Source organism: Trichosurus vulpecula, chromosome 3, assembly GCF_011100635.1.
Source record: "Trichosurus vulpecula isolate mTriVul1 chromosome 3, mTriVul1.pri, whole genome shotgun sequence".
NCBI lineage: Eukaryota > Metazoa > Chordata > Mammalia > Diprotodontia > Phalangeridae > Trichosurus > Trichosurus vulpecula.
The window spans coordinates 364,838,257-364,910,345 of NC_050575.1; the positions used below are offsets into that span (position 1 = coordinate 364,838,257).

The following is a 72,089-nucleotide window of genomic DNA, read 5'->3' on the forward strand; positions in this document are numbered from 1 at the left end:
CTTCAGTTATCTTTTGGACCACCTTTTCATTTGGCTAATTCTGCCTTTCAAGGCATTCTTCTCCTCCTTGGCTTTTTGGAACTCTTTTGCCTTTTGAGTTAGTCTATTTTTCCAGGTATTATTTTCTTCAGTATTTTTGGGGTCTCCTTTAGCAAGTCATTGACTTGTTTTTCATGGTTTTCTCACATCACTCTCATTTCTCTTCCCAGCTTTCCTCTACTTCTCTTACTTGCTTTTCCAAATCCTTTTTGAGCTCTTCCATGGCCTGAGCCCAATTCATGTTTTTCTTGGAGGCTTTTGATGTAGGCTCTTTGACTTTGTTGACCTCTTTAGGCTGTATGTTTTGGTCTTCTTTGTCACCAAAAAAAAAAAAAAAAAGATTCCAAAGTCTAAGTCTGAATCTAAGACCATTTTCGCCGCCTGTTCATGTTCCCAGCCAGCTGCTTGACCCTTAAGCTTTTTGTTGTGGTATGACTGCTTGTCGAGTAGAGAGTACTTTGTCCCAAGCTTGAGGGGCTGCACTGCTATTTTCAGAGCTACTTCTACACAACAAGCTCTGCCACAACTGGGCTCTTTTTCCTCCAAGAACCGCCAACCAGGATTTTGGCCCAGATCCAGGCAGGATAAAGCAGGCTTTGCACTCCAGCTCTAATCTACCACTTAATTCCCCCCACCAGATGGGCCTGGGGCTGGAAGCAACTGCACCTGTAGCTCTGGAAACAGCCTCAGAGTTGCACCACCTCTGCTGCCCCCGGGGCGGTGGTGCACAGCAAAATCGTTTCACTCTGTCCCAGCAGCTTTTCCCACTAACCTTCTCTATTATCTTTGGTGTTTGTGGGTTGAGAAGTCTGGTAGCTGCCACAACTTACTGATTCAGGGCCCTATGGCCTGTGCCACCCTGCTCCCAGTCTGGTTGGTCCTGGCGTAGCCCATGCTGGGCTATGTTCTGCTCTGCTCCCAGCTGTGTGTGATAGACCCTTCCCAGCAACCATTCAGGCTATCCTGTGCTGGAGCCCTGATTCCCTTTGCTATTTCGTGGGTTCTGCAGCTCTAGAATTTGTTCAGAGACATTTTTTATAGGTGTTTGGAGGGACCTGGGTGAGGGGAGCTTAAGCAAGTCCCTGCTTTCCAGCCACCACCCCCACTCCAATCTCTTAATCTTTAGTTTTTTCTCTGGGCTTCACCCTTCCAAGGGTTCTCTTTCCTTCCAATCATGATTTCTTAGGCAAACTTATCTTATCCCTCTTAATGATCTTTTCCTGCCACACCTCAGTCTTGATTACTGTAAACATCTACTCCTTTTGTTCATATACAAATGCTTCTAAATAAAGCCAAAGAAAATCTTAAACCAAGTTAATGGTTAATGGTATCCTCTGCAAATTTGTATTTCTATAATCTGAACTAGACCACCCACTGCAGCAAGGTAATCCTTTTATACTGCCTAATCTAGTCAATATTCCATTTATCACATCAGCTTCTCCAAATCACTTCCCAAACCTCCCCTTGTTCTCTTTCTGCCCAACCTCTTTGCTAAGCAAATTGTTTCATATTTCCCTGGGGGAAGAAATGAAGCCACTTGTTGAGAACTTCCTTCCCTGCCACCTCCCTCCTCATATCACTCAGATGCATTCTGCAACAATCTCTTTCACCTCTGTATCACAAGAAGACATGGACCTTCTCCTTGCCACTCTACGTGCACAAGTGATCCCATTCCATCTAGTCTTCTGCCTTCAACAGATTTCCCCCTCTATCACCCTCACTCAGTTATCTTTAATCTTTCACTATTGGCTACTTTTCTAGTGCCTATAAACATGGCCTTGTCTCCCCCATCCTTAAAAAACCCTCTTTAGATAATCCACCCTTACTAGCTAGTTTCTTCTCATTCTAGTCCATCTTCAATCAACTGTCAAAGTGATATTCCTAAATCACTAGTCTGGTCATGATATCCTTTCCCCACCACACTTTCCAATTCATGCATTTTCAGTCCCTCTAGGATAAAATATAAACTCTTCTGTTTAACTTTTAAATCCATTCATAATGTGGTGCACTTACTTTTCTAGTCTTCTTGAACCTTTCTTCCTCTTCCTACCTCCACATTTGCATACTTGTTCATGCAGAGACACAAGCCTCCAGGTTCTTTCTAGCCCATGATTCTACAGCTTTTGACTCCAGGCATTATAGCCGATATTTCTTCCATTTCTTAGATTCTGCAGTTTTGTGAATCAGAAAGACTTCTTTATGTCATGACATAAAGTGATATTCCTAAATCACTAGTCTTAGTAAATGTGTGCCACATTTACTTTCCCCAGAGTGTTTATTTCAGGGGCTGGTGTTGTCATTGCCTTGAGCATTTTCTATGATTATGTTATATCAGAATTTAATTTTTAAAGGAGCTTTGTATTCAATATTCTTCTCATTCCAGACATTTTTAAATAGTCCTAGCAATGCTTAGAATTGCATTCATATTATGAAATACTGAAACAAAGACAAGTAACAGAATGAATATAAAAGTGTGGCATGCTGCCCTAAAAACTGAGTTAGAAATGCTAAAGTTCAGAAAGAGAAGAGGTGGGTGAAGAAATTAAAGGGCCTTGTTGACAGGGCTGAGACTCAATCAAGGGTTGAGACTATTTTTTCCAGGATGGGTAGATGATGTCAGAAAGACTGATGATAGAAAGAAGGCAGGATTGCTTAATCCTTGATTTGCCAGGGAGACCCTTGAAATGGGAAGGACAAAACTAAAGTCACTAATAAAGAATTGACATCAAAGATAAGTAAGGATATGTTAACGAAGTACCTAGCTGTCTCGGGTTTCATTCACCTGCCCCAGATGAACAACATCCATAGGTACTTCAAAAAATCATCAGCTGGGGGGGCGGAGCCAAGATGGCGGCTGGTAAGCACGGACTAGAGTGAGCTCCGTACCCGAGTCCCTCCAAAAACCTATAAAAATGGCTCTGAACCAATTCTAGAACGGCAGAACCCACAGAACAGCAGAGGGAAGCAGGGCTCCAGCCCAGGACAGCCCGGATAGTCTCTGGGTGAGCTCTATTCCACACGGAGCTGGGAGCTGGGAGCTGGGAGCTGGGAGCTGGGAGCTGGGAACGGAGTGGAGCAGAGCCCAGCCTGAGCGGCGTGGACGATCCAGTCCAGAAGCCGGGCGGAGGGGGCCCTAGCGCCCTGAATACGTGAGCAGTTACCAGACCCCTCGACCCACAAACACCAAAGACTGCGGAGAAGGTTAGTGGGAAAAGCTGCGGGAGTGGAAGGAGTTCGCGGTTCGGCTTCCAGCCCCGGGGGCAGCGGAGGTGGGGCAGCTACAGCTGTTGTTACTTCCGGCTCCAGGCCCACCTGGTGGGGGGAATTAAGTGGCGGATCACAGCAGGGGTGCACAGCCTGCCGAAGATCTGAGCCCAGTCTGGACTGGGGGTCCTTGGGGAAGGAGGAGTGCGGCTCTGACAGAGCTGGCACCTCCCCCCCAAGCGTAGAACATAGAACTCTGTAATCTACAAGCAGTCATACCCCACTGAAAAACTCAAGGGTCAAGTTAGTTGGTTGGGAATATGGCCAGGACGCGAAAACGCGCCCAGATTCAGTCTCAGACTTTGGATTCTTTCTTTGGTGACAAAGAAGACCAAAACATACAGCCTAAAGAAGACAACAAAGTCATAGAGCCTACAACCAAAGCCTCCAAGAAAAACATGAACTGGCCCCAGACCATAGAAGAACTCAAAAAGGATTTGGAAAAGCAAGTTAGAGAAGTAGAGGAAAAATTGGGAAGAGAAATAAGAAGGATGCGAGAAAACCATGAAAAACAAGTCAATGACTTGCTAAAGGAGACCCAAAAAAATACTGAAAAATACACTGAAGAAAACAACACCTTACAAAATAGACTAACTCAAATGGCAAAAGAGCTCCAAAAAGCCAATGAGGAGAAGAATTCCTTGAAAGGCAGAATTAGCCAAATGGAAAAGGAGGTCCAAAAGACCACTGAAGAAAATACTACTTTAAAAATTAGATTGGAGCAAGTGGAAGCTAGTGACTTTATGAGAAATCAGGATATTATAAAACAGAACCAGAGGAATGAAAAAATGGAAGACAATGTGAAATATCTCCTTGGAAAAACCACTGACCTGGAAAATAGATCCAGGAGAGATAATTTAAAAATTATTGGACTACCTGAAAGCCATGATCAAAAAAAGAGCCTAGATACCATCTTTCAGGAAATTATCAAGGAGAACTGCCCTGATATTCTAGAGCCACAGGGCAAAATAGAAATTGAAAGAATCCATCGATCGCCTCCGCAAATAGATCCCAAAAAGAAATCTCCTAGGAATATTGTTGCCAAATTCCAGAGCTCCCAGATCAAGGAGAAAATACTGCAAGCAGCCAGAAAGAAACAATTTGAATATTGTGGAAACCCAATCAGAATAACCCAAGATCTGGCAGCTTCTACATTAAGAGATCGAAGGGCTTGGAATGCGATATTCCGGAGGTCAATGGAGCTAGGATTAAAACCTAGAATCACCTACCCAGCAAAACTAAGTATCATGTTCCAAGGCAAAATATGGATTTTCAATAAAATGGAGGACTTTCAAGCTTTCTCAGTGAAAAGACCAGAACTGAATAGAAAATTTGACTTTCAAACACAAGAATCAAGAGAAGCATGAAAAGGTAATCAAGAAACGGAAATTGCAAGGGACTTACTAAAGTTGAACTGTTTTGTTTACGTTCCTACATGGAAAGATGATGAGTATGATTCATGAGACCTCAGTATTAGGGTAGTTGAAGGGAATATGCATATGTATATATGCATATATATGTTTATGTATATATATAAGTGAATGTGTATGTATGCATGTATCTATGTGTATATGTATGTATGTGTATGTATGTGTATATATATATATATGTAAAAGAGAGAGAGCAGACACAGGGTGAGTTGAGGATGAAGGGAAGATAGCTAAAAGAAATAAAATGAAATTAAGGGATGAGAGAGTAACTTACTGAGAGAGGGAGATAGGGAGAGATAGAATGGGGTGGATTATCTCCCATAAAGGTGGCAAGAGGAAGCAGTTCTAGGAGAGGAGGGGAGTGGGCAGGTGAGGGGGGAATGAGTGAACCTTGCTCTCATCAGATTTGGCCTGAGGGGGAATACCATACATACTCAGTTGGGTATCTTACCCCACAGGAAAGAAGAGGGAGGAAGATAAAAAATAAAAAATAAAAGGCAGGGGGATGATGGAGTGGAGGGCAGATGGGGGTGGAGGTAATCAAAACAAACACTTTGGAAAGGGGACAGGGTCAAGGAAGAAAATTCAATAAAGCGGGATGGGTTGGGAAGGAGCAAAATGTAGTTAGCCTTTCACAACATGAATATTGTGGAAGGGTTATACATAATAATACATGTGTGGCCTAGGTTGAATTGCTCAACTTCTTAGGGAGGGTGGGTGGGAAGGGAAGAGGGAAGGGAATTTGGAACTCAAAGTTTTAAAATCAGATGTTCAAAAACAAAAAAACTTTTTGTATGCAACTAAAAAATAAGATACACAGGCAATGGGGCGTAGAAATTTATCTTGCCCTACAAGAAAGGAAGGGAAAAGGGGATGAGAGGGGAGGGGGGTGATAGAGGGGAGGGCTGACTGGGGAACAGGGCAACCAGAATATACGCCATCTTGGAGTGGGGGGGGAGGGCAGAAATGGGGAGAAAATTTGTAATCCAAACTGTTGTGAAAATCAATGCTGAAAACCAAATATGTTAAATAAATAAATTGCATTAAAAAAAAAATCATCAGCTATGATAGCTATCTCCAATTATAGAAAGGTTATTACTTGTAGAAAGGGCTACAATTATTCTTTTTGATTCCAGAGACCAGAACTAGGAACAGTGAGTATAAATTGCACAAAGTCAAATTTAGGTTTGATGTAAAGGGAAAAAAATTTCCCATCAGTTAGAACCAAAAATATGATGGGCTATCACATAAGGTTCCCTTTTCACCAGAGGTCTTTAAGGAAAGACTGGGTACCTATTTGTCAGACATGTTTTAGAAGAAATCCCTTTTTAGTTTGGGATAGGGGAGCCTCCTTACTCTAACAATTCTGCAATTCTTTCACTTTTGCCCTACCTGGCCTGGAGTTTTAGGGAACCAGAATAGTAAAGATTTGCCCCTTGCTGGATTTTGTTTTGTTTTTTCTAAGTTCTATGTATATTACTTGAAAATAATAGGGATCACAATATAATGATATAATATAGCAGTAATAATAATTCCTAATTCTATATTACTTTCTTTCACAAGGCCCTTGAAAATACCTGATGCATATTTGCATAGATGTTCACCTTGAGCTTAAAAAGGAAGGATATTATCTGAGAAAATCAAGATGATAAACCTTACTGATTCTTTCTGTGATCACTGCTATCTTTGGAAAAGCAAGGCAAAATTCACTGTATACTTGATAAGTTTTCCCAAACCTAAATTCTGCTGCTCTTATCACCCCCTTGGTGGCATTTGATTCTTACACATATATGCCCAGAGGAAAAATTGCAAACACATAATAACCAACAAAAGGGGGAAAGAAACATTTCTTCTTAATAGGAACATATTAATCAATTCATAAAACTACTACATATTAACCTCAATGAACTGTTTCAAGAATCTAACCTCCAAAGTTGATATAAAGGTAACCTGAGATCCCCTGTGAGAACTACTCATATCCATTAATTGTTACAATATGAGGTACCCATGGTCTCAGCTGGTTGCTAGCTCTTCTGTATTTGAAATGTGCTTCTCAGCAGAGATTGGAGGACACCACTGGGACTCATTTGACTCTGACTTTCACATTAATTTTGCTGTGCTGTGAAGAGCAAAGAAAAATCAATGTCCATCAGTGATTATTCAAGGTAAAATATCTAGTGATATTGAATACCGATGGCAGTGCCAAGCACTAAATTTACTTAAGGTTTGTTGAGCTGACAGCCATTTATTCCAGTTCAGCTTCATTTTCCATGTTGCTTATAAGCTTGGGAAAATAAAACAATTATAATTAGGGAGCATAAATTCCATCTTGTGTTCAATGGATGGAGTACCTTTTTTTGAGGGGCAGCTAAGTGTTACTTTGGATAGAGGCAGAGTCTGGTGTCAGGAAGATATGAGTTCAAATCTAGTCTCAGATAATACTTAGTAGATATGTGACACCAAGTGAACTACTTAACCTTTATTTGCCTTAGTTTCCTCTCTATAAAATGAGGATAATAATAGCACTTATCATCCAGGGCTATTGTGAAAATAAAATCAGATTTAATTATAAAGAACTTAACGCAGTGCTTGGCACATGGTGGGTGCTTAATAAATGTTAGATATTATACTTATTATTGTTTTAAATAGGCTATAGGTAAAAGAAGATATAGATTTGAGAGGCAGCAATGGCAGAGTAAATTGTGTTGAAATTCACATCAGAAAGAAGTGCTCCTCTGTCTGAAACTTATTAGCTGTGTGGCCATAGGCAAGTCATTTGCTTTTATACATTGGAGATCAATATACGTCTAGTACTAACCATACAAGGAAGATGTGAGTCTCAAAAGAGAAATGGTATGTAATGGATTTTGCAAATTCTAAAGAGCTATATAAACTTCAGTTATTATTTGTATATTCCTTGGAATAATCTATTTCTTACTTGAATAAGCAATGCATTTTGCTATGCATATTAACACTATTAGCAATGCAATTTTTTTTCATCAGAAAGTATGTCATTTGTGACTAGTCTTGGAAAAGAAATGTTGAAAACTACACACATCATAAACATGTTGGCAACAGAGGATAGAAAAAAGAAAAAATATTATTTTACATATTTCTTTCTGTTATTAAGATGTACCACAGTCAAGTGCAGTCAGGATATTTGAGTTCCATTCCAGGTCCTACAAGTTACAATTTGAGAAAAAGTCACTTGGCACCTTTTAGGTTAAGTTTTATCATCTGTAAGAGGGAAAATACAAAATGAAGTCAATAAGGAGGGTCAGTTCCAAGTCTGAACAAAAATGTAGCCAGTGTTTCATAGCACACAATATGAGAACAAACTATTCGAAGAATCGTAGTTTAGTAGTGCTTATTCTGGCCTCCACTGCCTGAATGTCAGGTCTATTACGTTTTCTCTCTCCCCCATGCTTCTTTGAAACTCCAAGTGTTTTGGGAATTTTCTGGTATCTGTCATTGACTTGATCCCCCACTGATGTAGTTCTCCCAATTTTAGGGGTTCAGGCATCCACATTCCATTTAACCAGTTAACTGTCTGATTAGCTTTTACAAAGGAATATTTCTTTCAAAGACATAGAACAAATATACAAATATTTTCTCCCAGCATTTGAGAGTTTGAGAGTATAATCCCAACTTTTAATCCTTTAGTCTCTGAGGAGAGGCAGGGGATAAAGTTTATAGTTTAGTTCAATTCCTGTATCCTATTAGTCCAATAAAGATCAAAGTCTAAATATCACCCCCCACATTTCCTCCCTGCCCCAGAAATACACACAGACACTTCTATCACATGATCATAGCTTCTCAGGGCTTCCTTAATAAGCTAGTTGCAACATTGGTCCTAGAATTCTAGACTCCAAGACCTCCCATAGCTCAATGTTCTGAGTCTGGAACTCTATTCTAACTCTAGAACTCATAAGGATAAATGAAACCTCCAAAACTCCAAGTTTATTTATTGGAGCCACAGAGACTAAGGTAAGGGGAACATAACCCTTCCCATCCCAGCTTACTCTGTGGTGTCCCTGCTATGAGAAAATTAGTCCATTATTAGTCCCAGATGCTACTGGAAAAAGCATGATAGGTAGATTTAAAGAGGGGAGTAGTTTTGTCTATATATCCAATGGAAAAAAATAGAAAAAGACTATTCTCAACCATATAATAGACCAACGCAGAAAGTCTCCTCCCAGAGGCAGGTACCCATATGGTTGCCTCTGTCTTAGGTGATCTGGAAATGCACCAAAGCCCTGGTAAGATAAGATGTCAGAGTTGGAAAGGATCTCAAAGATTATCTAATCCAATTTATTTTTCCTTAAACTGAATCAGAACCCAGATTACAATGTTCTGAATCATTAGTCTTTCGGCTTCTGCTTAAAGACTTTCAATACTGGAAAATAAACTATCTATGAAGTAGCCTATTCAACTTTGGGGCAGATCTAATTCTTAAGTTTTCAGGCATAAAAAGATAGTATAAGGTTACGGAGGCAACTACGTGCTCTGGTGTTGTGGTGTCAAACTCAAACAGAAAAGATCATTGTGGGTACCTAATGACTTAGAAGACCACAAATTGACATTATATAAGTCATATTCTAACTTTATTTATTTTGTTAAGCATTTCCTAATCACAACTTTTTTAGTGTTGCATGGAGAAAGGCAGGGCATTTGGGGTTAAGTGACTTGTCCAAGGTGACATAGATAGTAAGTGTGTCAACTGTCCTGGGCCAGATTTGAACTCAGGTCCTCCTGATTCCAGGCCAGTGTTCTACTCACTGCTCCACCTAGCTGCCCCCAGCCTAACTTCATTTTAATCTAGTTAGGTCACTTTAGTTGTGAGTTTGACACATCTCATACAGTACATAAAGAACTAGTGTTGGATTCAGGAAAATTGGCATTCCAATTTCACCTTCCTGGCTGTGTGACCCTGGACAAGTTACTTAATTTCTCTGAGTCTCAGTTTCCTGAGACTAAAGACAAAAATGGGCAAGGTTATTGTAGGAATCAAAAAAAAAAGATATGTGGAAAATGCTTTGCAAATATAAAGGCATCATATGTATTTATTATAATTATACATATAGATAGATAGTAAATTTCATCAATGAAAAATTAAATGTACTTTAATTATGTACTATTCATCAATATTTATACTGGTTACACCATGGTAATGCTTAGAATCAAATGAGGAAACATACGGAAATAGTCGATGTTGTACAATGGAAAGGGTATTGGTCATAAAGTCATAAGTTATGTAATCTTGAACAAGCCATTTTCAAATGTAAACCACAGTTCTGCTCATCTGTAAAATGAAGATAATTGTATTTGTACCACTGGTACTCCAAGGGTTATGAGGAAAGTGTTTTGTAACTTATGCACACATGAGCTCCTTGAAAGCTGGGACTTTTGTTTTGGGCTACTTGGAGACAGGGACAATTCCCCGCCCCTCCCCCGCCCCGCTCAATCCTTCATGCAGTACCTGGTACACAATAAGTGCTTAACAGATTCTTGATGACTGACTGACTATTAAAAATTGTCACATTACACAAATGATAAGTGGTATTATTACCAAAAGGATTACCCACCACTATATAATGTATGAGGTAACTAGGTGGTATAGGGGAATAGAGAATTTTATTTGGAGTCAGGATGACATGAGTTTCTTTTTTTTAAAAAAAAAACCACTTATATAGTATTTTATTTTCCCCAGTTACATGTAAAAACAAATTTTAACATTTGTTTTTAAAACTTTGAGTCCCAAATTCTGTCCCTTCATCCTACCCCAGCCCCTTCATTGAGAAAGCAAGCAATTTATATAGGTTATACAGGTGTAGTTATACAAAGCATTTCCATAATAGTCATGTTGTGAAAGAAAAAAAATAGACCAAAAATAAATAAAGAAATATCAAGAAAAATAAAGTAAATAAAAAGTATGTTTCAATGTGTATTCAGACACCATTGGTTCTTTCTTTGGGGATGGGTAGTATTTTTCAGCATAAGTCCCTCAGAGTCGTCTTGGATCATTGTATTGCTGAGAATAGCTACATTATTCACAGCTGATTATTTTTACAATATTGCTGTTACTGTGTCCACAATACATTTCATGTTGTATCAACTCACGTAAGTCTTTCCAAGTTTTTCTGAGAGCATCCGGCTCTTCATTTCTTATAGTAGAGTTGCATTTCATCAAAATTACATTTCACAGTCTGTTCAGCCATTCCCCAATTGATGGGCATCCCCTCAATTTCCAATTCTTTGCCACCAGAAAACAGCTGCTATAAATATTTTGTATGTATAGGTCCTTTTCCTTGTTTTAAATCTCTTTTGGGAGACAAACTTAGCCATGGTATTGCTAAGTTAAAAGGTATGAATGATTTTATAGCCCTTTGGGCATAGTTCCAAATTGCTCTACAGAATGGTTGAATCAGTTTACAACTGCACCAACAATGCATTAATATCTCATTTTTTCTCACGTCCCCTCCAACATTTGTCATTTACCTTTGCTGTTCTGTGAGCTAATCTAATAGGTATGAGGTAGTACTTCAGAATTGTTTTAATTTGCATTTTTCCAATCAATAGAGAGTTAGAGCATTTTCCATATGGCTTTGATTACATCTCAAAATTGTTCATATTATTTGATCATTTATCAATTGGGACATGGCTCTTATTTTTATACACTTGACTCCATTCTCTATGTGTTTGAAAAATGAGGCCTTCAGCAGAGAAATTTGCTTCAAAATCTTCTTCACAGTTATGATTGCCAACTGTATCCCCCTCGATCCTATTTCTCCCTCTCAGTTTATTCTGTTTCTCTCTCTCTCTCTCTCTCTCTCTTTCTCCTTTCACCCTGTCCCCTCTTCAAAAATGTTTTGCTTCTGACTATTCCTTTCCCCAATTTGCCCTCCCTCCTACCCCCTCCCCTTCTCCTATCCCCTTGCCCTCCTACCTTCCTGTAGGGTAAGATAGATTTCTTGACCTAATCGAATATGTATATTATTCCCTCTTTGAGCCAGTTCTGATGAGAGTAAGGTTCACCCACTCCCCCTCACCTCTCTCCCTTCACCTCCACTGTAAAAGTTTTTTCTTGCCTCTTTTTATGTGATAATCTACCCACCTACCTGTCCTTTCTCTTTCTACCAGCACATTCCTTTCTCACCCCTTAATGTTATTTTTTAGATATCATCCTTTTGTATTCAACTCACACCTGTGCCTTCTACCTATATATACTCCTTCTAAGTGCCCTAAAAATGAGAAAGTTCTTATGAGTTACAAGTGTTATTTTCCAACATTTCTATATGGGAATGTAAACAGTTTAATGTTATTAAGTCCCTTATGATTTCGCTTTCCTGTTTACCTTTTCATGCTTCTCTTGAGCCTTGTATTTGAAAGTCAGATGTTCTATTTAACTCTGGTCTTTTCTTCAGGAATAATTGAAAGTCCTCTATTCCTCTGAATATCCATTTTCCCCCCTGAAAGATTATACTCAGTTTTTCTGGGTAAGTGATTCTTGTTTTTAATCCCAGCTCTTTGCCCTCCAGAATATCATATCCCAAGTCCTCTGATCCTTTAACGTATAAGCTTCTAAATTTGTGTTATACCAACTCTGGGTCTACAATACTTGAATTGTTCCTTTTTTTTTTCTCCTGAACCTGGAAGCTCTGAAATTTAACTACAATGTTCCTGGGAGTTTTCTTTTTGAGAACTCTTTCAGGAGGTGATTGGTGGATTCTTTCAATTTCTATTTTAGTCTCTGTTTCTCAAATATCAGATCAATTTTCCTTGATAATGTCTTGAAAGATGGTGTCCAGGCTCTTTTTTTTTGTTTGATCATGGCTTTCAGGTATTCCAAAAATTTTTAAATTCTCTCCTAGATCTATTTTCTAGGTCAGTTGTTTTTCAAATGAGATTTTTCACATTGTCTCCTATTTGTTCCATTCTTTTGGTTTTGTTTTATAATTTCTTGATTTCTCATAAAGTTATTAGCTTCCATTTGCTCAATTCTAATTTTTAAGGAATTATTTTCTTCACTAAACTTTTGTGCCTCCTCTTCCATTTGGCCAATTCTATTTTTAAAGATATTTTCTTTTCCTTATTGAATTTTTGTGCCTCTTTTTCCATTTGGCCAATTCTGTTTTTAAAGGATTTTTTCTCCTTATTGGCTTTTTGTACCTCCATTTTCCATTTGGCCTACTCTGTGGTTTAAGGTGGTATTTTCTTTGATTTTTTTATCTCCTTTATCAAGCTGTTGATTCACTTTTCTGTTTGTTTGTTTGGTTGTTTGGGTTTTTTTTTTTTTTTACTATTTTCTTGCATCACTCTTATTTCTCTTTCCATTTCATACTCTCTCTTACTTGATTTTCAAAATCCTTTTTGAGCTCTTCCATGGCTGAAACCAATTTATATTTTTTCTTGGAGACTTTGGATGTAAGAACATTGACTGTGTTTCCTTTTTCTGACTGTATGTTTTGATCTTACTTGTCTCCATAGTAACTTCATATGGTCAGAATATTTTTTTCTGTTGCTTGCTCATTTCCCCACCCTGTTACTTTACTTTTAACTCATTGTTAAAGTAAGGCTCTGCTTCCAAGGTGTGCAGAACATTGTCCCAAGCTTCAGGGGTTTTATGTAGCTCTTTTCAGAGATATTTCTAGGGACTTGTAAGTTTTTAGTTCTTCCAAGGTAGTATGATCTAAGAAGATGTGTTTACAATTCTCCTGGCCTATGCTTTGGTGTGTGAGTGACTCCAAGTACTCTTTTCTGCCCTGGGATTGTGCAAAAGTTCTCTGCTCCATTGTTACTGCAAGCTCTGGTCTGCTACTGCTCCGCCTTGCCCGGGGACTGCCATCCATGACTGTGATCCAGATATGAGTATAGCAAAGAAAGAGAGTTCTGCCTCAGTGCAAGTAAAGAGACCCCCATAATCCCCTTTTAACTAGTTGTTGGACCCCCTTACTTTCTGTAGGCTGAGAGTTCTGGAAGCAGCCATTACTGCTGTTGATTCAGTGGCTCCCAAAGCCTGCTCCTAGTTTGCTAGGGCCAGGGCTCTGCTGATGTAGTGTGTGATAGACTCCTCTCCACTCTCACCCACATGGGGCAGACCTTTCCTGCTGGTCTTCTAAGTTGTCTTTGGTATCTGTGGGCTGAGAGGTCTGGAAACCACCACTGCCTCCACTGATTCAGTCACCCTGAGGCCTGATCCATGTTTACTGGGGCCAGGTCTGTTCTGGAGTGGCCTATGCTGGACTGTGCTCCTCTCTCACCCTGGTGTAATAGACCTTTCCTGATGAACTCCTAAGTTGTCTTGGGCTGGAAAATTGTTTCACTCTGTCTTTTTGTGGGTCCTGCTGCTCTAGAATTTTTTAGAGTTCTTATTTAAAGGTGTTTGGAGGGGTTTTAAGGGGAGAACTCAGGTGAATCCCTGCCTTTACTCAGCCCTCTTGACTCCATCTCACCTGGATGACCTGAATTTGAATCTTGAATCAGACACAATCTATGCTACTCTGGGCAAGTCACAACTTTTCTTAGTTTCAGTTTAATAGTGCCTATGTCACAGGATCAAATGAGATAGCACATATTAAAAGCTCAGCAACTTTAAATTTCTACATAAAATGTAGCTGTTAGTAGTAGAAGTAAAAGAACAAGAAGGAGCAGGAGGAGGAGGAGGAAGAGGAAGAGGAGGAGGAGGAGGGGGAGGAACAGCAGCAACAGCAGCAGCAGCAGCAGTAGTAGTAGCAGTCATAGTAGTAGCAGTAGTAGTAGTAACAGTAGTAACAATAGTAGTAGTAGTAGTAGTAAATCAATATCCATTTTGGATTTAACTAAAAACAGTTTCTTTGTGCCCCCTAACCAAACTCCATAAGTTGACTAAGTCACCTCTAAAATCCCTTATAAAATTAAAAGAAAAAATCTAATTTTATAATTACATAATTCAGATTAGTTTTGTGCCCTAAGAATTCTAATTATTTTTCAGTTTCTTTTAAGGAAACTCACAATTGACCACTACTTTTTAGTAGAGTCTCATAAAACTTCTCTCCCAGGATTTAGCTTCTAGACTCTTCCCTTCATTCCATTCTTTATTCTAACACCCTAACTTCCAGTTTCACTCCTTGGCCCCACCAGTATCTTCCTCATTTATGCTACTGAACTCTGAGCAGATATTTGTAGAGCAAAAGCTGAAAAGAGGCCATGGAAAGTCAAAGTGTACCAGTCTCTATTTTAAAAAGGAAGAAAAAAGAGAAATAAAAAACAGAAAAATGACATTGTTAATTGGGGAACTGATATCTGAAGAATTGTGCCAATATTCGCTTATCTAACTGGCCTTTCAAAATTGAATGCATTTCCTGGACCTGTTGTATCAGATACTGTCACTCTTCACATTTAGGGGGAAGATAATTTCAGGACTTTTCAGTCAGTTTTTGTCCAGCTCCTGATTTATATCAATTTTGAAAGAAGGCAAACCGACCACATTAGTTTCATTCCATTTCATGGGGCAATATGTGAACCCCATTATGACAATCTTTTAACTCCAAACTGAGTTAGATGAAAATTTCCAGCATAGAAATAATCAGCTCATAGAAAAAAAAAAGTAGTTAGTGACTGTGAACCTCTAAGATTAAAAGTCCTTCATAAATGTATAATGATGATAATTATAATCATAATATTAATGATAGAGGAATTAACACTTTGACCTTCAACTTCCTCTATGGATATGGTGACCAAATTTTGCCTTCAAAATTTAAAGTATTTTTGCAAACGGTTTTTCTCTACACCTTTCCTTTCTCAAAGCAATTAAATTTATTACCTGAAAGTATATATTGTTGGTAATGCAAATAGTGCTTTTAACAAAAATTTGCAAAGAATCCTGTCCAACCCACACAACTATGGAATTTCAGAGTTGGAAGACATTTCAGAAGCTATATGGTTCAACCTGAGCAGCTAAGTGGCAGAGTGGATAGCATGCCAGGCCTAGAATCAGACTCATATTCCTAAGTTCAAATCTGTCCCCAGATACTTATTAGCTGTGCGAGCCTGGTCAAATCACTTAACTGTTTGCCTCAGTTTCCTCATCTATAAAATGAGCTGCCAAGAAAACCCCAAATGGAGTCACAAAGAGTTAGACACAACTGAAATGACTTAACAAAAGCAACATGGTTCAACCCATAGTTAAACAAATTTTATCCTATTACTGAGAAATGGCCAACCAGACTTTTTAGGTGATCTGTACTTTGGGAGAACTCATTAGAGGGAGCTTATTTGAATTGAAAATAGACATTTCCATTAGAAGAGACTCAACCATGGTGCTTCTCTAAAGGTAGGAACTAGTGGTGGTATCTATATTTGTTTATTATACTTTTACATGTTTTTTTATTTATGAATGAGAAACCACTTCATGTCCATTTACTCTCATGGCAAAACACATCAGTTCAAACATGGCAATGGAAGTCTGAATGGTAGTTTTATTGCTTCTAGAAAAATTGCATCCCATCTAAAGCGAGGTGACTGATATATAACCAATTAAACCAATTAAAGGTATTATTGTCACTCATGGTGGTGACAATCATGATAAAGCTGATGATGCCTGATTTCTCCACCAATAAGGATCATAGTCCCTTTATGTTATTGCTCCTTAAAAAGATGGTATCTTTTACTCTCAGAATGATATTTTCAAATTTTTACCCAATAATTAACATTTATTTTCTACTTGCTGTGTAACATGGAAGAGTTGGCAGGAAAAGTGGAGAAAATACAATCCATGCTATTATGTAATCTTCCACCACTCCCCAACTTCTGCCGTCATACTAGAGGATTTCAGCATACTCCCTCAAATCACCTAATTTCTCACTTTCTCAGCTTATGACTATTCTTCCACCACTTCTTAGCTACACATAGAGAAGGTGGTCAAATCCTTGATCCTGCTATCACCCACAAGTGTTCCTCACCCATATTCGTGAGCTCTGAAATTCCTTTATCTGATCATAGTCTTGTTAGATAGGAGCTCCTCAGCTCCCTGTAGGTTCATTCAGGACCCAGGCAGACTTCAGATGGGTGACAGTGGAGAACACAGATGAAGGGGTTATATTAATTTATTCTCTTGTCTCATGGTGGCTGGCAAGACAGGGGGTGGGGGCATAGCACCTCAGCATTCCACATTTCTTATTCTGCAAATCCATGCTTACAGTACAGCTCGTTTGATTTATAGAGAAGCAGACAAAGAAGGCAACATGTCAACAATAAGCTCATAAGTTTACATTAACTTTGGTTATATCACAATGTGTCAGTATAGAGCAGGCATAGTGTGCTGTTTACAGGTTAAGCTCAAATGTTTATACTATCTGTGGTTGTATAATGAAGTGCAAGCACAGTGGGGCTGTTTACAAGCCATGGCCCAGGGAACTTGTGCCTTAAAAAAAAAAGACCCATATCACCTTACACACGTTTGCTGTCATAATACCTCTTTTTCTGCCTTGAAACTCTAAACCCTGTTCTTCTTCTTTATTGAAATCCCCATCCTCCCAGTCCTCAATTTTTTCTCCGGCTATATAATTCTTTGCTCCTGCTTACATGTTGCTGGATGAAGCTTTAGAAAAACAGGAACCTGTGCTTACTACTTGCACTAAAAATTTGTTTTACATAATCTCAACTGGCTCCTATCTTCATCAAAGCAATTTTTTTACACCACTGTAGTCAAATCACTATTCTATTCAACATGGCAGCTTTTCCAAATCTTTTAATTGCTTATCAAACTTCCCATTGCTTTCTCTTCTCCTACCTTCTTCCCTGAGAACTCTGTCTCATTTTCACTGAAAAAAAAACAACCCAGGCTCTTCTCTAAAAGCTTCCTCTTCTCTCCCTCCTCCTTATCTCACATCATTCACATGTCTTGCACAACTATCTTATTCACCCCTGTTTCACTTGAAGATATGACCCTTCTTGCCAATTCAAACTTCTCTATATGCATAATTAGTCTTATTCCATCCCATCATCTCTGGCATATTGACCCGTCTATTAGCCCTACTCTTTCACTAATCTTCACTCTCTTCCTCTGTACTGGCTATCTCCCTAATGTCTACAGACATGTCCACATCTCCCTAATCCTAAAAAAGAAACTCATTTGATGTATCTGTTCCCACTAGCTGTCATTTAGCTCTACTCCTTTTAAATGGGTAAACTTGAGAAGGCGCTCTGTCTACAATAGGTGTATCAACTTCCTTTCTACTCTCTCTTACTCTTTACCTATCCAGTCTATCTGCTTACCTCTAGTCTTGCATCTCAGCTGATTAGTGGATACCTCAAACTGAATGACTTTAAGACTGAATTCATTGTCTTTTTCTTCAAACCCTCCCTTCTTCCTGTTACTTCTAGACTTTAACATCCCTCAAATATACCTCTTCTTCTCTGACACTGAAACCAGCCTGATGTTGGCACTCATAACCTTATAAATAGGCTCTTCCAAATGCCTGGAGGTTGGTCTCCCTGCCTTAAGTCTCTCCCTCCTCCAGTTAATTGCATCCTCATCTTTCAATTTGATCTTCTAAAAGCTCAGGTCTGATGATGCCACTCTCCTATTCAGTCTACTCCAGGGGCTCCCACTTACCAGAGATTACCAGGGCTCCAGGTTCTCTGACAAAGTTCACTGTTTGACTTTCAAATTCCTTTAATATTTGGCCTTTTTCTACCTCCCCAGTCTTCTTACAAACTCCTCATCACCTCCACAATCTACTCCCTCTCCAATCCAGTGACAGTGGATTTTTGGTTGTTCCTTGCATCTGGTACTCCATTTTGAATCCTGCATTTTCACTGGTTACTTCCCATGCTTGGAATTCCCTCCCTCCATTTCCCCACCTCCTAGTTTCTCTGACTTCCTTCAAGTCTGAGCTGAAGTCTCACTTTCTGTATGAAGTCTTACACAATCCTTCTTCATTTTAGTGCCTTTTCTCTATAATTACCCCCAATTTATCCTGTTTATATCTTGTTTGTGCATAGCTGTTTGCATGTTGTCTCTCCAATTAGATTGTGAATTCCTTCATAACAGAGTGTGATTTCTTTGTACTTAAGTATAATGCTTGGTAAATAGTAAATATTAATGAATTATCATGACTGACTGACTCTAGCTTAAAAAAAAACAAACAAACTAATATTGAATGTTTCATTAAGGGCTATTTTTCCCCCAGAGCTCTAATGTAGCTTAAGAAAAGACAGATAGTTTTATGGGGAAAGAGGTATGAGTGATAGGATTTTTAAAAATTCTGATAAATTATTTAGCATTTTGGAATGGGGTGGGGGGGGTAAAAATAGAACAGGGCAAATGTATTGGTTACTGGATGATCTTTCTTTTACTTTGTTTACTCTCCAGATTAGAAGGTTCTTTGAGTACCTATGGCTACTCTTCAAAGCCTTCTATAGGCATTACAGAACAGTAATAGTGAGCAACTTGCCTGCACTTAATAACAGGAGTATGACTTAAGTAAGATTACTGATAGTCCCTGTTATTTTGTGAAGAAGAAAGGCCCATTCACTGCTAAACCATAGTCAGGATGAGATAGATAGATAGAGAGATAGACAGAGAGATAGATAGTGATATATACATACATATTTGTGTGTATGTGTGTTATATACATCACATATATGCCACACATATATGTATCACATATTATATACATGTGCATTTAAATCCAAATATGCACACATGTATTTGTAAATGCATTTTTTGGTATTTCATATATTGCACATACGTGTATATATGTATGTATATAATAATACATATGCATGCACCTGTTACTTTGTTATTTTTGTGTACATATCTCTCTGCATAAGTATACATGTAGATTCTAGGAGCAAAGAGCCTTTTAAGAACAATTTGAACTTGATAGATTCTGACCTTTGAATCCAAGAGTAAAGGAGTATATGATGTATTTCAATACCTCATGTGGATGAGAGGAATCATACAGTTGGGGGCCATTCCATTAATTGTAACTTCTCAGGAAATGTTTGTTAGAGGTGCTTCACAAATTGGTGTAGAACTCTCTTCCAATTCCTTTCCCTACCCCATGCAGAACCAGACATCACCAGCACCACTAGTGGAAAGGCCCCTGTGGTTTCATCAATTTTGTCCCATCTAGTAAGGAAGAGCCTTTCAGCAACACGGACTTAATATGACTTTCAGTATACTCCAAATGAATATTGACCAGTCCAAATACCATAACCACCACCTTTCCTGCCCCTTTCTCAATAAGGCTGATTAAGTTTAGTGCAAGTTGAAGAATAACATGAAGCCTTGAGAAAAGAAAAGGAAGATTCCTGTCAACAACATAGGCAAGCACCACATTGTGTGTGTTTTTTTTCTGAATACCATTTCAATGGAAACAACTTCTTAAATTTGAAAATCATAATTGTCTGAGGATAAATCTACTGCTAATAGAATGCTGTCACTGATTGATGCAAGGATTTTTGTCCCTTAAAACTGACACTATTTAAATATTAGAGAATGATTTTTCCAAACCTACATTGGAATCACCCACTTAAGCAACAATACCTCCCCATATGTTTCTGTGAATAAGATAGAGGGATATGGACTAGATGATAATAAAGCTACATAGATTGAAAACTCATTGAAAAGCTAAATCTAAAAGGTAGTAATTGGATTGCAGGGGGCAGAGCCAAGATGGTGGCTAGAAAGCAGGGACTTGCGTGAGCTCCCCCCAAGGTCCCTCCCAACACCTATAAAAATGACTCTGAACAAATTCCAGAACTGCAGAACCCATGAAACAGCAGAGGGAAGCAGGCCTCCAGCCCAGGACAGCCTGGATAGTCGCTGGGTAAGGTCTGTTGCATGGAACTCAGAGCGGGACCTGGGAGTGGAGCAGAGCAGAGCCCAGTGTGAGCCATGACTGGACCAACTAGACCTGGAGCCAGGCAGAACAGGCCCTAGGGCCCTGAATCAGTGAGCTGTGGCAGTTACCAGACATCTCAACCCACAAACACCAAAGACAACAGAGAAGGTTAGTGGGAAAAACTGCTGGGACAGAGTGAAAGGAGTTTGTAGTTTGGCCACTGCCCCAGGGGCAGCGGAGGTGATGCAGCTCTGAGGCTGCTTAGAGAGCTATAGCTGCAGTTGCTTCCAGCCCCAGGTCCACCTGGTGGGAGGAATTAGGTGGCAGATCTGAGTGGGAGTGCAGAGCCAGCTTGGATCTGAGTCTGGTCCGGGGTTGGCAGTTCTTAAGGGAGGAGGAGCACTAGTGTGGCAGAGCTTGCAGTGTAGAAACAGCTTTGAAAACAACAGCATAGCCCCTCAAGCTTGGGACAAAGTACTCTATACTCTACAAGCAGTCATACCCCAAAGAAAAACTCAAGGGTCAAGTAAGTTGGCTGGGAACATGGCCAGGCAGTGAAAATGGACTCAGATTCAGTCTCAGACTTTGGAATCTTTCTTTGGTGACAAAGAAGACCAAAACATACAGCCAGAAGAAGTCAACAAAGTGAAAGAGTCAAAAGCCTCCAAGAAAAACATGAACTCATCTCAGGCCATGGAAGACCACAAAAAGGAGTTGGAAAAGCAAGTTAGAGAAGTAGAGGAAAAATTGGGAAGAGAAATGAGAGTGATACAAGAAAACCATGAAAAATAAGTCAATGACTTGCTAAAGGAGAGCCAAAAAATACTGAAGAAAATAACACCTTTAAAAATAGATTAAACCAAACGGCAAAAGAGCTCCAAAAAGCCAATGAGGAGAAGAATGCCTTGAAAGGCAGAGTTAGCCAAATGGAAAAGGAGGTCCAAAACACCACTGAAGAAAATACTACCTTAAAAATTAGATTGGAGCAAGTAGAAGCTAGTGACTTTATGAGAAATCAAGATATTATAAAACAGACACAAAGGAATGAAAAAAAGGAAGACGATGTGAAATATCTCATTGGAAAAACCACTGACCAGGAACATAGATCCAGGAGAGATAATTTAAAAATTCTTGGACTACCTGAAAGCCATGGTCAAAAAAAGAGCCTAGATATCATCTTTCAAGAAATTGTCAAGGAAAACTGCCCTGGTATTCTAGAGCCAGAGGGTAAAACAGCTATTGAAAGAATCCACTGACCGCCTCCTGAAAAAGATCCCAAAGAGAAAACTCCTAGGAATATTGTCACCCAATTCCAGAGCTCCCAGATCAAGTAGAAAATACTGCAAAGAGCCAGAAAGAAACAATTTGAGTATTGTGGAAACACAATCAGGATAACTCGAGATCTAGCAGCTTCTACATTAATGGATCAAAGAGTTTGGAATATGATATTCTGGAGGTCAATGGAGCTAGGATTAAAACCAAGAATCACCTACCCAGCAAAACTGAGTATCATGCTCCAAGGCAAAATATGGATTTTCAATAAAATAGAGGACTTTTAAGCTTTCTCAGTGAAAAGACCAGTGCTGAATAGAAAATTTGACTTTCAAACACAAGAATCAAGAGAAGCATGAAAAGATAAACAAGAAAGAGAAATCATAAGGGACTTACTAAAGTTGAACTGCTTTGTTTACATTCCTACATGGAAAGATGATGCATATGATTCATGATACCTCAGGATTAGGGTAGCTGAAGGGAATATATATATATATATATATATATATATATATATATATATATATATACATACATACATATATATACACATATATACACACATACGTATGTGTGTATATATATATGTGTGTGTGTGTGTGTGTGTGTGTGTGTGTGTGTGTGTGTGTGTATTTATGCATAGACAGAGGGTACAGGATGAGTTGAATATGAAGGGATGATATCTAAAAAAATGAAATCAAATTAAGGGATGAGAGAGGAATATATTGAGAGAGGGAGAAAGGGAGAGACAGAATGGGGTAAATTATCTCACATAAAAGTGGCAAGAAAAAGCAGCTCAGTAGGAAGGGAAAAGGGGGCAGATCAGGGGGAAAGAGTAAATCTTGCTCTCATCAGGTTTGACCTGAGGCGGGAATAACATACATACTCAATTGGCTGTCTTACTTCACAGGAAAGAAGGAGGAAGTAGATAAAAAGAGGGGATGATAGAAGGGAGGGCAGATAAGAGGAGGAGGTAATCAAAAACAAACACTTTTGAAAAGGGACAGGTGAAGTGAGAAAAATGAATAAAGGGGGACAGGATAGGAAGGAGCAAAATATAGTTAGTCTTTCATAACATGAGTGTTGTGGAAGGGTTTTACATAATGATATGCATGTGGCCTATGTTGAACTGCTTGCCTTCTTAGGGAGGGTGGGTGTGGAGGGAAGAGGGGAGAGAATTTGGAACTCAAAGTTTTAAAAACAGATGTTCAAAAAGAAGTTTTTGCATGCAACTAGGAAATAAGATATACAGGCAATGGGGCATAGAAAGCTGTCTTGCCCTACAAGAAAGTAAGGGAAAAGGGGATGGGGGGAGTGGAGTGACAGAAGGGAGGACTGACTGGGGAAGGAGGCAACCAGAATAAGTGCCATCTTGGAGTTGGGGAGAGGGTAGAAATGGGAAGAAAATGTGTAATTCAAACTCTTGTGAAAATAAATGCTGAAAACTAAAAATATCAAATAAATTAAATAAATTTAAAAAATAAATTAAAAAAAATAAAAGGTAGTAATTTATTAATTGATGATGTTAAATTGAAGGAAGTATAGTACTCTGGGGGATAATCATAATACTTGTCATTAAAATGGTATTCTGAGGTTTGCAAAGAACTTTATGCATGCGTGTGTGTGTGTGTGTGTGTGAGTGCAGGCATGTGTGCGCATGCACACACACACACACACACACAATCTCATTTCATCCTTAATCTGAGGCAACTGTGCCACACTAGAAAGGCTGCTGGCTCTGGATTCAGAGAGTCTTTGTGTACATACTGACTCTGGTATTTACCACCAGTGTAACCTTCCATAAGTCATTTATCATCTCTATAAGATAAGAGGGTTGGACTATATGACCACTAAAATTTCTTCTAGCTCTAAATCAGTGACCCTTGATTGTGTATGGTTCTACATATTTTTTTGTTTATTTATGCAATTTTGCATATGTTTCTTTCTTTAAATAAACTGTTTTTAGTTACATATAAAAGTACTTTTTTAAAAAAAATTGAATTCTAGATTCTCTCCTCCTCTTCTGCCCCTCCATCCTCATTGAGAATGCAAGCAATTTGACATACATTACACAAGTGTAGTTACACTGCATATATTTTCAGATTTTTCCTATGTCCGATCTCCTTTGCTGTTTTTTTTCCTCTTTTTTCCTCTTTTTCTTTCCACTTTTAAAATATTCTTTATTATATAGGATGGCTCCCAAGGGAGAGGTGGAAGAGATATACTAGAAGAAATTTGGTCAAAGAACAAAATAAATACAAATCTATATTTTCTTTAATTACATTAGTATGTGATGAGGGAGGCATGGCTAATGAATACTTAATAATGTGAAGAAACCTAGAAGATTTAATTGACTGTAAATTCTTTTGAGTCATATGTGATGTAGCAGCCCAAATAGTTACATTAAGCTACATGTTTCAACATATGTCTAGAATTAAAGCAGGGATAATTAAAGTCTTACTCTGCCCTAATCAATCCCTGTCCTTCTACTGCTTTCAGTTCTGGATGCCACATTTTGGGAGATACGTTGCTAACCCACTTGCACAACTTTTTTTTTATTCTACAGGGAAAGTAGGATTGTGCTCCTTACTATGAATTAGTATTTAAGGTTCTGCATGTCAAAATAGGGGCACTAAAGCAAAACATAAAACAAAATGATAATAGCTAGCCGAAAAGACAAAGATACAAATCAAATCACAGAGTCAATTTGCCAACAGTCCCTTTCTTTTACATGCTGATGTAATTTGTCCTAACATCTGTAATTTCAATGTCCGGTATCACAAATGGCTTCTCACTTCTATCTCATCTCTTTAAATCTTGACCCTCCAACAAAAAGGTAAAACTCATTTGGTCTGGCCTTTAGTTTGCATGTCTTGGATTCTAATTCAGAATGCATCCCTTTATGCTATAACTTTCCTTCCTTCTCATCAAAAGTATGTGTCATCTCTTCCTTCCCCATCTTTACTTCAGCATAGGGTTTCACATATGATAAGATGAATTAAGAGGAGAATTACTAAAATGATCAGGGTACTGGAACTCATGCATTATTAGAATCAGTGAAAGGAACAAAGGATGCAGCCTGGAGAAGACTGAGGTAGTAGCCTTCAAGTATTTCATAGATTCATAGAATCTCAGTATTAGAAGGAATTTAGGAAGTTGTCTAGTTCAAAATGTAACAGAACCAGAATCCATTTTTACTATTTTCCCAAGAAGCAGCCATTCAACCTCCCTTTAAAAACCTCTAATAATGAGGAACTCCCTATCTCCTGACATTGCCCACTCCTTTTTGGGGCATCTCTCATTGTTGGGAAGCTTCCTTATATTCAGTTAAAATCTGCTCTTTATCTTTACACATGCTGCTGGAAGTCAAAACAACAATAACAAAAAAGTACTGCTGAAAACAAACAAAAATGCAAATCAAATGCATCTTATCAATTTCTGTTCCTTGCGTATCTGAAGATACTAGTAATCCATTCTTTCTAAGTTTACTTTTCCAGAGAAAACCTTCCAAATTTTTCCTGCCAGTTATATGGTACAGGTATGTTGCCTTTTACATGAGGCCTATTCTGACCACTTCTTCATTCTGGGCATCATGCTTCTCAGCATTGCTTAACCCATGTTACATCAGCATATTTGGTGGTGGGTAGGGAGAGGCATCACACTTTTGCCTGGTGTCAGGAAGAACTTCATAATATTTAGAAATTATTTTCCTTGAGGAGGCAGAGCCAAGATGGCCAAGTAAAGGCAGTGACTTGCCTGAGTTCTACCCCCAATACCTCCCTCCAAATACCTTTTAAAAATCACTCTAAACAAATTCTAGAGCAGCAGAACCCACAAAAATTAACAAGTTCCCAGCCCAAGAGAACTTTGAAAGGTTGACAGAAAAGATCTGTTGCACCAGGGTGAGAGAGGAGCACGGTCCAGAGTAGACCCTCCCAGCACAGACCATACCAGAAGGGCCCTAGCAAGACTGAAGCAGGCTTCCAGATAACTGGATCACTGGCAACAGTGGCAGTTTCCGGACCTCTCAGGCCATAGGAGTCAAAGACAACTTAGAAGATCAACAGGAAAGGTCTGTTGAACCTGGGTGAGAGTGGAGTACAGTCTAGCACAGGCTGCAGTACAGGTTGGCCCCAGCAAACTAGGAGCAGGGCTTGGGAGTGACTGAAGCATCAGGGGCAGTGGTGGCAGTGGCTTTTTCTAGATCTCTCAGCCTATTGAGAGTAAGGGGGTCAAACAAGTGGTCGGAAGGAGATTACAGGGGTCTTTTGCTAGCACTGAGGCAGGACTCGGTTGCTTTGCCCATATGTGGATCCAGGTCGCAGTCCTGGGTGTGAGTCCCAGGGGAAAGAGGAGTACTAGCACATCAGAGCTTGAAGTGACAGTGGAGCAGGGACCCTCCTCACAGATCCCGGGCAGAAAAGAGTGCTTCTGGTCACTCACAGACCACAGCACATGCCAGGAAAATAGTAAACACCTCCCCTTAGATCATAACACCTTGGAATAACTTAAAACTTAGAGAACTAAGTTTCCTTTCAGGTCTAGGATTCTGAAATAATTCCAAAATATCAGTTTCATTCAATATTTTGAATTTATTGGGGAAAAACATACGATGACATTTCAACTCACTTTCTTTTTTGTCTTCTCCAGATGAATATTTAGCACAGCTGGGAATAGAAGGCCCCTACACTGGTCTTGGTGATTGCTAACAAAGATTTAGTAATTAATTTTCTTGTAAGTCTAATTATTATGTGTGCTTCCCTACTGGGGGCCAGGGGGAGGAAAAGATGCTTCAGAGCCAGTTTGGTAAGTACCATGAAGCAGCTTGCGAATTGGTTCTAAATAAAATTGTCCAGCTTGGCAGTACTATACAATGTCAGGATTGGATTCAAGGCAGATAACTCTAGGGATCATACCACAAATGCTTACTGCCTGATTCAGAGTGAAGATAACTGGTTATTTGAAGAAGAGGGAGAAGCTACCCAGTAGGTGAAAATGAGCTTTGTGGAAATAAAATTTTGCTTCAAAGAGATTGCTTTGATTATTAATTCCATTCAACATGATACCCTTCAGAACAGAATCATCAGTCTGACCATCCTCTACCCCAAAGGCTTCCATATGAAAAGTTAATTTTCAGGAATCTGTATTTCTCAGCTTGATCTTATTCCTCTATTTTTTCAATCCTTCCTAAATTCACTACCTAAGATTGTTTACATGTTTCCTAATCTTCCTTCTACTTCTGTAATATTCACTTCGAGCCTGGCAGTTTCTCTTATTATCCAAAACTTCGGTGAAAGCTGAAGAATGTCTATCAGGAAAGGATTGCTTTGAGGGGACAGCCAGTTAAAAATGGCCCACAGGTCTCTGATTACTTCGGTTTTACCATCCTTTCCTCTGGCTGAATTACTAAGTAAAATCTTAATCTTTCCTTTCCCCACACAACCTAGATACACCATCAAACATTTCCAGGAGAGAGGATATAATTTATCTGCCCTCAAAGCAGTGGCTTGTTAGGGTTAATGATGAAAAGTAAAGAGTCTAAGAGCCAGATTAAAAAAAAATCTTATAAGTCAACTTCTTAATTTTAGCTTTAAGCACGTAGAGTGCTTCCAACAGCAGCAAATCTTGCTGACAAAGCTGGAGCAACTCCTTGATGCGTTGTGGTAATAAGACCAAAGGAAGAGTCATCCTTTCCCAGCAGGCTGGGATTTTGAGTTGCCCAATTGATTATGCTGTCCTGGGGTTTCATTTTGGGGTTTTAAATTTTGTAAGCACTAGACTTTGGCTTTACTGTGGCTAAGTGGGCTATAGATGCAAATTTGTCAGAATGTGAAAGTTGGAAAATAGAATTCAAGACAAAAATACTTTTAATTGAACAATCTATATAAGTGAACCCAGAGTTAACAATTTCTCACTTGATTATCTATATTTTACATAAAAGGGGGTATGCTGGAGCCAGCTCCAACCAGCTTAGCAGACAACTTGTATATTGTTAGTATGAGCATTTACACATCAGAAACTGGAAAAATCTACAAATTCCAACTTGACTTACCCTTTTTATTGATTGTGTAGACTTAAGAGAGTGATGAAGAAAATATTAATAAAGAAAGCTAAATATAAAATTGTGGCACATGTACAGTTTTGGTAGCTGGTTCTTAAATATTTACTAGCATACCCCTGGTACACTTTCTCCATGTTCTTTCTATCCTCAAACTCATAGGATAATAGAAGTTTACAGCTGAAAGGAATCTGCAAAATTACCTAGTTCCACATTTTCCTGAATAGGAATCCACTTTTCTGTACATCTTTGATAAGGGATCACTCAGTCTCTGCTTGAATATCTCTGGTAACAGTCAGTCAGTGAACAAGCATTTATAAATCCTTACTGTGTCAGGCAGGTCACTTGTTCCCTACGGAGACAGACTTTTCTACCATGGAACAACTCTAATTGTCAGGCTTTTTTTCCCCTTATGGCGAACCCAAACCTTCCCCTTTACTGTCCCATTCCAACCATTGATTTCAGTATTTCAAAAGCTAAGGATATTTGCCTTATGCTAAAGATAGGCCTTAAGTATATGATACATAACAGTGGCTTCCCCTATGTCATGAGTCAGGAGCAAAATTTCAACATAGGAAAGGTCCCTTAATTCTTCGGCCTTTTTTCATACAGAAATGGTTGAGAATTTGGAGTCTGAACATGTTTTGCTTTCCCTCTCTGTTTTTGGTTTGGTTTGAACTTGCAGGACTACAATGCTGAAGTTAACTCAGAACAAAATATGCATAGAAATTAGTACTCTTTGAAAAAAAAAACTGAAAGAATAATGTAAAGGGGGGAGGCCAACCTGTTAGGTCTAGTCTTTGAACCAAACGTAGATATTCCTTGTCTGCTGTCAGTTCTCATGATCACATGGAAACACAAAATGAGCATATTTCAGGCTGAGGGGATAATACGATATGAGGACAAAAATGTTTTGTGAATAGATGTGGAGCATTCCTCAGTGGGCCACCCATCTCTCACTCTTCTCTTCTGTTCTTTTGTGGTCTCAATAAGCAAGACTATGAGACTCTATGGCTCCTTTTGTCTCCTTGTATTTATTCTTCCCTGATTGTGGACAAGTCTTTCCTCTGGCTGAGTTACTAAGTCTAATCCTAATATTTCCTTTTTCTACCTGATCTAGATACACCATCAAACATTTCCAGGAGAGAAGATATAATTTATCTGTCCCTGAAGCAGTGGCCTGTTAGGAGTAATGATGAAAAGCAAATAGCCTAAGAGCCAGATTAAAAAAAATCTAAGTCAACTTCTTAATTTTAGCTTTAAGCAGGAAGAGTGCTTCCAACAGCTGCAAATCTTGCTAACCAAGCAGCAGCGATTCCTTGACACATTGTGCTACTAAGACCAAAGGGGTATGTTCAGGCAATGTTAGCAGAGTTTGAGAGATCCAGAGTTCCCACCAGAGATCCTGTTGATAACTACAGACAACAGCAGTAGCCATTGGAAGAATGGTGGAATAGCAGTGGAAGTGGTCACAGAAAGATGTGGACAAAGACAGTCAACTGATAGTGGCCGCAACTTCTGGGAGCATGATCATTATGGAGAGAAGTGCCAACTATGGACTTTAAAGTAACAATATTAATTATCAAAGCTAATATTTATGTGACGTTTAATATTTTACAATGCTTTTTAAATGTACTATCGTATTCAACCCCACCACCCCTCTGATAATAACATTCCTACTTTACAGATGGGGAACTAAGATTTTGAAAGGTTTAATGCCTTGGCCAGGATCATACAGCTTGTTAGTATGACTGAATATTTAAACTCAAGTCTACTAGACTCTGAGTCCAATGCTCTATCTTTGGTGCTATCTAGATAGAATAATTGATACAATGCTAGACTTGGATTCAAGAAGACTTGAGTTCAAATCCTTCCTCAAACACTTTTTAGCTATATCACTATAGGTAAGTCACTTAACTTTTCTCAGCTGTCATTTCTCCATCTATAAAATGTAGATAATTAAAGAACCTACCTGCCAGAGTGGTTTTGAGGATTAAATGAAATAACACATACAATATACTTTGTAAACTTTAAATCACCAAATAAGTGCTAGTTATTGTATTATAGAAAGGCACTGATATTTAGAACACAGCAGAAAGTTACACCAAAGGGAAACTTAATAAGACTCCACAAAAGAAGAAAAAAGAACTAACTTCCTGGCCAAGAATGGAACCTGAGCCTTTGCCACATATGTGTTCTCATGTTGGACTCTGAATTCCCTCTCCTTAGAAACCTTGTGTGTCAAATGGGAAAGTGCATTCCAGATTTAGGTGGAATACTTTATTAACTGACAGATTGTTGATGCATAAAACCTTTTCACGGATTTGGGATATACGTTCTTCTACTCTTAGGTAAGCTTATACCTGTTAGAACTATTTATGGGGAAGCATACCTGCGCAAGCTCGAGAGCAATAGTAGATAGAAGCAGAGACCCTCAGGCATACTCCTAGAATCCTGAGTGCAAGTATTTATCTTCTTTCTTGGGTTCCAGTATACCATTGGTAGTAGAAATTGTGGAAGTAGCCCTGAAAATGGATACACAAATAATTTTTTAAAAATCATTAATAATAAGCTATCATTCAAAAGTTACATTAACCTCAGATAATGTGTTTTCTCTGGAACCCTATTTGATTAGTGTTACTAGGCGTTTCGCTAACTGTTATGCCTTGCCTAGGTCAAGTCTGTATAGCTAAAAGACAGTTTGCTGCTATGTCTGCCTGATTTTTTATCTATGGTACTTTAACAGTACATGCTTGCAGAGAGCAAAATGTGTTGCAGACTGGAAGTAAGTCCTGAAAGAGGGTGCCTAACTCTTTTTGCTTCTCTCCTCCTGACTGAAGATGGGGGCTAGGTCAGAAAATGCTAATCATTCGTGAAATGGGCTCTGCCAGACACTGACACCTAGCTTTATGCAGCACTACTTAGTAGGTGTGTCTTTGCTAAATGAATACAAAGTGAACTTGACAGGAAAGGAGACCTGAGCAGTCTGACAAAGACAGTTTTGCAAGCTGCCTGGCTTTGGGAATTAGTGGAACATTTATTTGCCAGTGAGGAACAGCTGACATCAATGTTACTTCATTTCTATCTCAAGGGTAAAGCCTGAGCATACCTTTGGCCCATCCAAACACTCGCTATATGTGTTCTGCATAGTAGGTGCTTAATAAATATTTATTAAATTGAATCATTGAACTGAATTGAGAAGGGCTGGATTGGAGGTGAAAGGTGAAATGTCATGTCCAAATAAGTTTCTACTTCATTCTCCTCTTTCACCTCCTCCTTAAACTGCCCCTCTGTCAGCTATACCTGGTAACCAAATAATTCATTCTGACCTGCTGATAGAGGGGAGGGGTACAATGCTGAGAAAAGGAATGAAAGAAATGTCACCCCAAGGTTAACAGGATAAGCTATACCAACACAACTAGCAACAATCCCAGAAGAGTTTATGGATCATCCAATTGTAATCTCATTGATTTATCTGGGGATGATATTAGGGGAAAGGATGGATGTATGTCTAGTGCTATTATTTTCGGGAGTGAATGTGAAGGAATAAATGTGAGTAATCCATGCTCCTGACTTTGCTTAAGGGCTGTTTCTATAATAAAATGTTTACAAAGATTTGGTCTATACGCACTGCTAATGTCTTGTTGTTGTTCAGTCATTCATTCATGTCTGACTCTTTGTGACACCACGGACCATAGCATGACAGACCCTTCCACCCTCCATTATCTCCTGAAGTCTGTCCAAGCTCAGGTTCATCGTTTCCATGACACTAACTATCCATCTTATCCACTGCCGTCCCTTTTCTTTTTGCCTTTAATCTTTTTCAGTATGAGGATCTTTTCTAATATGCCCTGTCTTCTCATTTTGTGGTCAAAATATTTAAGCTTCAGCTTCAGTATTTTACCTTTCAATGAATAGTCTGAATTAATTTTTTTAAGTATTGATTGATTTGATCTCCTTACTGTCTAAGCGATTCACAAAAGTCTTCTCCAGCACCACAATTTGAGTGTTAATTCTGCATCATTCAGCTTTCCTTATAGGCCAGTTCTCATAGCCATACATACATTGCTACTGGCAAAACTGTAACTTTGACTATATGGATCTTTGTTGGCAAGGTGATGTCTCTGCATTTTAGTATGTTGTCCAGATTCATCATAGCTTTCCTTTCAAGGAGGTCTTTTTGATTTTATGGCTATAGTTGCCATCTTCAGTGACCTTTGTTTCCAAGAATATAAAATCTGAAACTGTGTCCATTTCATTTCACTCTATTTGCCAGAAACTGATAAGACAAGTTGCCATGATTTTAGGGGTTTCTGTGTGTGTGTGTGTGTGTGTGTGTGTGTGTGTGTTTTAATCCTAAGCTTCAAACCTGCTTTTATACTCTCTCCTTTCACCCTCAGCAAGAGGCTTCTTAATTGCTCTTCATTTTCTGCCATCAGAGTGTTATCTACGTATCTAAGACTTGATTTTTTTCTCTTGGAAAACTTAATTATAGTTTTTGATTCATCCAGCCCAGCATTTCACATGATGTACTCTGCATGTAAGTTAAATCAATAAGTTGACAATACACAGCCTTGCAGTACTTCTTTTTCAATCTTAAACCAATCAATTGTTCCATGTTTGAAGCCATGTGTGGCTTCTTGACTCACATACAGGTTCCTCACAAATAAAATGATCTGGTAATTCTATCTCTTTGAGGACTTGCCACATTTTGTTGTGTTCCACACAGATGAAGGCTTTAGTATAACGAATGAAGCAGAAGTAAACTTTTTTCTCCTGGAACTTCTTTGCTTTCTCCATAATCCAGCAAATGTTTCCAATTTGGTCTCTACTTCCTCTGCCTCTTCAAAAACCAGCCTTTTCTTCTGTTAATTCTCGTTTCACATATTGCTGAAAACTAGCTTGTGGACTGTTAAACATAATTGTGTTGGCATGTGATATTAGTGAAAATAGTTGATAATGTGAACATTCTTTGGCATTGCCCTTCTTTAGGACTGAGAAATAAAGTGATATTTTCCAATCTAGTGGCTATTGTTGAGTTTTCCAAATTTGTGGGCATACTGAGTTCAGTACTTTTAACAGCATCCTCTTAGAATTTTAAATAACACAACTGGAATTCTGTCACCTCCACTAATCTTATTGTTAATAATGCTTCCTAAGGCCCACTTGACTTCATTCTCTGGCATGGAGGACTCTAGATTAGTAAGCACACTCTCTTTGTCACTGATGTCAAGATCTTTTTAATATAGTTCTTTATTGTATTCTTGCCACCTCTTCTTAATCTCTTCTCCTTTGAAATCCCAAACAGTTTTGTCTTTTATGATGCTCATTTTGCATGAAATGTTCCCTTGAGGAGATCTCTTCTCTTTTCTCATTCTATTTTCTACTTCTTCTCCTCCTTCTTCTCCCTCTTCTTCTTTTCCTTCTTCTTCTTTCCTTCTTCTTTTTCTTTCCTTCTCTTTCTCCTTCTTCTCCTTCTCCTTCTCCTCCTCCTTCTTCTTCTTGTTCTTGTTCTTCTTTCCTCCTCCTCCTCCACCTCCTCTTCCTGCTCCTCCTCCTCCTTCTCCTTTTTCTCCTTCTTTCCTTCTTCTCCTTCTTTTTCTTCTTCTACTTTCCTTCTTCTCCTTCTTCTTCTCCTTCTTCTTCTTCTACTTTCCTTCTTCTCCTTCTTCTTCTCCTTCTTCTTTTTGCCCTTCTCCTACTCATTCTCCTCCTCCTCCTTCTTCTTCTCCTTGTTCTTCTTCTTCATTTTCTTTTTCTTCTCCTTCTCCTCCTCCTTCTTCTTCTCCTTCTAGTTCTTCTTATTTCCTTCTCCTCCTTCTTCTCCTCCTCCTTCTCCTCCTTCTTTCCTTCTTCTCCTTCTTTCTTCTCCTTCTTTTTTTCTTCTTCTTCTCCTTCTTCTTTCCTTCTCCTTCTTCTTTCCTTCTCCTTCTCCTTCTTCTTCTTCTCCTTCTTCTCTTTCTTCTTCTTTTGCTTGTTCTTGTTCTTCTCCTTCTTCTTCTTTCCTCCTCCTCCTTCTTCTCCTCCTTTTCCTTCTTCTTCTTTCCTTCTTCTTGACCTTCTTCTTTCCTTCTCCTTCTTCTTCTCTTCCTCCTCCTCGTCCCCTCCTTTCCTCTCTCCTCCTCTTTGCCCTCTCCTCCCTCCTCTCCTCCTCCTCTCCCCTTCCCTCTTCCTTCCTTCTTTCCCCCCTCCTCCTCCTTCTCCTCCTTCTCCTCTTTCTTCTTCTTCTTCTCCTCCTTCTTCTTCTTCTTCTTCTTCTTCTTCTTCTTCTTCTTCTTCTTCTTCTTCTTCTTCTTCTTCTCTTTTCTTATTTAAGAAAGCCTTACCTCTCCTTGCTTTTCTTTGGAATTCTGCATTCAGCTTGATATATCTTTCTCTTTCTCCTTTACCTTTTACTTTTCTTCTTCTCTCAGCTACTTGTAAAGTCTCATCAGCTTATATCTTATGTGGATATTTATAAGGAATATGTATACAACCATAGATTTGTTGTGGTTTGTCCTTCTTTCTTTTTTTTTGGGGGGGGAGGATGCCTTTATTAGCAGAGCAGCTGGCTTGGCCACAGTGGGTGGACACTCCAGCACGTGCATTTACACCAGCACCCACAGCCTCCCACCACCAGTGTGAAGGGGCTCAGAACTTCTGGAATTGCTTCTTGGTGCCGGCTGCCTTGGTGACCTTCAGCACGTTGAACCTCACCGTCTTGCTGAGGGGCCTGCACTCACCCACGGTCATGATGTCTCCAATCTGGATATCTCGGAAGCAGGGTGACAGGTGCACAGACATGTTCTTGTGGTGCTTCTCAAATCAGTTGTATTTTCGGATGTAATGCAGGTTGTCCCGGCGGATGACGATGGTCCTCTGCACCTTCATCTTGGTCACCACACTGGACAGGATCCTGCCTCTGATGGAGACATTGCCGGTGAAAGGACACTTCTTGTTAATGTAGGTGCCCTCGATGGCCTCCTTGGGGGTCTTGAAGCCCAGCCCGATGTTCTTGTAGTATCTGGGCAGCTTCTCTTTGGCTGTGTCCCCGAGGAGCACCCGCTTCTTGTTCTGGAAGATGGTCGGCTGCTTCTGGTAGGCACGCTCTGTCTGGATGTCTGCCATGTCGCCGCTTCGCTGGTCTGTCGCTCCTCTTCTCATGGACGAACGGACGGAAAAAGCTTGTCCTTCTTTCTTGAAGAGGACCATGACATCAGGAAGGTGATGTCAAGACTTGCAAGTGAATTGGATTTAAGTGAGGCAGGGCTGTGCAGTCACTAGCCACACTTTCTCCTCCAGAACCATCTGGGTCCAGTTGTAAGTTATAGAATAGGATGACTGCAGATGGCCCTGGATGCAGTGGGAGACCTTGACCATTTTAAGGCCCAGGTCTCAGTTTGTCTGAGGCATGCTCATTCAGTGATTAAGGCTAGGCAAGAAATGAAGCAAAAAATGGCCTCTTTTACCTAATTGAAAGAAAAAAAAATCAGTCTGGGAGAGGAAGACCCTCAGGATTTCTGGACAAAACAGAAGCAATTTCTATTTACACTCACTCTGTACAATCAAAGCTCAAACAATGACCAAAGTAGACTTTAGCTGGGACACATTGTTGGTCAATCAATGAAACATTTAAACAATCTCAAAGGATGCAGATGTTGCAACAATTTGGCTAGAAGCCATCGTGGGGGTGAAAGACCAACCCAAACCCAACAACAAGAACGCTGCCAGCATAGGTTCTTTTGATCTGCTTTACTAAGGAAAGCAATGTTAAAGGGTTAACAATCTTATTTCAATCCAACATACAAATATCATTCACTTTAGTTCAGGGGAAAAGCCAGCACCCTGAACTTCAGAGCAAATACAAACAAATTACAAACATAAATTATAAACAGACCAAATACAATTTATAGTTACCAAGAAACAATCAACATCTGGGTTAACGGGAGGCTCTTACAGTGGCTGCCCAGAGTCCCACACCAACACTTCTCCAGGTGTGAGAGCCTCAAACAAATAGGTCTGTTCTCTCTTTATACATTCTTTGGACTTCATTAAATGTCAGGTGCCTACTATTGGCTCTGGTCTTAATAACTCCCCTTAGGACCCTGAGGGCTTCAAGCCCACATAGGCTTGGCACCTAGTAATTAGGGGTTTGTGGCCGGGGCTTTGCCCCAGGGTATAAAAGTAAATCATAAATAATCATAAGGGAAAAAGAACTAGAATTAAGGATGGTGTGGCCCTGGGGTTTAGCACCTAGTAAGACTCAAAGAGACTTAATTAATTTATCATTCGAAAACAGTAAGAAAGTCCCACCTTAGTTACCAATGCAGCAGGAGACTTGCCAAAACCTGCTCCCTCCCTCACCACATTTAATAAATTCCAGTGGCTCCCTAACATGTTCAGGATCAAATATAAAATACCGTATTTGATGTTTCAGCTCTTTATAACCTGGTGCCCCTCAAAACCTTGCAGACTCCTTATACTCTCCCCTGCCTCCCAAGTATTATGTGACTTAGTAACTGGAGTTGTAATTAAAACAGATTATGAACAGACAACAGAAATTCAGAGTTTATCAACATGAAAGGGGAAAAAGTTAAAAACTATGTTTTAAATAAATGTCAGTATATCAAATCTATATAATTTCCAAGCTACATGGAATGAAAAGTTTCAAAGTAGAGACCTGTCAAGGGAGATAAAAATCATGTAGAAATAAGATGCCAGGTTAATCATCCTTTTTGAACTGAATGTCACTGGAGTCATATTAATGTTGCTTTCAGTTATCCTACACGGGATAAATTTGCATCCTAATATTTTCATTTTACTACAAAAGCAATTAATTTATCCACCTGTGCTATAGTATGTAGAATATAAAATATGTGCGTATACACACATATACATAATCATATATGTCTGTGTGTATGCAAAACAGTTACTAGTCCCAAACCCATTTCTATCTGGTTCCTATAGAAAAAAGATGAGAAATCTGAGGTGACAGTTATAACCAAATTTTAAAATTCAAAATATTTAACAATTAGATAAATTCAAATTAAAATAATTCTGAGATGACAACTTATGCTTTTTACACTGTCAATGATGGTTTAAATTTTATAATAAAAAGTTTTTATGACTGTGGAGAAACAGGCATACTGTTGTATTACTTGTGAACCTGGGAATCAATTCTTTCCAGGTAGCAATGTTGAAATTTATATTTTTATATAAAAGCTATGATTTTATATTTTTATGTATAAGAAGCTTTTATATAAAAGCTATGATTCCGTTCATACCCTTTGACCTAGTGATCATATTACCAAGAATATACCATGAAGATATTATTTACCAAAAAATGAAGACATATCTATATAAAATGTCCCTACAAACACCATTCACCATTAGAAAAAATTGAAAAAGAACATATGCCCAATAATATGGGAATAGGTGAGCAAATTGTAATCTATGGTAGTAATCGAATATCATTGAACCGTAAGAAATAGCAATGGGCACAGATAAGTTGTACTATATTTCCAATGATGATCTATGTGCAAAAAGTGTTGCAAGGTAATTTATCCAGAAAATGTGTGATTGGAAAGTCAGATGGTCTCTGTGAGAAAGAAAGATTTTTAAAAATAATGCCTAAGGGGTACACTGGTACTCACAAGGAAATAAAAATAAAAATGAAAGCAAGAAAGGAAAAGGAAAAAAATAAAGAATAAAATCAAAAGGTTTAAAATCTCATTTTTGATACTTTGTGACCCTGAGCAAGGTATTTAACTACTCTGAACATTAGTTTGCTCATATGTAAATAAGATAGTTCCTACTGTTAGATGGTCACCATGGTCCCTTCTAGTTACAAACTTATGATCTTATTAATGCATGATTTTATAAATAATTGGAAGCCTTATATAGTGATGGACAGATCCTCTTGAAATTGTATGTGAAAACATGGAGGAATATTGCACAGGATGAGAAGGTGTGGGATGTGTTCTGAATTAAATGATGAAATACTTGTAGTGATGTAATTGCAAAGTAGTGAAGAAATGATAAATGTGAAGAATACAAAGAAAGATGAGGAGACAAATGAGATGATATAAGGAAAGGTGAAGTAAAGCATATGAACTGATTATCCTAATATAAAATAAGAACAGTAACAGACTTTGGATAAATATACAAAACGGAAGTCTAGAAGGTGGCATGGAATGAAACAGGAAAATTTTGTTACTACAATATTAATATTAATGTAAGAATTTTAAGTATGTTTGACTAACAAGTTTAGTTGTTCATATGCAATCATTTATAGGAAACCTTTCCTTTTTTGCTGAGTGAGGATTCTCACCTTTATACTTTTGAAAATTGTGGTTTAGTTACTTTCAGTGTTGTCCTATTCTTTTTTGCTCCTTTTGGGGTTTTTTTGGCAAAGATACTGGAATGGTTTACCATTTCCTTCTCCAGCTCATTTTACAGATGAGGAAACTGGGGCAAATAGGGTTAAGTGATTTGGCCAGGGTCACATACCTACTAAATATCTGAAACTGGATTTGAACTCAGGTATTCCTGACTCCAGGCCAGGCTCTGTCTTTACTCTGCCATCTACATGACCAATTATTACAGTAAAAGTTTTTTTTTTAAAAATAAAACTACTGAAGATATTCAGGTAAGTTGAATTTCCCTGTCATTACTATATCACAGTGCCTTGTGAAGTTTGTGATCTGCTTCTGTAAGAAGGGAAGGGAATAAGCATTTACATGGTGCTTACTCTTGTCAGACACTGTACTAAGCACTGTAAAATTATCTGATCTTAAAAAAAAATTCTGCAAAGTAACTGCTATTATCCTTGTTTTATAATTGAGGAAACTGAGTCAAACAAACATTAAATGACTTGCTCAGGATCATACAGCTAGTAAATATCAGAGGCTGGATTTTAATTCAGGTCTTCTTGTCTCCATGTCTGGTACTCTGTGCACTGTGCCACCAGTTCAGATAGTTGCTAGTATACTTCTAACATATTGCCACTTTTTCTCAGTACCTGGGTGATTGATACTACAGGTACCAAAAAGGTGGAAAGACAGTTAGTTCTTCTGGGATGGGGAAAAAGTTTTGAAATATCAGATCAATGAGGTGATGGCAATAGATCACTTGGATTTCCCCAGTAAGTTCAGAATCAAGAGGACAGATGCCAGCAACTTTCCCATCATCAATACCTTGAAATTATAGCTAGTCAGCTTCAGGCTGAAGTGTGGGGTGAAGTGAATCGTCTGGATTAAACCAGGTGCTCTTTTATAATCTCCCTATAATCACATTGAACCTACGTAGTAGCTTAATCCCCTCTTGATCATTAATTTACCCCTGACATACATGGATGCATATACACATACATGTATACACACATAAGCATTCCACACACGTATAGACAAAACATACATATATATGCATCCATCCATACATGTACACATACAACAAATAAGATGAAAATTATATTTTATAACATTATGAATATATATGTAAATTTTGCTGTCTTTATCATTCATCATCAGTTTCAGTTAATTCTGAGCTTTATCACTCTTCTGATGCTGTAATTACAAAGCATTCTTTTGTATTCATCTTCCGTCTTCTAATGATGTCTTTTTAAAAGTATAAAGTGCTCAATGAGTTCTTATACATCTACATTTATCTCCTTAGACAGCTACCCATTTTTTTCCTCATTGTAATTATGTTTGAGTCTTTAGAGTTGCATTTTAATGGTTTTACATCCTTCTTCATCTGGCTTAAACTGTACAATTTCAGGGCATAGAATTCTAATATTTTTTTTGCAAATAGTTCTAGATGGCTCTGTGATATCATCGATGTGATGTTCTATCATTACTATGCATAAATTGATCTAGCCTCTCCCTATCCTAACCTTTTCATGCTTTTGTCATGTTATGATTCTCATTTATATCTTTTCTTTTTGGTGAGGCAATCAGGGTTAAGTCACTTGTCCAGGGACACACAGATAGTAAGTGTCAAGCATCTGAGGTCAAATTTGAACTCACATCCTCCTGACTCCAGGGCCAGTGCTCTTATGCTGCACCACTTACCTGTTCCTCATTTATATCTTTCAATAATAGCTTTCAGAAATATGAATGAGGAGGGAAAATAAGCATTTCATAGCACCTATTTGTTCTAGGCAATATGCTAAGCACTTTTTACAAATATTTTACTTTCATTATCATGACAATCTTGAGAGATAGGTATTATTATCTGTATTTCTACAGTGCAAGAAACTGAGGCAAAGTGGGGTCAAGTGCTTTGTCCAGAGTCACACACCTGGTAAGTGTTCGAGACTGGATTTCAACTCAGGTTATCCTGCTCTAGAAGTAATATCCATTTTATATTCATTCTTAAAAACTACCAAATCAGAAACACAATAAAAAACAGCAATGACATTCATATTTATGGCACAAAGTCCATCATTCAACATACAGAGACCTAACTAGAAGTGGAGAAACCAGCTCAATCCAGTTTTACCTGGACAACGTCAGATGTTCTGAGTTGATCTAGTGTTATAAGAGCATACCCATGACAATTATGGTGATAAAATAAAACCATATGAAAATTATTGCTTGTCCTAAGTAACTCCCATTTGCCTATAGAGCCCCAAGCTCTGTCATTTAGTTAAAAGCATTGAAATAAAAATCATTGAGTAAATCTCTTGGCCTCGAAGAAACTCAATTTCTTCACTTGAAAAGTGGGAGCAATAATTGCATTATCTATTTTAAAAGGTTGTTGTGAGAGAAGTTAATTGTAATCCTAAAGTGTGATATAAATGTGAATTATTATTAAGTTTCCATTGTTTTTCTAAGAGGCGCCCATTTTATTTGCTGAGACATAGCAAGCAGTTTTCCTCAAAAGTAAGGATAGGCTGAGCCTTCTCTTTGTGTCTTAGAAACATCCAGAACCCCCCAATTTGACATACATGAGTAACCCCAGAAACTCACCAATTAATATTACTTTCCATCTTTTAATACTCACTGCCTACAGCATCTCACCATTTATTGTAAGCTTTACTATTTTACCCTCACCTCCCAGTAATTAGGCTTCTTTGATGCCCCAAATAATGAAACAAGTAATATTAGCAACTACTTATCTATAAAAATCAGTTTAAATAAAAAGCCACCAAATGGTTTATTCTTGAGGGGAGAGGGTAGTCTTGTGACCTTATGGTATCCCGGGTATTTCTTTCCTTCCAGCTGTGTATATCTTTCATGCTGTTGGCCCTGTGCCCAATTTTGTGCTTTTTCCATGTGTAAAAAATACCTGATGAGCATTGAATACACCTAAGGGAAACAGCTAAGACAAAATTATTCATCAAGATCAGTCAAAACTATATCTGTTATTCATTTTGAACTTCTTTCCTCCTTTGTCATGGGAGCTCCATCTGCATCTTTGCTTTTGTATGGAACTTGTCCAAATTTTCCTTCTTCAGTTCTGTTTGCTGTGTTCCTTGTCCCTGATTCCCTTCTGTTTATCAGTAGGGGGTAGTTATATGACTGAGAAAAGTCAGGGATTAAGATCTATCACTTACTAAGCCAGTTCATGATACACAGTGTGAGCTCCATGTTTTGTGGAAGCATTTTTTTTCTTTTTCTTGGTGGACTTACTTACATGTCCTAGGCACACAACCTCAAAGTGGCCCCACTTGGAACCACACTTCTGGAGCATCTTTGCATGTATAATCACCGTTCAGCAATGGAAGGGCCACCAGAAATCAAGAAAATCAAGTCTATTATTTTCTAGATGAAAGATGTGTGCCCAAGGTCACACAGGTACCAAATAAGGGAACCAAGTTTTGAATTCAGGTTCTTTGGTTCCCAATATGTCTCTCTTTCAACTCATTATTTCATATTAATTACTTGTTCTTAGTTCCTCTTTAATAATCAACTGTCTACCGGTTTACCTCTGTAATAAGAGGACTGGCCAATGAAGTCCCAGTCATTAGAGAATATACATTATTCTGGGCTTGCTGTATATGTATAAGAAAGTGTTGTCAGCATGCTTCTGGAAACGATGGAGACTTGTCTTTTCCTCTTCAAACAGATGGAAATATTCTGTCCTTATAGTGTTTATTCTTTCCTGACTTTATAAGAATGAATATTGGAGAAGGGATAGATTAGGTTACATCTGAGGAAGGGTATAAGAACACTCAAGGGACCCCTTCTGCAACTGGAGCCAGTAGCAGCAGTAGCTCAGTATTATGAGGAACCAACTGCTTGACCTAGGCCAGCTATAAATACATACAATAGCTGAGACTACACATATAGCATGTAAGAGTGAAGTTCATTGGTTTTGTAATAACCAGTAGTGAATGTGGTGATGTGAATGTTTGTAGCAACCATTAAAAGTTTGAGCCCACTCTCTTAGGCACCAATGATAAAAGATATTAATATATGATCCAAGAGTGAGTTTCTTTATGGAAAAAAATACTTATTAAACACCATTTGTCAAGAATCTAATAATACATGGAAAAGTAAAACAATCCCTGCTCTCAGGAAGTCACATGCTACCTTAAGGGGAGATAATGCATATAGAAGGGTACAGACACAGGGCAGTTGGAAACCAGAATGAAAAAATACATTGGTCCTGAGGGAATAACAGCAGGACAAGATGGTAAGACAATGAATTGTCTGGGAAAATGACATATATGAGTAATATAACATTTTTATGGAAGGACTGAAGTGGTGATTACTTTATCATCCAATGTTATATTTACCTGTTAGGAAGGGTGTGATGATCCCAAAGGCCAGATTTGAGGAGAACTCTTGGTTACCTACAGCAAGGTTGAGGATTATAGAGATCAACATCCATCCAGAAGGGAAAAGACTTCTAACTTGTAACTGGTCAAAGCATACTGGGGTGATAAAGTGGAAGGAGTTCAGTGGGCTCTCTAAAGTACCTGGTCCAGCTGGGTGGTCCATCATGCAGTTCATTAGGATCACATGATGCAAAATCTTATAGAAACATATTAGCAAGAGACCATGACATCTCACACCTCCAACTTTTAGAACTAGATTATGAGGCTGACTTTTAGAGAAAAACAAAACAAATTATAGAACCAAAGGTAAAACCATGATGCCAAGCCACAAAACTGCTACTCCTTTCACGGTTCTTTTTTCCCCTTTTTGTTTATGCATCTGTCTCCTTCTTGCAGGCTTTGGGGACTGTGCAGAATGCTGATGAGGAATCCTTTTGTTCTGATAATAAGTGAGGGTATGAGAATGTTCAGCAAAAGAAAGGAACACCAAATTTTAATTTTTGAAGCAAATTATGATGGGTTCATAATTTGACTTTTGTTTCTAAAAGAACAAATGATGTGTACATTGTTATTTTATTTCAGGAGTGATCTGCTTAGTGTCTTAGTCCTTTTATTATTTTTAAATATTTGGAAATCCTGGACTACCACTGGCAACTGTGGAGCATTGTTTGAAATTCCATGTTTGTAAGTGAAATGTCCTTAGTGAAAGCCAAGCTCCGGAGAAAAATCTGGTCTTAAAGGTCACAGTCTACAAGTTTAGCATCTGAATTTCCTATTGCTATATATAAGGCTATTCTCCTTTTCAAGGTTAAATGCCCAAGTAGTCATAAGACATTTCTTATGAGGCAGACACATGTGCCTTATGATGATAACTCTGTGGCTTAATAGTACTATATTTTCCTTACCCTCACTTTTCTAATCTATAATGCTTGGCTTAGATTGCTTATATCGATTGCTTATATATAGCTAGATGATGAAGCAGATAGAGTTCTCGGCCTGTAGATGGGAAGATCCAAGTTCAAATTCAGCCTCACATAGTTTTTAGCTGTGTGACACTAGGCAAGTCATTTAATCTCTGTCTCAGTTGTGCCATCTGTGAAATGGGGATAATAACAGCACCTACCTCCCAGGGTTGTAATTGTCAACAACCAGCTAACTAGTGCCTGGCACATAGCAAGCACTACATAAATACTTTTTGTTGTTATTATTAGTGAATATATCAGAAAAAGAAGTCCTTCACGAACTCAACATGCTGTGATATTATTACTTAAGCATTTGTAGATACTCCCTTATTTGTGTCATCTGACTTATTAGCACCATGGACATGCAAAAACAAGCTACCCTGGGGGACTGTGGTAGAATTCTCTTAGAATCCAGGACCTCAAAGAATCTTACTTGAGCTACGACAAGTATATTTCTTTCTTATCCTATGTTTCTAATTGATTTACTTGGCATGGTGTCTTTTTCTGCCATCTTCCAATGCCCACTAGTGCTTGCTATTTTACATAGAGGGTAATCAATCCAATAATAATAATACTATCTAAGATTTATATAGGACTTCAACATTTGCAAAGCACTTTACAGTCATTGCCTCATTTGAGGCCTACTATAATTCTATAAGGTAGGTATTGCAAGAATTATTATGCCCATTTCACAGATGAAGAAACTGAAGCTCAGAGAGGTTTTGTGACTTGCCCATGGTCACGCTGCAAGTAAGTGTCAGAAGCAGGATTTGAACTTATCTTCCTGATTCAAATACATAGTTTTATATCTGATATGCCAAGCTTCCTTCCCAACCTATAACTAAAGCATGAATTGCCCTCACAACCTCCCTGATAAATAATCATCTGAAGCTTCATCTCTGTCCTCCCATCTCCAGGTTTGTGAACAATTTTATTCATAAACACGGGATATCTAAGGATCCCTTATCCATTCTTGGTAGTCAGTGAGTCAGTATGTAAGTATGTCTTAGGAAGATTCTGAAGATCACCTGGCAGGACAAGGTACCAGACACTGAGGTCCTTCCTTGAACTAAAATGCCAAGCATTCAAACTCTGCTTCTGGGAGCACAGCTCTGATAGGTTAGCTACATTGTTTGAATGCAAAACATACGCTTGCCAAAAAGACTATTTTATGGAGAATTCACACAGGGCAAGAGTTCACATAGTGGTCAGAAGAAGCGATACAAGGATATTCTCAAGGTCTCTCTCAAGAACTTTGGAATTGATTGTGTGACAGGCGAGACATTGGCACAGGGCTGCTCAGCATGCATGCCCACATCAGAGAAGGTGCTGTGCTCTATGAGCAAAGCAGAATTGAAACACCTCAAAGGAAATGAAGGATGCGCAAGTTTGGAGTATCCACCCCAAATGTTCACGTGGACTATTTGTGCCTGACCTGTGGTAGAGCATTCGGAGCTTGTATTCGCCTGATCAGCCACAGTCAGACACACTGAATCTTGACTTAAGTATAGTGATGTCATTTTGGTCCTCTTTGAGAATGAAGGACAACAACCAACCAACCAACCAACCAACCAAATATGCATGTATTAAGCACCTACTTTGTGCCAGTCACTGGCTGGTTGGATGGTTCAGCACTGATGTATTCTTGTTGATGAATATACTTAAAACTGATTTAATCAAGTAGGGAGAAGGCACCATCATTCAGTTGTTATTTGGCTTCTATTTTCTCTGCCAAGTTGAATAATGTTTGGGCTCAAAAGGACAGAATAAAAGTCATTAACATGTAGTTGATACCCAATATGTCTTCATGAAGACCTAATTATAATAGATTTACTTTACTTGTTTTGTCAATCAATTAAATTATATTTAATTATCTACTTTATGCCAGTAAATGTAAATGTAATAGGTACTAGGGATTATTGTGGTTGTTTGTCTTTCATTCTCAAAGAGGACCGTGGCATCAGGAAGGTGATGCCATGGCTTGCAAGTGAATTAGACTTAAACGAGGGAGGGCTGAGCAAAGCCATTTCTCCTCCTTCATTTGGGGCCAGTGACAAGATATAAATCAGGATGCCTGGAGATGACCCTGGATACAGTGGGAAACCTTGACCTTTTTAAGTCAAGGTTTTTCCCAGGCCTCAATTTGACTAAGGCAACACCCATTTGGTGATTAAGGCTAGGTAAAAAATGAGGCAAAGAGTAGCTTTTACCTAATCAAGGGAAAAAAAAATCAAACTGGGAGGGGAAGACCCCAGGGAAGACCTCAGGGTTTCTGGCTAAAACAGAAACAGTTGCTATGTAAATTTACTCTGACAAGGTGGGGCTTGGGCTGGAACCAATTGTTAGCCAATCAATGAAAGCCAGAGTGATTTGGGTTTAAGGCCTGGTCCTTAAGAAGGAAATCTAGCCTAAACTTCAAGATATCTTCTGAGGTTTCAGCAATCAAAATTTACATTCCTTTGGGCAGAGCACTGGCAGATAAGGGTATTATACCCTATGTGGACAGAGGAAAGAAGAGAGGAGAGGAGAGGAGGGGAGAGAAGGGAGGGGAGAGAAGAGGGGAGAAGGGAAGAGAAGGGAAGGTAAGAAAGGAGCTACATCTGGAGCTAGCCAGTTAGGTCCCCAAGTTGGGCAGCTTATACCACTCACAGTTTGCTATTTGTTCTTCATTCTCAAAGAGGACCAAGACATCAGGAAGGTGATGCCATGACTTGCAAATGAATTGGATTTAAATAAAGGAGTGCTGAGCAAAGTTGCCAGCCTCACTTATTCCTCCAGAGCCATTTCGGCCCAGTGGCAAGATATAGATCAGGATGAATGGAGACAGCCTCCACTAGGGATATAAGTACAAAGAATAAGACAATCCCTACTCACAGGGAACTTACATTCTAATGTAGTAGCTAGGTGGCACAGTGGATGGAGAGCTGAGTTTTGAGTCAGGAAGACCTGAATTCAAATCCAGTTCTAGACACTTGTATGACCCTGGGCAAGTCATTTAACCTCTGTTTGCTTCAGTTCTCTCAGAATCAGAATAATAACACCACCCATCTCTCAGAATCAGTGTGAGGATCTAAGGAAGTAGTATTTGTAAAGTACTTAGCACAGTGCCAGACACATGGTAGGCAATATATAAATGGCTACATCCTACCTTTCCTCTCAGTTTAATTGTAAAAGGGATTACAGTAGATGTTGTTTGGACTTTTCAGCAAAACATTTGATGAAGTCTCCTAAGCTGTTCTTATGTAAAAGAAAGATGTCTGCAAGATGACAGTACAATTGGCTGTAATATGGACCTAGCCAAATGGCCAGATCCAAATATCAGTTATTAATGATTTGATATTGTCTTTCTTGGAAGTCTTTGGTGGGGTGTGCCGGGGTCTGTGCTTGGCCTTATACCGTTTAACACTTTAATCAATGACTTCTATGAATGCATAGATAGCATCCTTATCAGATTTTGGTGATACAAAGCCATGACAGAATTAGGAATCAAAATAATATCAACTGACTGACTCTAATGAATTGAGATTAAGATGGACAAATGCACTGGGTTATTATTGGGTTTGAAGAATGAGCTTCATGAACATAATATGAAGGAGGTGAGATTGGATAACAGTTAACTGGAAAAAGAACTGGGGAGTTTAAGAAGACATAGAAAGAACATTGAATTATTGAAGTTTTCATTCCCCCTTCACCGGCAGGAATGCTAAACAGAAACCAACTTTAAAAAAGAAAATTAAAGTTAAGTATTCATAGTAAAAACTGAAATTTAGAAGCTAACAGTTCTACTACTTTCTTTTATCTCTTTTGTTCTTGCCTTAAGTTAATATGAGGGGACAGGGGCTGAAAATCAAGGATTTGACAGGGGTTAGAAGGAATTCTATAACCACAACTCATATAGTTAATTGAGGCCAAAGAGCAGTGAGCACTACAGAGAACAGGTCAAAAGAACAGACTTAACTCTGGTCTGAGTACTTCTTGTAGGACTTCCTGGCTGTGTGCCTTGATGCCACTATCATGGTTATAGTCTATGAAAATTAAAATGAGCTTTTGCATTTCCCTTAAAGGGAGAGATTTACTAGTCAAAATAACATAGCAGATGGTAGCAGAAAGCAGCTCAAGAAACACAAAAGCAAGAAACCAATGAAGACGAAGCAATAAGGTGACATTGGAGAGTAGAGGTGCAACACTCAGTAGAGGGCAAAAACGCTACAGTCAACATAGATGCTGACATCTCATGGACAGCAGAGAAGTTTCACACAGCAGATCGCTATGGATATTTACATGGTGACATCACTAGAGGACAATAACAGCTCTTTAGTGGCAGAGGTATGAGCTATCTTGTTTTTTTTCCTTCTTGTTTCCTCCTTTAGATTGTGAGCTCCTTGAGAGCAGGGACTGTCTTTTGCCTCTTTTTGTATCCCTAGAGCTTAACATAGTGCCTGGTATATTTTGTTGTGTTGTTCAGTCATTTTTCTGTCATTTCTGACACCATTTGGGGTTTTCTTCGCAAAGATACTGGAGTGGTTTGCCATTTCCTTCTCCAGCTCATTTTACAGATGAGGAAACTGAGGCAAACAGGGTAAAGTGACTTGCCTAGGATCACACAGCTAGTAAATGGCTGAGGTCAGATTTGGATCCATGAAGATGAGTCTTCCTGACTTAAGACCTGGCATACTATTTACTATACTACCTAGCTGCTCTTGGAATATAGCAGGTGCTTAATGAATGCTTATTGATTGACTGACAGAATATATGAATTCTGGCCACCTGTTTGCCAATGTGTATGCTTTAAATGTATATTCCTAGGTTACATGGGTTCCCCCCATGAATATCCATTTTCTTGTTTATTTATGTTCTCTGACCATATGTGCTCCCTACTTGTATGCTTTTCTATGAATTTTCTCTGATTAAATATATTCTATGTATTCACGCATTCCTTCTCCTATTCCACTCATATTGGTATAGGAGATTGTGTCCTTGCAGATATGGGAAGTAGGTGGAAAAAATATCTTGTTACTTAATTTGTTACATTATTTGAACAAATTCCTATTTCTTTGAATGAATGTTTTCTTTCCAGTTCAATTAATAAGAATAAACAAAGTGAAAACTCAGGAAATATGGTTTCAAGTGGTTGCTGATCCTTAGAGTATTTCAGACTTGAGGTACCTTTCTGGAAATTCATTTACAGAGCTGATAAATAGTAATAGAATGTAATGTGGCAGCCAAAAGAACTAATGTGGACTTAGACTATATCATTTTGTTCAGTTCTGGAGATCACATATTGGGAAGAGCATTAACAGGGTATAGGGCTTCCAGGGCATAACAACCTTCATCAGTCATGAGATCATGCCACATGAGGATATGCATAAGAAACTGATCCCTGTTTGTCCACATCTTTTTTCTCGAGTACTGCAGACTGGTCACATCTCCCTATAAATTGAAGGAATTGATTCAAGGTCTCCCAAGATAGAAAAGACTGTTTCGGGAAATAATGGGTTCCTTCTCATTAGAAATTTCCAAGCACAGTCTGCATGCTCACCTGCTGGGCATGTTGTAGAAGAGAATCTTATTCAGGTAAAGGTTATATACTACATGGGCTCAGATTTAATCCAACTCTGATATCTCATGGTGCTTTCAAGGTGCTGCAGAGGCCATTTCAACACAGAAAGGAAGATTGTAGGAATGATGTTTCAAGTCCCTTACAACTTTGATTAATTTTCTCAGATAATGGATTATTCGTTCTATAGGTGTTCAGAGAAGGGATGCAGAATTATGAGTTGGAGTAGTCAGAGCAGAGCAGAGTTCCTAAATAGATAAAAATTTAGTTGTAAATAAGATTTGAAACACTGAGTATGATTAAATGAGCTAATATACCTCCATGAAGGTACTCAGATCAGAATGGAAACATGCCACATATAAAGTAAATTTGGCATATTTTAACAATTTCTAATGTACAACTGTTATTTCCCTTTAGAAATATCGACTTTACAATTTCACTCTAAAAGTTGGAATCTATCAAAATACCAATCATTTTTTACACAGACATGGTGTTTTTATAATATGTTTTTAAGACATATGAAAAATCAAATCAGTTGCCAATAAGGGGGAAAAAGCCTACATCATAGGATATTGAGTTCTTTTTTATACACTGGAAATCCTATTTGTTTTAAACTTGCAAACTGTCTAGTGTCCAACCTAAAGAAATGAGATTAATATAATTTATATTGAATAGTAAAACATATGTGTTACACACAGATGATTTAATAGGATGGGTGATCCGTAGATTCTGCAAATATTTTGTAACTAGAGTTGGGATGGAGGGAGGGAAGAAGTGTAGGGAGTGATGCAAGGTGTTCATATTATGTATTATCAAGTACAAATGGATGGAATTAAGATTTTCAACATAAGATTCAAATGACATTTCAATAAATCCTTATAGATTGAGGAATTGTGTGTGTGGGGTACAATTTGCTTTCTCACATGTTTCCACTTGGTTCTCTTGGATAACATTTAAACTTAATTCTTCTTTCTACTGTTTAAGGATCCCAGTGACTTTGTGCTAATCAGTGAGACACACTGAGCCTTTAGGGAAATTCAAAATGATGCCACTGTGTAGAACATTTTATTAATGACATTCCCTGTTTTGAGTTCCAAAGATATGGAGTACTAAATAGAATCAATATCACATCATATTTGCTTGGACTTGATGATGTAGATTATTTTTTTATATTACTTTGGTCCACAGAATGGTCTTCCAGAAGTGGGGTGATGTTATTATAATTATTTAAACACAGGATATAGAGAGGGGAGAAAATAATAATAACAGCTAGCAAAATAGCTACCATTTACATAGGTTTATAATGCTTGTAAAGCACTTAAAAATATCTCATTTGACCCTTATAACAATCCTGGGAGGTAGATGATATTATTCACATTTTACGGAAAAGGAAACTGAGGCATAGGCATAGTGACATGGGCAGAGGCACAAAACTGATGTTTGGGACCATATTTTAATTTAGATCTTGTTGAATCCAGCTTTGGTGATCTATCTATTCTCCTACTAGTATAATCCATCAGAATGATGTCCTTCAGATTTTGTAGGAAGGGGGTAGGTCTGAGCTTGTGATTTCATCCATCTGAAAAATTCTGATATAGAAACTCCTCCATCAATCTAGATTGACAGGTCATATATAGCTTGTAGCTTTGGAGGGGTTAACCTACCCATGGCCACATAACTAGTATCTTCTTAAGCCAGAGGCCAACCTCTACTATACAACACAATCTCTACTCCTTTTGGATAAAATGCCCAAACTATATATTCTTTTCCTTGGGCTTGAGAAGATAATACAATTTATAGAATAAATATTGATGAATTACTGATTTTGATTTCTGTTGCTTTTTTTTAGTGTTCTCTCTGTGTGTGTGTATGCATATATACAGATACACACACACATACATATGTGTATATATATGTATATATAAAACCTCCATTGTAATACTGGAAGGAACAGATTTAGAAATGAAAGATTCTGTGTCTTAGATTTTCTACTCCTCGAAAAAAAAGTTATTTTTTTTCCCAAATGAAAGATACCAGATGTTCATCCGTTACCATTAAAGGCTATTTTAATTGACAGTTGTGGTATATGAGTAATTTTAAATTGCAACCAGGCTGTCACTTTTGCTTATGCTGACTTGCAAAGAGGTTTAATGTCTCCCCTACTGTGCTAGAGTGTATCCCTCTATATGAAGCTCTTTGATCACTTCAATTTATAACACTCAGATGAGGTTTAAGTGGTCTGCAGAAATGCAATGAAAGTGATTCAGGATAGGTGTGTGGTGTTTTAAAAGCAGCCTAAGATCCCAAAATGAGACTCATTACAAGAGAATATATACATTAAATAAATGCACCCTTGGTAACCGAGACCATGTCAATATGGCTCGATTGAATCAACCATACTGCAGTCATCACAGCCAATCATCACCAAGCAATTGATCAGCTCGCCACACAGTCAATCTAAGATGGTCATTAGGGTGACTGAAAGAGCCAGATGGGTGGGTTTGCAGTCAATCTGCTTACTTTTTTCATCCTGACAATTGTGTTTGTCAGCAGCAGACTGGAATGCAGAGTAATCACATCCAGGCCCAGCGCAGAAGAGGAAGAGAACAATAGGCAACAAATGTTGGCGCATGGTGATGAACATCTGTGGGAAATTCTGCCTTGGGAGGGGTGGTAATCACAGGAAGGAGGTTTAACACAACTTTCAACAACCAGAGAGTGATGGCGATTTTGATATAGATGAGAAGCAATTCCGCTGAAACAGACTGCTGACCCTTTTTGAATGGAGGTGAATGAAAGTAAGAAGTGACCCTAACTTCACATTTTCATATCATCCATGGTGATATCAAGAATCTCTATGTCCTAATTTTCAATCAAAGTTTATCTTTCTCTCTTGGAGAAGTTGGTCAGTTCCACCGTATACCTAGAGGTGGGTCCAAGGTCTGCATTTCCAGGGGAAAATGAACTCTTCAGGTTCCCACAGTTGTGTCTATATGAAGCTGTGGGAGCAACACAATGAAGCCTGAATTGGTCTTAATGCTGGGGAACAATCAGTGATGAAAAAATGCCTACTGGGCTCATTTGCTGACCACAAGTCTTATTTATCCTTAAGGAAGAGTTGCTTTGCTCTGTAACAGAGAAAACAAACTTGATCCCACTGAGATAATTGACCTGCATTAAAAGTCCTGTTAGACATATGGCATGGGTGAGTATGTGAGGAAGGTGGAGTGGATGGCTGTGGCTGAGAAGAGAAATTTGCGTGTTTGTATGGTAAGAAATAAAAAACAGCAGTCAGTATATAATTAAAAATAATGATTCATAGTAGTAATAATAATGATAGTAATGGTGACAGTTATAAAATACTTGAAGAGAAAAAAGCCAGTGGCAGTAGAAAAGAAAAGAATCATTTGCTGAGAAAACCTTATGATATGGTGGCAACAGGGAAATTTTGTAACCGTTGCCTTATTGCTTTTTGAATTCCCAGATGAACACCAAAGGAACAAAACTACAGATGACTGAACCACATAGGTTTCACAGTAATGAAATATGTTTACCAAGAATCATCATCTTGAGAAACTTATTTTAACTGGTGATTGAAAAAAAAAGGCCTCTTTGTGGGATGCCAAGATGAAAAGGGCAGCATTGTAAATGTAAGGTCTGATTTAGTGCTGAAGGACTTAGGTGCAGAAATTCCATTATGAAACAACGGGAGCTGTGTACTTAACTCCCTGAAAGCTTCTTTTCCTGAAATGCAACCCTTATTATCTTTCTTTGTAGCAGAGGTCAGTTGGGCATACAGGCAGGAGAGCCTAAGCTATCAAACAACAAATCAGCAGCATTCAATCATGAAAACATAGGAAGTTAGAACAGCAAGGGTCCCCTAGTGCAACTCCTTCATTCTGCAGATAAGGAAACTGAGTCCCAGAGAGCAAATGTTATTTGTCTAAGGTCAGCCAGCCACTAAACACCATGGTTGGGATTTAAAATTCATGTCTTTTGTCCCTAAATCCACTGCTGCTCTTTCAGTAAAAAGATGCTACCTCTGCTAAATCTGATGGCCCTCTCCTGGGCCTAAATAAGTTGACATCTCTTGACTTTGTACTGTGAACCATAGGAGTTAAACTTACCTAAACCAATCATTGTATTACTAGATCTTGGGAACTGCATTTGAGGAAGTTAAAAGAGCAAAGGAGTGCCTAGCTTCAATGAGAGAAACCTGGAGATGCTATAGAATTGGTCTGAAATAGACATAGGCTCCTAAGGAAGGGAAATAAAATAATATAATATATAATAATAATTGATATTAATAGCTAATATAGTATTATATACTATATATACTATATAGTTAATATATAGTACGTATACTATATAATGTAAGTAGTTAATATTAATACAATAATAACTGCCACCCACTACAGAAAACTCATTCTTAAGGAGCTCGGACTAAATGGATCAATACAGACTTTTCAAGGAAGTGATAGAAATTGTATATCACTGTAGTTGCACAAATTTAGTATCTATCAAATATCCACAAAAGCATGATCAAGTGGCCAGAATTATACACCAGACACATATTATTCTTTATAAACCACTAAGACAAATCCATGTATCATAAATACACACCTCAAAATATCCTTGCAAATTCTACAAATAAACCATAGGATATTACAGATAAAATCGTTGCCTATAATTAACTAAACTAACAAAAATTTAAGAATCTTTGAAAAGTTCTCAAAATAAAGTGACCTCATGGAAGTAGATGAAACAATATGGCCATGATTCCATATGCAATCCTCCTTCATGGTTCTCTGAATATTGAAGTTTGTGTTTATTGATTGCCAAGTCCATTATTTAAACAAAGAAAGTTAAAAATAAACACATATGCATGAGGGAACAGAAAGGACCTATTATCCCAGACAGTCTGTCCCCTACTAGAGTTTCCCCCAAAGACACTTTCATTGACGTTACAAGTGAACTTCCAATATTATCGGTCAATTACAAAAACTCTACTTTACCCACCTACATAAAAGTTAGCTAAACACTAAACACAAAAGAATAGCAGCATAGCAGCTTGTCCCAGGACTGTTTCTATCTGATTTCCAACTTCTAGAAATAACATTTATAGTGCTTTAAAATTATTTGATGTCTTTTTCATGTTAGCCCTGTAAAGTAAGTCACTGAGGCTCAGAGAGGTATGCAATTTTATAAGGGTCACACAGCAGAGCTAGAAAGTGTGTGAGGCAGGATTGGAACCCCAATCTTTCTGACTTACAAGTCAGTAACTATTCAGAATGCAGCATATTTTCTATTTTGCTTTTTGAAATACTGGAATTAGAATTCCATTGATAGTGTGAATTGGGTTTGCCAAGTTAGACTCAGTGTAGACAGCCTTTTAGGTCTTCTCTAAGGTAGGCGCGCGCGCGCGTGTGTGTGTGTGTGTGTGTGTGTGTGTGTGTGTGTGTAAAAAGAGCTTGGCTAGCATGACGTGGATTTCAATTTTGAAAAAACTTTATCTAGTTCTTTTCACCTGTGGTGATCAGAAGACAGCCTTACACTTGTGAATTGGACTTGGCCAGGAACTTGCATTAGCCAGGTCGTTTTCTGACAACATTACTACACTGACCCTATGTCTTTATCTGCAGTTCTGAGACAAGCAGAACTCTGCCTTTCCAGCTGCCATGTCATGTTCCACGGTGTTACAGCAGGTCTGCCTTCTAACTAAATGGTCTCAGCATGATATGTCAGACCTGAGACAGTCTGTCCAGGGGGCCAAGGAAAAGATTATTGCACTGGACTGAATCCAGAGATACAGAGTCCATAGAGTTCTGTAGCAAGGTCCCTTTGAACAAATGAAAAAGGAAAGCTGAGAATGAATTCTTATCTCTATCTACTTAATTCACTTTCCAGGATTAGCTTCAGACCTGATCAGATCATAATGAGAGGCCCCTAAAGGGTTGCAAAGGGGTCTCAGGAGTCACAACCACTCCACTCTACTTCCCAACCTTCCCCTCTGGTCTGGAGGGGAAACCCTTCCCCAGCAGATCCTGTGCCCTATCTGCAGCTTATGTTAATATAGCCCCCACATTAAAAAAAAAAAATTATAGTGATTTGTAAATTCTTACTTTTAGCTTCCTGGCCAGCCTCCTCAGGTGAGAAGAGGGGCCAAGATATTTTATGACTTGGTGCCCTGTTCCTTTCATGTCCTGCAGTGCATTTTTCCTGCCTAATCTCCACCCTTGGGAGAGGAGAGAAGTAATGAAGTAAGCCCTTTTTATTTAACCATCCTATCTTATGTGAACTTGGCTCCTAACTGATCTCCAACTTCCATTGGGAAGAGAGACACCCTCCACTCTATGATGGACTTTCTCACACCTCATCATACCCTTCACATCCCAGAGATTCTGAACTTCCACAGATCATCTTCAAAACCCTATTATGCACCCTCATCACACAATTCCTTATTTCCATCCCCCTCAACCCTTCCACCCAAAAGTTCCAACCAAAAACCCACTGTAGCACCTATTCACAGAGTTGTTGTAATGTTCAGAAAAGATGCCCTTAAGGTGTCTTGAAACCTTAAAGTACTGTTTAAATGCAAATTAAGCTGTTACTAATAAAAATCAATTCACATTCCTATAACACTAAAGTTTAAGGCAGCTAGGTGGCACTGCAAATAGAGTATTGGGTCTAGATTCTGGAAGACCTGAGATCAAAGCCCACCTCAGACATTTACTAGCTGGTGACCCTGGGCAAGTCCCTTAATCTTATTTGGCTCAGTTTCCTCATCTGTAAAATGAGTTGGACAAGCAAACAGCAAAGCATTCTAGTACCTTTGCCAAGAGAATACCAAATGTGATCACAAAGAGTCAGACACAACTAAAAAAGTACTGAACAAAAAAGTTTATAAAATGCTTTTCTCATGATAAGTCTTCTGAGGTAGGTAAATATATTATGGTACAGGAAAGCGAGCCTCAGAGACGTTGTGACCTGTCCAATGTCACAGAAGTCATGAAGACTAGAGTTGGGATTTAAATACGTCTAATTTTAAGTTCAATATATTTTTCATCCTCTATATGTTATTGTCTCCCTCACTAGAATATTAGCTCCTAGACAACAATTATTGTTTCATTCTCTGTATTCATATCTCCAACTTGGCATATAGCGTGTGCTTAGTAAATACTTGTTGACTGAGTGATTGTTAAATAATGCCAGCTCACCACATGGTTGGGCAATTAGGCCTATCTTACTTGGCACTAAAGAGCAGATACAAGTGCAAGAAAATGTAGAGATTTCAGGCCAAACAGAGGAAGGAATTCCTAATGACTAGAGCCATTAAAAAGTTGGGTGGGCTTACTCAGGAAGTAGAAAATTACCATTAATGGAGATCCTCAAGAGCCAAAAGAATAATCATCCACTGGGGATATTGTAGACGAAGTTACTGTTTAGGTCCAGGTTTCTGAATCTCACTGCTGCTTTGAGATGCTGCAGTTCTGAGTCTATTGTGAGTATTTTTTACTCACACAATGTCAAGGCTGGTGAGAGTTTTTGAGTAGTGCCTACATGAAGTCCAGCCACCTGAACGAAATATGAAAATGTATCTGAGTAATCAGGATGTTTATAGGAAAGGAGTTAGGGTATGGGCCCACTAGTCTGGAATATAAGCAATAGTCAACTATAGGGAGGGGAGGAGGTCAGAGGAATAGGGAGATTGAGAGAATAGAGATCAAGAGAGAGTGAGAGAGAGAGGGAGAAAGAGAGCCAGAGAGAGGGGGTCACAGAGTCAGACAGATGGAGAAACAAAGAGACAGAGACACAGAGAAACAAAGGCTGATGGAGGACTCAGAGAGAGACAGAAACAGAGTGACAGGCAGAGAAAAGACAGAGTGATGATATCAAACACAAGTCAGGGATTTGTTTCAAAAACAACTATCCCGATGTCATTAGAGATCACTCATCCAGCTATGATGATATGAAACACTGGAGAATCACCAAATACTCTCTGAATTACTAAAGAAAAATTGAGTTATTCTCAGTTAGAATTTTGTGCATTTGATTATATTCTAGTTTTCAGGAAATTGCTCATTCACCTGAAGTGTATTAAATAACTTGCAGTTAACCAGGAGTTTCACGACCAGAATGACTCATGTTGTATAAAAGGCAATTGATTCTATTTATTGAGTTCTGAGAATGTATATTCAGATCTTTACTTCTTATGGAAATTTGTTATACAAGATTATACAAATAGTTGAACTTAGAACTTTAAGAATAGTTTAGTGTGATTGTTGGGTTAGATTTTCCTACGTAATTTGGGATTTCAGAACATCACACTGTTATTGGTCAAACTTGTTCTTATTATCACCTTATTTAAATTAAAAAAAAAAAGCTGCTGCTTCAGTGTCAGTATGAACCAGTAAAGACTTTTAAAAATATTTACTATTTTTTCTTTTGCTTCCCACAACCATTTTGTTCAAACTAAGGAGCACACTGATGGAAGCACTCAGAAAAATGATCAAAATTTGCAATTCAAGTATTAAGAGAAAGTCATGCAAATGGACACCTAAGGAACTCAAAGATTTTCAGGATTTTGTGAAAAAAAAAGCAGAACTTAAGGGAAAATTCAACATATAACATCTAGGAGAAATACGAGGTAAACTTTAGAGACCAATTATAAGAGACTCAATAAAGTCAAATTGTTTACTTTGTATATGTGAAAATATTAGCAATACTCTTGTGATTGTCATCATTATTTGGGTAGTTTGAAAGAAAGGCGTGGGCTGAGCTGAGTATGATGAGGCGAATCTAAAAAATAAAACTGTAGGGAGAGATAAAAAGGAGTAATTATCTCATACAAATGAGGCATAAAACAAAAAAAGAAAAAAAAAACCTGATACAGAAGAAGCTAGTTAGGGGGAGGACAGGTAGTGCTGGAACCTTACTCTCATCAGCAATGAGTTAAAGAGGGAATAACATATATACATATATATATATATATATATATATACATGTGTACATATACACATGTATATGCATGTATATATATATATATATATATGAGTCATTCAAATTCAGAGAGAAATAAGAGGGCAAGGGAATAGAGTGAGAGAAGAGAATAAGGGAGGAATTCTTAGGGGATGGATAGGTTAAGGAATAGGAGGGCAAGGTAGCAAGTAGAAGTAAAGCAGAGGAGTGAGGAAGGATAGAGTAAATAGAGTGAAAAGGATAGTGAGGAAAAATAAGAAGGAGGAAAATATACAAGTAATTGTCGCTTAGAATGTGGATGGGATGAAAAACACAAAAAGTACATTAAAAATCTGAATTCAATATGTTGCTTTCAGGAAACATTATAAAAATGAGAGTTACACACAAAGATAAAATAAAGGGCAGCAGAATTTAGTATGTTTAAGAAAAAGCAGAGAATAGTAATCATGATCTCAGACAAAGCTAAAGTTAAAATAGATTTAATCAAAAGTGAAAATTAGAGCAACCATACTATGTGTCAGCAATATTATTCAATATTGTTTTAGAGCATTTTAAATACATAAACAATATAAAATATCTGTGTGTAGGCCTGCCAAAACAGACATAGGAACTATATATACATAAACATAAAACACTTTTTATACAAATAAACTCAGATCTAAATAATTAAAGTAAGATTTATTGTTCTTGGGTACATAAAGCCAATATAATTTTTAAATGACAGTTTTCCCTAACTAATCTATTTATTCAATGTCACTCCAATTAAATTACTAAAAAAAATATTTTTTACTGAACTAGAAAAAATAATAAACAAATTTCACTTGAAATAACAAAAAGTCAGGAACTTCAAAGAAACCAGGGGGGAAAAGATGTAAAGGAAGTAGATTTAGCAGTATTAGACCTTAAACTATATTATAAGGCAAGAGCATTGTTGAAGTGTAAAAAGAATAATTTCAATTATTTTAAATGAAAGTTTTCTGTTATAAATAAAACCTATGAGGTCAACAACAGAAGAAATGTATAAAATTGGGGGGCAACTTTCATAGACAATCTCTCAGGATGTGATTGGGTTGGAATGTTGCTGTGGTGTAGGAAATGATGAGCTGGCTGATTTAGAAAAACATGAAAAGACTTGCATTTATGAAGGAAGATGCTCTCCACCTTCAGAGAAACAGTTGATAGGAGGAAATAAGTATAGTGCTGTGTTACATATTTGTGTATGAGTGTATATGTGTATGTTTCTAGATATCTATGTACATGTATACATATCCATGCCTAATTGTAAACTTCATTAGAATGGGGAAGGTAGGGACTGGTGGAAAAAATAAAGTAAAAAGTGCACAGCAGAGAATAAAAGAAAACCAACAAGGAAGCAAAGACAAACTGGGCAGTTTTGAAAACAATGTGTAGCATTTAGTATTTAGTTTTTCTTGAAGTGGAAATTTGTTATTTTTATAGGGAATCCTCTCTTATGGCCTGCTGTGTACATACCAATGTTTTTTTTTTTTCTCATTTTGTATTAGTTTAAATTTTTTTTAAAAAATTACCCCCCAAAAAGGGGAAAAAAAAGAAAATCATGCCAATTTTACCTAAAGCATGGTTGAAAGAATTCATAAAATAGAAATGTGTCAGAGATAGCCACAGGCAAATTTAGACAATTTTAAAAGGTGGTTAAATTCAGGAAATTGGTCCAAAATGAACATTTATCATTTAAAAAATGAAGATGTGAATATTGCCAAATTCCTAAAATTATATCCCAAAGAGAAATTGTCACTTTTGTCAAAGGTTATGTATGTTTTGTTGCTTTACAACCTTACTGAAAGATGAGAAAAGTAAGTTAAAAAAAGCAAAAGATGTTCCATCCAGGATCTTATTCTCTTCTTGCCATGCGGACTATGTACCAAATATCCATTTGGGTTGTTGGTAGAATAGAGTAGAAATGGACTAGTTAGTCAACCCTCAGGAGAACAGGGAATGTAGGGGCAGTACACAGCCACAGGGCTGTATTTTTTTTTAAATAAATTTGGTTGCTTTTCTGATCCTAGACTTAGAAGAAAAAAGTCCATGGTAAGCTGATTGGTGAACTTAAATGTCCCTAGAAAGGATTTCAATAAGTACAGCCATATATGATTAGGCCATGCAGTACAGATGAATATCCGTAAGCAAGCTATAATCCTGAATTGCGAAAAAAAATACAATAAAAAATTCATGAAATGTAAGGCACAACTTATATACTCGTTCAAGAAAAAGATATAAGTAAGACTGGAAAGTTAAGAGGTGGGGTAGGTTATAAAGGACTTGGAATGTCAAATAGAACATTTTGTATTTCCTCTGGGAGGCAATGGGAAGCCTCTGGAGTTTTCTGAGTTGAGGGGAAAGAAGACAAGGAAGGATCATATGATTGAAATTATGTTTTAGGAAAATTACTTTGTTGGCCGAATGGAGGATAGATTGGACTGGGGAAGAGACTTGAGGCAGGTGGATCTATCGGCAGGGTATTGTGGTAGGTGTGAGGTATTGAGGGCCTGCATTAGAGTGTTGACAGTGTCAGACGAGACAAGGGGACATATTCCAGATATGTTGCAAAGGTAAAATTGACAGGCTTTAGCAATACTTGGATATGGGGGAGGTTAGAGATAGTGAGGAATCCAAAACGACTTCTAGCCTGAGAGTCTGAGGGTTTGAGAGGATATGTTGCCCTTCGCAGTAATAGAGAAAGTGGGGTGGAGGGAAGGTTTAAGGGGAAAGACAATGAATTCTGTTTTGGACATAATTAATTTGTCTCAAGGACATCCAGTTCCAAAAGTCTGGAGGGCAGTTTGGGATGCAAGGTTGGAAGTAAACCTAGAGATTGGGACAGGAAAGGGAGATTTGAGAATCATCAGCATAGAGATAATAATTAAATCCATGGGAGCTGGTGAGATCACCAAGTGAAGTAATATAGAGAGAGAAGAGGGACCAGGACAGAACCTTGAGGGCATGATCTAGATAAGGATCCAACAAAGGATACTAAAGAGTGGTTAGATAAGTAGGAAGAAACTGGCAAAAACTTAGACAGAATCTCGAATCTAGGAGGAAAGAGTGATCAACAGTGTCAAAGGCTACCAAGAGTTTGGAAAGGAAATTTAATATTGTATCTTTCCAGTGAAATGTAAGGCCCTTGATGTAAAGAGCATGTGGTGTTTTTTGTTTGTTTTGTTTTGTTTTGTTTTTGTTTTTGTTAGTTCATTTATTTTTTTTCCTCCCTGACCATTAGCACAATATTAAATAAGTTATTGTTAAATTGGACTGAATTGTCTTCACTGATTTCTTTTTAAATTGAAAGATAAGCTCCATTGGCTTCATAACCTAAGAGTCAAGACTGGAGAATTTTACACACTGTTACTAAGGTATGATTCTGGAATAGTGAAAAGAAAGATGATGGTCATGTATAATTTTGTGTGTGTGTCTATGTGGGGGATGTTAATATGAGAGATCATTTTTATTCCTTTTTCCAGAAAAGACATATGTGGTTCCAAACTCTCATTGGAATCCAACTTTAAACTTGTCTGGAGAGGAAAGGAAGGAAGAGAAGAAGGGAGAGAGATAAAAGGAGACATATATAGGGGAAGTCAGAGACATATGTATGATGTTCAACTGCCTTCCCTAGCAATGAGGAATTTTCCCTTAGATCAAATTAGGGCCTCTTCTTGTATGTTTGAGTGAGATCTCAGCCTGATACTATCTAAAGAGTTTGTTTACTCATATATTTCAATCTATAGAATTTATCTAATTTTTGTTTGCTATGTGTTTGGATAAATGGACTGTCTCACCATTCACTATTTTTGTGCAACTAGAATTTGGTAGGAAGGAGTCAAACCTGTGAATGTAAATTTGGAATGTCCTTCTCCTTTAAGAGTTAAGAATCAGGAAAGCCAGAGGTTCCATTGTTTTGAACCTAAAAGTCATTCTTGAAATACTTAGGCTATAGATAGATATAATTCTATTTTCAAGTAGCCCTCATGGCCCTTTCCGCTGCTCCCCCAAAAGGAAGAAGTACATTCTTTCTTGGAGAAGGGATGGGCAATGTTACAGAGATGTTTATCCATGATTCTGAGAGCCTGAATTACTTACATGGATGAATATATACAACCCATGTGACCATGCACATTTTATATGAATAGGACATGCTACACTAGATGCCTCCCTTCTCTCCCAGCCAGGAATCTGTCTTGAAAACAGAATACTTGCCCAATGGTGGGGCAGATCTATTTTGGACTGAATCACTACTACCATTCACCTGAAAGGGAAAGACAAAGGATTATAGAAAATATGACCAGATTTATCTTTCATCTTAAATCATTTCAACTTAGATGTTATACATTTTTAGGTCAGTATCTGCAAATACAAATTTTAAAAAATTTATCTTCTTTTTTATTCTATCATGAAAGTTCCTGTGCTAATGAGGCTTTAAGACAAAAATCTAAATGGGCTAATTTTAGCTTGCTTTGGCAATGAGATATAATAATAATAAAAACAGGTATTTTTACAGCCTCAAAGCCTATCTGCATGGCAGGTTTTCATTCACTTCAGTCAGTCCCATTTTAATTAAACATCCTGCCTTTGGTTCTTCACATTCTGTGCCCATGGCCTAGCGGGACAAGCTTTTAGTCAATTAACTATTTTATTAACCCATTGATTTTTTATTTCTCCTGCAGGTGCCTACCTTCTTGTCCCTGTTAGGAATGGTTATGAGAGCCAAATAAATTGGTTTCTTTCATCTCTACAAAGCAACAATAAATAATAAGGCAGTTTGAACAAGGTTTCAGTAGGGAACCTAAACACAAATAAAAAATACCTGCCGTTTATTATGGAATGTAAAATACTAACTGCGAGCAGCCGCACAGCATTTCAATAAATCATATTGTCATGCTGACCTTTATTGATATACTGTTTCCCAACTTAAAGCATAAATCCTGCTGCTTCATAAAAAGATCTTTTGTTGTATATGACCTGCAGATTCATCAGGTAACAAAATAATGATTTGCCTTCCATAGGGCTCTCTAAGTCAATAATTTAACGCACTAGTGGCATCCCTTCCCACCCCTAAGTACCCACAGTTGCTTTTTGAATTATGCAACTTACTGGTGTCCAATGAGAAAGAATATAAATTCTTAAACCAAAGGAAGAAGGTGATTTATGCTTACAATTGCCAGGTTTCTAAAGATCCTACAATTTCTAAAAGAGATTGCTTAATTTGATGCAGCATTGTGTTGTTACTCTGATTATAGGCTCCCTTCCATCTCTCATTTTAGGGATAAAAATGTTTCCAGGCTTGCAAATTTTAGCAAGTTAAAGCAGAAAGGGAAGTGAACTGCCTTTGAGCCTGGGCCAACCTAGGGTAGGAGAGGATCATCAAAAAAGTATTTTCAACCAATGTTGTCCTATTCCCCCCAATCCAGTTCAATTTGCCAAGCATTTAAATGACTATCTACCACCTGTAGAAAAATGAGTCCCTGCCCTCAAGGAGTTTGCATTCTATTGAGCCACAATTGACTAATCAATTAACAAACATTTATTAAACACCAAATATCAGTCAAGTACTGTGCTAGGTGGGGGGATACAATTACAAAAGAGAGGCACTGCCATTATGGATATTATATTCTGTTGCCAAGACAGAACAATTTATAGATGAGAAACCTAGGTCAGTGGTGGCAAACTCAAATAGAACTGGGGGCCATAGAACCATACATAAAGATTCCTATGGGCTGCATATTGAGTTAGTTGTAAACTGTGATATTATCTATGTTTAATTATATTTTTATTTATTTTGTTAAATATTTCCCAATTACATTTTAATTTGGTTCAGGCCTCATTGGAGAGTATTGTGGGCCGTATGTGTGTTTTTAACACTTCTGATTTAGTGTATATATGCAAAATAAATACACAATGATCAGGGGACAGTGACACTAACATTTGGGGAAATCAGAAAAGGACTCTTGAAGAAAGACTTGAGCTGAGCCATCAAAGTTACTAGTAAGCACATTCTAAGAGGTAGAGGAAAGGAGGGAATGGTGAAAAGGGAAGCTATTCCAAAGACCAGGCACACCAGGAAGTAAGCATCTCATTAAACCATCTTACCCAGATATGGCAGCATTGTGATTTGGAGTGCCACAAAGAGCAAACTCACATGGATGAAATTACTGATGTTAGATGTAATGAATTAGATGTAATGCCTTAGGGGCTAGGCATAATTCATTATTTTGGGTTTTCTGGTAAGTCATACTTTCATGATTCTTGGTACTCTGAGGAATGATGCTTCTATTTGTCAAAGTCCTGAACAGTTGAAGGCAAGAAAGTGTCAAAGGCCAACCTTAAAATATTAAAAAAGAGAGCCATTTTTGTTGCTTTTTTTAAATGGTAGCTTTTATAATGTATCAAAAGTATTATATAAACATTAGCTGAGCTTAGAATCAAATAATTGACACACTTGGCAACCAGACAACCCTATTTAAACCCTTATCATATCTTTCCTGTGCTGTTAAAATAATCTCTTAACATCCTCCTTGTGCCACTTGCATTCAAACTTGTGGTTTGGTATCCCAAAGAGGCCACTGCTACTTTTTTTTTCCTGGGTTCTAGGAATAATCTGAGAATATGAATTTCTTGTACTGTCATTCACAAGTCCCTACTGGTTTTCTTCCCACTAAAAATCATCTGGTAAATATTTTTTTACAGAAGATATTAACTTTGCAAAAATAGTTGGTGCAAAGTAGACCCTTCCCTTACCCCTGCCTCAAAAAAAAAGCCTGGGGCACACTCTCTGACAAGTACAGAGGTATATCAGAAAAATAGTCTCTGATAGAGCAAAATGGTAGTGAGGTACATTTGTAAGACTTATGCAAGAGAAAGGCTTAGCTCACAAATCCTGGTGCTCTGTGGCCTGTTTAGCTTTCACCTTAAGTCTTTCCATATCTCATTGTACTCCATATGTGACCCTGCTTTAGGCTAGATATATTGTTCCATACTGGTTAAGTGTCTCTGATGACACAGTTGATGGAGGGGAGAAAGGAGAGAAGATAGATAGATAGATAGATAGATAGATAGATAGATAGATAGACAGAAACTTTCTTCTCCGAGTAATTCTCTCTAAGGAGCTTGACTCCAACTCTGGAATTTTTAATTTTCTGTCATGGAGTCCTCCACCATGACAGTGGACTACCACAGCACTTAATAGCTGCTAATTGTCTTTCAGCTATTTAAAGCCCATAAAGACCCTGTTGGAGACAACTAGATGACTCAGTGCATAGACTTCTGGACCTGGAGATGTGCCATCTCCAGTCATCTTGACTTTTGTCTTGATACTGGATTCTGATGATTCTGGTGGAGAGAGTGAGGCTGCTGACTTTGCACAGTTCTGCCTCACTTAAATCCAATTCATACACAAGTCAAGATATCACCCTCATGGTGTCATTGGTCCTGCTTGAGAACAAAGGATGAACAACAATCTGGGCATGGAGTCAGGAAGACCTCTGAGTTCAAATTCTGACTCAGACTCTTACTTTGTCTTAATCGACTAGAGGAGGAAACAGCAAACCACCCCATTATCTTTGCTAAAAAACAAAAGCAAAAACAAGACAACAACCCTTATGAGCTCATAAAGAGTCAGTCATGCCTGAACAACAAGGAGACCTGTAAGTCTATTTGGTTAACCAACCAGCTATGCCTTTTTTTGGTCTAAATCAGGTTTCATAAAAAAAAAATCATAGGGTGTGTCATCTGTATTACACACTTAAACCTCATCACAACCTCACATTGATCATATTAATCAATGAGATATGTAGAATTCTTTTTTCTTATAATCTTGTTAATATCCCTGTTTGCACTTTCTTCTCAAATTCATTCTCCACACACCTTGTGGGCAGAGATTGTCTTTTGATTCTTTTTATGTTCCCATTGCATGGCACATAGTAGGTATTTAATAAATGTTTATTGACTAACCTGCCTTTCCAAAATTATCTACCTTACTTCCCTTCACACATGTTAGATTCCATCCATGCTGTTCTATCGATCAATCCCCGAATCTGGCAACGTATATGTTTCTTTCAAGACTTTGTCTTATACCTGGAATGCCCTCTTTCCTCACTTCTGCCTTTTAGAATTAGCTTCCTTCAAGACTCAACTAAGATAATCTTTTCTTCTCTGTTTCCCTTAGTTGTAATTTTTCCCCTCCTCCAATCATTTTATTTTCTCTTCTGTTTATGTGTTGCACACCTCAGTCTGATATTAACCCCTTAAGGAAAAGGGCTATTTGCTCTTTTTTTCTCCAGCGCCAAGTACTGTGTTTATCACTTAGTAAGTGATTAATAAATGCTTATTGAATGAAAGGACACTCACAGATGTGGCATTGCTTTTTACTCTGATGACAGCCACATTGTGCTGTTAGAGATGTATTGATGCTAAGATTTAGCAGGAGTAGTGAATTTTCACAACCTTCCTTATTCCAGTTCTGCAAACCAGCTGCATAGTCCAGGAGAAGCAAGACATATTAATGTTTATTGATTTGTATGTGCCATTCATTCCGAGTGACTTCCGTTTTAATGTCCTTTACAATTGGACTTTCATTGTCATTCGAGGCTGCTGAAATTTCAGCCTCTTCAGAGACTGAGCCGTTGGAATCCTCAGTTAGTTTAAAATGTCTTCTCAGCAGGAACAAAATTTACTGTCTTCTGTGAAAGCTGTTTTGGTGACTCTAATAGAAAGCCCAGTTATCCCTATTTTATACTCCAATAGACAATAATCAGCCCCCTTTTTTCCATGGAAAGGGAAAGTTTTTATTTGATGGAATTTTTGCTAGCTTTCTATGACCAAACCTAAATTCCACAACAAAATATGGCCCAGGCAGTACATCGGGGATTTGAATTGCTGTATGTCTTTATTATAGCCTTATATTCTAAAGACCAATTCAAAAAATGAAGTATCTGTCTTTTAAAAAAGAAAATCCAAATACACTCCATGATAAAAGTGTTATAAAGAAGGAATAGAAGGTGGCTGACCAGAATTCAGTGTTTGCTATCAATGGAGGTTATGATACTATCAAAATATGTTTTGATTTTCTGACTTTCCCCCTTTTCACTCCAACTCAATCACTTTTGAGCCGTTGCTAAATCTCTAACTTCTGTACCTAGTCAGCAGAAAAGATTTTTTTTAATCATTGACAATAGAGTTAAACTTGAAGGTATCTTAGGTTGACCTTGTCCAATTCCCTTTATCACATCCCTTCAGTAGATTGAAAACTCCTTAGGGGAAGGGGCTCTTTAATTTTTGTCTTGGTATATGCAGTGTCTGGAACAGGCATGGGAAACCTGCGTCCTTGAGGCCACATGTGCCCCTCTAGGTCCTCTAGGTCCTCAAGTGTGGCCACACTTGAGGACACTTGAGGGGCACATGTGGCCTCAAGGATGCAGGTTCCCCACCCCTGGTCTAGAACATTGCCTTGCAAATTGTATCATATGTAGTCAATAAATCCTTGTTTAATTGAACTGAATTTTACTAAGGAGGCAAATTGAATGATTTCAGCCATCACCTTGTCCATTCCTACTGTTTCAGGTTTCTTACAATTTACTTCCCACCATATACTCAGTGATCCGATGACAATAATCTCCCTCTCTCTTCCTTACCAGACTCTCCACCCATCTCTAGACTACCAATTTCACTGGCTGTTTCTCAGGCCTGGAATGTTCCCTCTCTTTGTCTCTGACTCTGGGTTTCCTTAGTTAAATCCCACCTTCTACAAGAAATCTTTCGTGATCCCCCTTAATGCTAAGTGCTGTCATTTTTTGATCCCCAATCAATCTCACATCTATCTTGTTTGCACATCATTTCCCTGTTGTCTCCCTCTTTAGCTTGTGAGCTCTTTGAGGATAGAAATTGTTTTTCCTTTTCTTTGTATCCCTAGGATATAGTACAGAGCTTGGTACCTAATAGGTGCTTAATAAATGTTTGTTGACTTAATAAATGAACTAATTTGCCCAGGGTCACGCAGGTACCAAGTAACAAAGTTGAGATCATAACAGGCACAATACTATTAAATTCCCCATAGTTGTCGTTGGAAATTTCTGAGTTTTCTCTTTCCCCTTTTCTTTTGCTTCTATGCATCAGGCTGAGAGATAGGATCAGTCATTATGAAGGGGAATGATCATATTTCAAACAAAACAAACCAAAATTCACTGTGCCAGGATTGGGAAGTGGGAGGGGAAGGTTTAGATTATTGGTCTCCTTTGGTTAAATGGCCCTCCCCCGCTTTGCCCCATTATCTACATTTTATCTACTTGTATGTACCTATGGAGAAATTGTAAGTTCTTTCAAGACAGGAACTGTTTCCACTCAGCACTTGTCAAAGTGCCAGTAACCCATCATACACTTTAAAAAGTTTGTTGATTGAAATTATGACCACAAATAGTCCCTGAGCCCACAACCAGGAAAAAGTGAATTCACATCCCGCCTCAGACCCTTCCTCAGTGTGACCCTTCCCCACTCCCCTTACAAAAAAATGGTGTTCCAAAAATGAGTTTTTAAATTGTTTGTTTGGAAGCCAGAATACATTTTTCCAAAGAAACAATGGGATAAACAGTGGGTATGATCCCAGACCAACTGACAAAGGGGCTTCATGAAGATGAACTCTGATGCTCATTAGCACTCCAAAGCTAGGACTCTGAGTTTCAGGTGCAAGGATTTGTGCTTTACGAAGGAGGACAAAGAAGGTGTGGTATAGTAGGAGTAAAGGATGTTTACTTAAAGACCGGGGTTCAAATCCTACCTCTCACTCTCTGTGTAACCTTGGGTAAGCCTTTAAATCAATCTGAGCCTCTGTTTCCTTTTTCATGAAATGAGGAAGTTGTACTACATGACCTCTGAGGCTCTTTCTAGCTCCAAATTTATGATCCTATTGTAGGTTCAAGTATTTTATTGTTATTCAGTTGTTTTAGTTATTTCCAACTTTTAATGGCCCCATTTGGAATTCTCTTGGCCAAGATACTGAAGCAGATTTCCATTTCCTTCTCTGGCACAGTTTATAAATGACAAACTGAGGCAAACAGGGTTAAGTGAATTGCCCAAGGTCACATAGCTAGTAGGTATCTGAAGCCATATTTCAACTCAGGAAGAAGACACTTCCTGACTCCAGACTGGGCACGCTATGCACTGCACCATCTTGCTACCCCAGAACAAGTATAATTATCCCCATTTTCACAGTTGAGTGAATTGAGGCTCAGAAAGGTTGAATCTTGTCCTCAATCAACACAGCTAACTAAGAGTCAGAGCTAGAACTAAAACACAGGCTTCTCCTGATTTTAGTGCCAGTGATCTTTTTACTAAAAAAAATGCTACCCCTAACTCATTTTGAGGAGACAATAGGCTTCTCCTAAGGCCAAGTCTCAAGCCCTGTCCTTGTGAATCATAGATTCTCTGCAGGTTCCACATTGTTTCTCTCTCACCTTCCCCAGCCTCACAGTTACCATAATAGCAATAGAAGTTTCAGCATGTATGTGTTAGATCCTGTCTGTTATTGCTATATAAAGTCAGCTGCTAAATACTACCTTCACCTGTTTAAGACCAAATAGGGAAACCAAAGTTTAGAGAATTTAAGTGGTTGCCTAAGGTCATAGTTTCTGGTAGAGTAGAGATTACAACCAGGGTCTCCTGACTCTCAGGTTACATTGACTTTTCTGCACAATAACTTCTTTTACGTACTACCTTCATTCCATAACCACCTGAGTGTTTTAACAGTAGACCTATAATGTAGCTTCTGATCTCCCTTTTGTGGACACTAGTTTATGAAACCCCATCTGACAGATGGAAGTAATCTTTCCTTAAGGGAGAAAAATGTTTCTTTCCATAATTCTGTTCTTTACTTTTTAAACAGCAAGCAGAACTGATGTCTGGCCTGGCCTCTAGTTAACAGATAACTTTCAACTGAAAATCATAAATAAACAAACAGGTAAATACATAAATTGAATCAATGAATATATAAGCAAATAAATGAACAACTGAATGAATGAGTAAATGAATAAGTAAATAAATAAGTAAATGGATGAATGAATGAGGCTTCTACTAATTGTAATTCTCCTGCTTAGGAGTAAGATATCCAGAGGCAAATTCAATTGAAGGAGGTGGAATCCAAGTCCTTGCCCTGGAAGAAAGGCATTTGCTGGAATGGGATGATAGGGTAACAGGACTCTGGAAGGGGTCATACCTTATACCTCATACCTCCAGACAACTGTGAAAGAAGGCAAGAGGATACAAGTCACAGCTGGGGGGAGTGCTGGTACTCTATGGTGTCTCCCCAGGGCAAAGTCTCAATCTCCCAGCACTAGTTACATCTCTGTCCAAATGTTGCACACAAGTGGTCCCTGGAAGACAGCATGTTAGAGGAAATTGGCTGACAAAACTTTAAATGAAAAAGACATAGAATCTGCTCCCTCTAGAAAATGTAGCAAAGAAACGACCTCTTTTGGTGAAGGGCCTGCGGCATGTTGGAAATGCAATCCACTTTCAATAAGTGAGCAAACTGTGTTCATACACAGTACATTCTGCTGACTTGGCTCAGCATTCAGATTTGGCCCAATGACAATTGCTTGGGTAGCTAAAATGCAGTTTCTCTTTTAGCACCTTTTAAAAGAAAAAAAATGTTTTTGTTGATCTCTGAATTCTGGATACATGCCAACACAAGCCTTTATCATTCACATCTAAGAAATTGAACATTTCACTGGTGATGTATAGTTAATCTATTTTGATGTATTTTAAAAAAATACCATCTCAGTATCTTTTCAGTCAGTAATATGCTTTTGATAGCTTATCTGTCCATACCAAAAGTCTAGTTTTGCCAGATACTATCTCCCTTCATTTTTATGGGAATGTCTTGCAGAGGAACATTAGAATGGAATGAGAAGGGAGTCCATCATTTTTTTAAATTTTTTTATGTTTTGCTAGAGCAGCAGAATTTCAATACTAAGTATTCTTTGTGTTTAAGGGCTTAAAATCATATTTGACATGTGATTCTGGGAGAATCCACTTATTTTACAGTCCCATACCCCATGTTTAATCTTCTCCTGAGTCAAGAGATAGGACAGCATAGAATCCTAGAGACAATGACTCAGAGTTGGAAGAGACTTCAAAGGTCATCTGGTCTAGCCCAAGCCTCTGGTATAGCTTCCCAGACAAATGGAGAGCTATGCTCTACTTGAATACTTTCACTGATGGAATATTACTTCCCAAGGCAAAAGGTCAAAGATTCAGGATGGTTTTTCCAATTTTGAGACAAAATCTTCCTCTCTGTCTCTTCTGCTCTTTATTCCTTGGTTATTGTACTTCATTCCCAAAGAGGACCAAAATGACCTCACTATATTAGAGTCAAGGTACAGTGTGTCCAACTGTGCGTAATCAGACCAATATGAGCTTGGAAGACTCTACCACAAGTTGGACACAAATATCACATATGAACATTTAGAGTGGAGATATCTCTAAATTTGTGCATCTCATATTTCTTTTGAGCTACTACGGTTGCTTCTTATTCTGCTTTCAAATAATCAAAGATAGCTACCATGTCCCCACAATGCCTTCTACTCTGCTACAGGTTAAATATTCCTAGTTTTTAAACCCAGGACAAGATATCAAATCATTTGAGCATCCTTATCCTCCTTCTTAGAACACATTACAGCTTATCTATGCACTTTCCTAAAATAAGGTACATGGAAGCATTAACCTTCATATGTGCTCTGACTACAACAGAATAGAGTTGGAGAATGATCTCCCTCACTCTGCTCATTGTTTCAGTTAATGTGTACTGAGACCATAATAACAATCTTGGTCTGTGACACTATGCTGTTGACTCATATTGGACCTACATTCTGCTATCACTGCAGTCCTTTTCACATAGACCGTTGTATATTCACGCC

At 38.1% G+C, this 72,089-nt stretch overlaps 1 pseudogene; it reads right to left on the minus strand.

Moving 5' to 3' along the window:
• Positions 1–34,422: 34,422 nt before the first annotated feature.
• On the minus strand, positions 34,423–35,029 carry LOC118844048 (annotated as a pseudogene).
• Positions 35,030–72,089: the final 37,060 nt, after the last annotated feature.